Below are 60,948 nucleotides of genomic sequence, written 5' to 3'. Positions count from 1 at the left end.
GTTGAACAAGAGTGGTGAAAGTGGGCATCCTTGTCTTGTTCCTGATCTCAAAGGGAAGGCTGCAAGCTTTCTGCATCAATTGAGAGGACCATGTGGTTCTTCTCTCTTCTCATACCACAAAAACCTTACACTTCCTTTTTTCAGTTTCAGTACTTATATTTGGGGCAAAAAAGGGAGCAGGGCTAATTAGCATAACATTTTATTTGATTGAGTTGAGGACCACAAATTCTATGGAGCCATGGAGCCAGGGGACTGATGAATGCAGAGTGCCAGTGTAGCTCTTTGAAACCCCATTTCAGTACTAGACCAGAGGCTACATACTCAGTATTGGCAGATATGGGGCTGGAAATTAGGTGTTCTTAGCTGCAGTTGGCCTTCTTCTTCCTGTACTTTTGTTATCAGCAAACTTGGACAGCAAGCCAATTTACTGGTGATTGCTCCTTGTGAGAGTGTCCTGAAACCTTTCTCTGATCCACTGGTGATTTGTGAGCATGTCAGAACACTCCAGAGAATTTCACTTACCTCTATTTATGGAATCCGAGGAGTCCAATTTGATTAGGATCTGAGTGTTGCTGTTCTTCATATCACCAGGACTGGCACACTATGATTTTTCAATTGATATTTATTGAATTGTGTTTTTAACTATGCACAAGGTATGGTGCTGGTGAGTTCTTATGAGCTTTGCCACATAAGGTGAAATAGTGTATTAATAGCCTAAGAGAACTATTTTGACCTGAATTCACATTAAAGAGATTGGAGAATTAAAAAAAAAAAAAAGAAAGAAAAGAAAGCCAATATTGCTAAACCAGAAAATTTACTAGGAGATATTTCCTGCTCCAGGTCCTGGATCACCTACATAAGCCAAACTAGATTCAAATATTACTTTTTTCTGGGGCACCTGGGTGGCTCAACTAGTTAAGTGGCCAACTCTTGATCTCAGCTCAGGTCTTGATCTCAGAGTTGTGAGTTTGAGCCTTGTGTTGGGCTCCATGCTGGGCGTGATGCCTACTAAAAAAAATTATATACACACACACACACATATATTTACACACATGTATTACTTTTTTCCTCTTGTCTAAATGATTTTATTTTACGTATTTTTTAAGAAAAAAATTTTATTTATTTATTTATTTATTTATTTTACAGAGAGAGAGATAGAGATAGATCACAAGTAGGCAGAGAGGGAGGCAGAGAGAGAGGGGGAAGCAGGCTCCCTGTGAGCAAAGAGCCCAATGCGGGGCTCAGTCCCAGGACCCTGAGATCATGAGTGGTAGGCAGGGGCTTAACCCACTGAGCCATCCAGGTGCCCTTATCTAAATGATTTTAAATTAAGTGTTAAGTGATTAATTGAGGAAAATCTGGAAAATACAGCAAAGAATGAGGAAGAAATAAGTCATCCATAGATCCATCACTTAAAGACAATGTGTGTATTTTGAACACTCCAAATCCAAACCTTGCAAGATACCAAACTAACACAGAAGATAGGGTTAGCTTTATTGCTTTACTGAGAGAGGGTCAGGAACTTCAGTGATGTCACCCAGTTTGCTCAAGCTCATCCTCATCAAGTGGGAACCAGGAAAAATTCTAGATGATTCCAAACTCTGTTGTTGACTAAGTCATGCTACTTTGCAAAAGATTAGATTGGAAGGCATCACAGTATTCCCCATCTTGAATTTCTCCTCAGAGAGCAGCTGGGTTAAGACAGGAGCTCTTGCCATCAGAGTTTGGAGTTTTAAAGACCATTAACTGTAGGCCTTCCCAAAGGGGTGTGTGTGTGTGTGTGCATGCGCACACACACGCACGTGTGTTTAAAGAGCGAGAGAAAGTTTATAGGTAGATGTTAAAAATGAGAAAGCAGTCCCCAAATGGAGTCACTTGTGCTAAATTCTACACTAGCAAAAAAAGATTTAATACCTAATCTAATTGTAGTTTCAACCTCCCAGGAATAATATGGAATTGTCTGGTAAGCATAAATGAGATAATCCTCTTGATAGACCCATTTTGATCTCTTTGAGGAAGGTAACCTTGCTTGAAACAATGCATTCTTTGCTGACAATTTTCTTTTCCTATCCTTCTTCCACCTTTAAAAACCTTTCCTTTTCTATAGCTCATTGGAGCTCCTTTCTGTTTGCTAGATATGATGCTGCCCGATTCATGAATCGTTAAATAAAATCAATTTGATCTTTAAATTTACTCAATTGAATGTTTGCTATTTATCACAGAAAAACAAATCTTAAGTGTATAGCTCAATAAATGTTTACAAAATTCACCTTTGAGGAGGAGGGTGGTGGGAAATTCCCTCAGGCTACTTCCCAGGAAGGGTCCCTACCTTGAGCCCAGAGGCACCACAGGGGCTTAAAGCCATCTTAAAAGTTTAGCAGTAAAGATCACTAACATTTCTCTATTTCCCACCATTATCTTCTTTATTTTAAAAATAAACTTTTTATTTTATTTTGGAATAATTTTATTTTATTTTTTAAAAGATACGTATTTATTTATTTACTCGAGACAGGGAGCAGGAGAGAAAGAAGCAGGCTTCTCGATGAGTAGGGAACCCAGTGCAGGGCTCCATCCCAGGACCCTGGATCAGGACTTGAGTGGAAGGCAGACGTTTAACTGACTGAGCCACCTAGATGCTCCTGGAATAATTTTAAATTTGCAGAAAAGTTAGTATACTCTTCACTCAGTTTCAGATAAAGTTCACATCTTACATAATCATGGTGCAATTATCAAAACTAAAAATTACAAGTAATTGTTATTATTCAAAATCAAGCATTTGGAATTTACCAGTTTTTTCCAGGATTCCACCCTGGATCCCCCATTGCATCTGACAGTTTCTCAGTCTTTCCTTGTATTTCATGACCTTTAAAGTTTTTGAGGAGTACTGGTGAGGTAGTTTGTTGAACATGCATGAATTAGGAGTTGTCTGATGTTTTTGTCATGGTTAGATTGGGACTGTAGTTTTTTTGGGAGGAAGGCCAAAGGAAAAGTGACCTTTTCATCACACCATGTCAAAGGTAAATACTATCAACATGACTTACCATGGCTGATGTCAATCTTTATCACATGGTTGAGTAGTGTTTCTCAGGTTTCTCCACTGTAAAGTTATTTTCTTCCCTCTCTTTGAGAGGAAGCAATTATGCAGATTCAGAGATGTGTGGGTGGAGGTTTATACTCCCTCTGGATTAGGTATGATTTATTAGAATTCTTCTATTAAAAATAAACTTCTCTCTTCATTAATTTAACCATTTACTTTCAAAAGAATGGACTCTGTTATATTTGTTTTATACTGTTATAACCCAATACTACATAATTTATTTTGGTTCTCAAGTTGTTCCAGATTTGACCATGGGGAGCTTTTTCAGGTTTATTCCTGTGTCCTTTGACATGCTCCATGATTTTATTTTTTGAGCATTTCTTACTTCTGGCGATACATCAAGCTCCCGGGTCAGGTAGAGCTTTCGCTGCCATAGTTCTAGAGCCACTCATTTCCCTAAGCAGCCCTGGCTCCTTTTATTGGAGGATGGCAATTGGACAAAGACCAGGGCGCAAACAACTTTTTCAGTTGAAAATTAAACCTCCACTTAAGCAAAGTTGAGGATGCCTCAGGATCCTCCCCTCCCTCCTATGACGACCCAGGCTCGGTCACTGCCTCCGCGACTATTCCGGGCACGCCCCGCGCGGCCGGACGCATGCGCGCGGGGAGGTGTGACGTTGGACAGCGGCCCGGATGTAGGCGTGAGGCAGTCGGACCCCAGGAACCCCAGTGGCGTCCTTGCGGTCACGCGCCCTGCTTCGGTGCTCCGCGGCGGCTGGAGAGTTCGCAGGTAAATGTGTTCATCCGGTCCAGGCGACTCCAGGGCCCCTTCTTTTCCCTACCGCCCAGAGTTGGTTCCTCTGGAGCCTTTCCCTAGAGTCGCCCAACCTGTCACCACTCGGAGACGATCCCTTCTCGACTCGCGGTCCCGCACGTCTTCGGCGTCGGTCCCTTAGAGCCTTGGTGAGAAAGTCGTCCCTCTCCGCGCGTCCTCCCCACCCCGGGTGTAGGTCCCTGCAGAACTTCTCGTACAGCCGCCCAGCCCCGCACCCCTCGGAGAGGACCCCACCTTACACCCAGCGGCCCGCCCCTCCCCGGCGTAGATCCCAGCCTCCTCTAGCGGCGTTCCCTCGGCGCGCGTCTGAGGCGACCCCCCAGTTCCCCCGGACCCACCTCCTTTCTTCCCTTCCTGGTGTTGGCCCCACCAGAGTCTCCTCTGGAGCGGTGCCGCTCCGCGTGCCCTCTTCTTCCCCCGTGTCGACTCCTCCAGAACCTTCCTTAGAGCCGCCCATCACGTCCCCCTCGGAGCGGACCCCCTCGGCTTCGGCCAGGCTAGAGCTACGCAGCTCCAAGCCGCTCGGGAGGCACTGTCCTCGGCCCTTGGTGCCGTCGTGCCCTCCCCTGTAGAGCCGCCCAGCCCCGCACCGCTCCAAGAGCACCCCCTCCTCCCGGTAAGCGTCCCTCCTTTTCCGGGCCCCTGTGGCGCCTCCTCCAGCGCCACCCACTCGGCGCCCCTCTGAGGAGATCCCCGACCCACGCCCCTTCTCCCCTCTCTGGTGTCGGCCTCTCCAGAGCTTCCCCTTGCGCTGCCCAGTCCTGCCCGAGCTCTCCTGCTGCTGTCCCCGTTCCCTCAGGTGCTCCCCGCGGGCCCGCCACCTTTCCGCCGGCCCGGGTCTCTCAGAGCGTAGTTTCAGCCTTGCCCGCACCGAGATAGCACTCTTCTTAGGAACAGAGCAGCATTGAAGCCGAGGACTCGCGGGTGCGACTGGCCCCCACTTCCTTTCACTTATTCCTGGCTTTGTAGTGGTTGGTGGTTAGTCTTAGGACTTTTGGTTGCACATTACCTTTTTTCACGTTTGATCTTTTCACTCAGCCAGATCGGGAACTCCGGAGCGCAGGGTTTTTATTTTGTGTGGGCAGAGAGTTTTTTGTTTTTATCTCAAATGTAAAGTATTTACGTAGAAGAGGCTTCGTGAAAATGAAGGAATAGTAAGTTCCTGTTTTTCAGGGCGTGTGGAGGGTATGCGGTGTAATGGTCATACTGTCAAGAAATCTAGAGGAACGTGGTTAATTCCCAACGCCATTGACTCCTGGCCCCCGAGAATCTTTTTTTTTTAAACCTCTTCTGACTATGACAGGGTGGAGTCACTGACAGAGGCTGGAGTATTTATAAGGAAAGGGGGGAAAGTTCCTGGGTCTCTTGGTCTTTGAGGAAGCTATAGCCAGTGCAGGAAATGAGTTGTCTGAAGTCACAAGGGGAATTAGGACCCTAGCGAGGACTGTCAGCTGCTTATTGTGGCCGTCATTATTTGTCGAACAGATCAATGAGCAAAATATATGTGATTGTGCAGCCGGGCTGTCTTAAGGGCCAGCCTATACGTGGCAATGAGAATGCCTGGGGTTTATTTTTCGCATTAGTGATTTCAAAACTTGACTCCCCTGCCCCTCCCCAACATACTGATCTCTGAGGGCAGGAATGATTCATATGATTCATGATTCATAATGCTTCAGGATGGTCCTGGCGGACAACTTAGTGTTCAGTAAATGCTTACTAAAGGAAGCTGCAGAAAAGAACTCAGAACCTGACAGAGGTTCTTCACTAGCATGTTTTTAATTGTGTTGGCATATTCTGTAGGTAAAATTCCTAATAATCTCAAGGACTGAATTTATGAAACTTGTACATCATTCTATAGGATGAAGAACAGATAACACTCTGTGTGATAGTCATATTACTTCTCTGCAAGATAGAGTGTTCTTTTCTGATTGCCTCTAGAAACTTTTCTGTGCTTCCCAGCTTGCCACTCTACATAAATATTTGGGTTCTTTCTCCTTAACTCTGCCTTTTTTTTCTTTCCAGATGTCTAAAGAAATTAAAAATTATTAGTGTCTGTAACTATGAAAAACTTCAGAGAATAAAATAAACATGTTACAAAATGAGGGTTAGTTGTGTTTCATTGGTTGTATGTTTGCTTCTGAATTTGATGGTGAGGATAGAAAGTTGAGCTTTCTTGCCTGTCCAGCATGTCTCTCCTTTGATGAGTGCTATATTAGGCTTGTTATTGAGAAGTGGTTGCTACGTGGTAATGGTCAGTGCTATATATGAACTAAATGATGATGGATCATCCAGTTTTTGTTCCCTGTATTTAGAGGCACTTGGGAATTCTTGTTGCCTTTACAATATCGTTCTTTTTTTTTTTAAGATTTTATTTAAACATTTATACATTGCGAGAGTGCATGTGTGTGTGTGTGCGTGTGTGTGTGCGTGTGTGCGTGTGTGCACGCACACACGCACACACACAGTGAGGAAGGCAGAAGAAGATTATCTTCATGAAGACTTTGTGCTAAGTGCAGAGCCAGGGCAGGGCTCAGTCTCACACCCCATGAGATCATGACCTTAGCCAAAACCAAGTTATCCAGGCACCCCTAAAGATTTTATTTTTAAATAATCTCTACACTCAATGTGGGGCACAAACTCACAACCCTGAGATCAAGAGTGGCATGTTCTACTGATGAAGCCAGCCAGGTGCCCCTGCATTATCATTTTTGAAGAACAGAGTTTTCCTTCCTTTGATAAGGTAGTCACTTTTACAGTTAAAGTACAGAGAGGGCTAGCTAGAGGAACAAGTGTATTGTGAGTGAGTCAGTTGTAGACAGCCTTGAATTGCACTTCTTAGAACAAGATAGTAATGTAATTATAGCTGTTCTCTCTTTTGGAGTGCCTCATATGGGGCTCTTTGGGCATATTATCTCAGTTAATTGTCACATTAACCTCATGAGATAACTAGTAATGTCCTGTCATATAGGTAAGAAAGTGAGGTTTGGGAGGTTTGCTTTTGTCCTCATAGTCATAGCAGTTCGTAAGAGGTAGAGCTCAGAACTGCCAGATTCCAAAGGGAATATTCTTTCTACCTGTTAAAATTGATGTCTTTTGGATTCAGTGTTTTGTTTTGTTTTTAAAGGTTTTATTTTAGAGAGTGCGTGTGCACTCACGAAGTGGGGATAGGGGGATAGGGAGAGGGATAGGGAGAAGGAATCTGAAGCAGACTGTATGCTGAGTGCACATCTGCACATGGGGCTTGATCTCATGATCCTGAGATCAGGACTTCAGCTGGAACCAAGAGTTGGGACGCTTAACCAACTGAGCCACCCAGGCACCCTTGGATTCAGTGTTTTTAAAATGATTTGAGTTCACATTTAAACTAATTTGAATTGCTGAATATGATTTATATTTAAAAACTTCCTATAGGTTTACTGGCATGTGAGTAATGTGGGTATTTTGCAGGTAGTTAGTTTGCTGGTGTTTTATTGTCTAGAGACCAACCGCAGGACTTTCATCTGATGAGTTTTAGTTATGCAATAGATCTTGCTCCAGGATAGAAATAGTGGAATGTTGAAATAAGTTGTGAAGTAATGTGGAATTCAGCAAGGTAAGGCAAAGAAATATTCCTGTTCCTTAAGGGATGGATTTGGTTATGTGTTCTGCAAGGTTTTTTGTTTTTTGCTTTTATTTCTAGTGTACAGGTATTCAGATTTTAACCTTCAAGGGTTAAAATTTTATTTTTATTAAGTCTTCTAAGCCATTTGAGAAGCAGTGTAATGTGCTACTATCTTCTGGAATGTTCTGGACAAATTTTAGTCAGGTGGCTAGTGAGGAAGTAAAGTGATAATAATGATAATTGCTGTGTGAGCAGCTCCCATTTCTTGAGTTTTAGTAATGTCAGGCACTATTGCCAAACACATGTTCTTTCACCCAGTTTTCCAAATGTCAAGTAGTTGTTGGTATTCTCATTGTATAGATCAAGAAACTAAGGCTTGGGACGCCTGGGTGGCTCAGTCGGTTGGACGACTGCCTTCGGCTCAGGGCGTGATCCTGGAGTCCCGGGATCGAGTCCCACATCGGGCTCCCAGCTCCATGGGGAGTCTGCTTCGCTCTCTGACCTTCTCCTCGCTCATGCTCTCTCTCACTGTCTCTCTCTCTCAAATAAATAAATAAAATCTTTAAAAAAAAAAAAAAAGAAAAAAAAAAGAAACTAAGGCTTGAAAAAGTTAGGTAACTTGCCCAAGGTTATTTATTTACTTATTTCCCAACCCCCAAGTTTATTTATAAATGAGTGAGTCAGGATTTGAACACGGGTCATCAGCTTTTGTCTCTGCTGTTGGTGTTTTTGTCTTTGTGATTTAGGCCTTGTTTTCCCCTTAACTCACTTTAGTTGCATTTCAGGAGGGAGATTTAGTTGTTTGTGCTCCTTGTAATCCATCATTAATGTTGAAAATAGCAAAGCAGTCACCTGCATGGGTGATCTTGACATTATTGGTATTTCTTTTGTCTTGGATCCTCATTTTAATATTACTGTTGTGCCTTCTGTGAAAATAATTCTCCTGTGAATTCCAGTGTTTAGTAACAAGAAATACCGACTTTACATATCTATGTAATATTTCTGTTTAACGCAGAGGGAAAATGAGACTATAGATGTTTAAAGTCTGCCCCCCAACCCTCTCCCGCCAGCACTGTTTCCGGGTAATCTCAAGGCAGGACAGGCTAGCAGGATCTGGGGTCAGGAACTGGGCTAGGCTGATGAGTAAGGTACTTCTTTTGGGCATATGAGTGCTCTGTAGGGCTGAGGGCAAGTAGGCTGAGTGATAGATAATGTCCCTTCTCCCTCCGCTCTGTGGTCAGGATTCAGGAGCCTGGCAGGGTGCAGACTCTAGATATAAAGATGCAGTTGTGGTCCAGCTTAGGTGACATGGGCCATTTAAGGTGTAGTTGATGGCAGCTGCTTATTTAAGTACTTGTAGCCTTTGGTGTATCTTATTTATAAGCCCTTGGTGTATCTTATATGGAGGATCTGTATTGTGTTACATGTTGCTTATGGGTTGGGAGCCAGAGGCAAGGGTTCTCTTGTTTTAGAGGCTGAGACTAAGGCTGATGAGGCAATATGCTTCATGTGGTGGTCATGATGCCAAAGTGATGCCTGACAGAAGAGGCTAGTAGGCACAGTCAAAGGACACACATCTCTTTAATGGGGATAAAGAACTTGTTCTCCTGCATTCAGATGAGTGCCCACCTTCCAGTCTCTGCTAGATGGCAAAATGCCCTGGCTTCAGTCCCCCAAGAAGATGTGCTGTGGTAGATGGTATTGCCTAATTAGAGTGAAGATCTCACAAGGGGTTTTAGGAGGCTTTTATTATCATGGGGCTTTAATCTTTTCTTGGTGTCTTTTGACTTTTCTGGAGACTGACTTGTAAGTGCCTGCTCAGCAAGTGCAAGTAACCAAACTCAAGTGTATTCCTGAGGGTGTGAGTCCAAGGTTCGTTTCCTGAACATCCTTTTTCCCAGTAGCCTGTTTTAGGTTGTTTCAAAGCCTGTTCCTCTGATCTTCCCTACTGCATAAATTTTGTACAGTTGAGTCCTTAACTCAGAAGTCCAGACTTCCTGTTAAAAAAGAAATTGTAGTGTTCTAGTAAACATGACAAAGATCTCTATTACCGTAATAACCATTTGAATTATCTAGTGAGGAGAAGGTATACAAATCAAAGTATTTCAACAAATTTTAAATCCCCCCCCACCCCTTGTTGAAGGAAATCTGAACTCACATTGGAAATTGTGTTTTCTCTGACACATTTCATAGCAGTGTATTTGATTTTTACTTATCTATACTAAGGATGCCTTTCATTCTCAGTTGGTTCTAATGAGTTATAATTATTGTTCTCAATTTGGCATTATCAGAAGCCCTTCCTTCAGCTGGTTTGCTTCTTTATCCTTTCTAAAAGCATTCCTGAAAGTATCTTTGTTTTTTGGTAGTAGGCACATCTTGAGGTTTCCTGTCCCTAAGTTGTAACCAGCTCATTTTCAGGGAGCATTGATTCCTTTTAGAGACCAGTATCAGAGATAAAAATCTGGATGTGAGATTGTCCCACAGAATGACTAAAGATAGGATGATACCAGAGAAAAAGCTACTTGAGTCCACGAAGTCATGAGTTTCTGGCACCTGGGTGGATTAATAGGTTAAGTAAGTGTCCAACTTTTGATCTCAGGTCAAGTCCCAATATCCAGGTCATGCATTCAAGCCCTGTGTTGTGCTCCAAGACACCGCATGGAATTTACTTAAAAAGAACAAAAATCCAAAAAACCCACATGATTTTCTTTTTTTTCTTTTTTATTTTTTAAAAGATTTTATTTATTTATTTGACAGAGAGAGATCACAAGTAGACAGAGAGGCAGGCAGAAAGAGAGGAGGAAGCAGGCTCCCCGCTGAGCAGAGAGCCCGATGTGGGGCTCGATCCCAGGACCCTGAGATCATGGCCTGAGCTGAAGGCAGTGGCTTAACCCACTGAGCCACCCAGGTGCCCCCCCGCCCCACGATTTTCTATTGCTAATTCCAGTTTGTTTCTTTCAGCCTTGTAATACTCTAATTTTCTCTTACTCTAATGGTTTTGAATTATTTTATATAGGCACATTAAAGATGATGATGTCCTCTTGATGTAGAAGCTTTTTTTTTTTTTTTAAGATTTTATCTATTTATTTGACAGACAGAGATCACAAGTAGGCAGAGAGGCAGGCAGGGAGAGAGAGAGGAGGAAGCAGGTTCCCCGCTGAGTAGAGAGCCCGATGTGGGGATCAATCCCAGGACCCTGGGATCATGACCCGAGCCAAAGGCAGAGGCTTTAACCCACTGAGACACCCAGGTGCCCTTTTTTTTTTTTTTTTTAACTTTTAAAATGTAAATTCAATCCAGTTAGCATATAGCATATTATTGGTTTCAGGGGTAGAATTTAGTGATTCATCAGTTGCATATAAGAGCCAGTGCTCTTCACATCAAGTGCCCTCCTTAATGCCCATCACGCAGTTACCTCCTCCCACCTACCTCCCTTCCAGCAACCCTCAGTTTGTTTCCCGGAGTTCTGTGTCTCTTGTGCTTTGGCTCCCTCTCTATTTTTCTTTTCTTGTACCTTCCCTTGTCCTATATTCATCTGTTTTGTTTCTTAAATTTCACATATGAATGAAACTAAATGGTATTTGTGTTTCTCTGACTTATTTTGCTTAGCATAATACCCAATGACGTTCCAAGCATGTTGTTGCAAATGGCAAGATTTCGTTCTTTTTGATGGTTGAGTAATATTCCATTATAGATAGCTACACACATACCTAGACACACACATACACACACACCCCAGGTCTTCTTTATCCATTTATCTGTCATTGGACATGTCAACTCTTTCTACAGTTTGGCTGATGTGGACATTACTCCTATAAACATTGGGGTGCAGATGCCCTTCTGGATCATTACATTTGCATCTTTGGGGTTAATACCTAGTAGTCCAGTTGCTGTTTTTTTTTTTTTTTTTAAGATTTTATTTATTTGACAGAGAGAGATCACAAGTAGGCAGAGAGGCAAGCAGAGGGGGCGGGGAGGAGGAAGCAGGCTCCCTGCCTAGCAGAGAGCCGGATCCCAGGACCCTGAGATCATGGCCTGTGCTGAAGGCAGAGGCTTAACCCACTGAGCTACCCAGGCAGCCCCAGTTGCTGGGTTTTAAGGTAACTCTATTTTTAACTTCTTGAGGAACCTCCATACTGTTTTCCAGAGTGGCTGCACCAACTTGAATTTCCATCAACAGTGTAAGAGGGTTCCCCTTTCTCCACATCCTCACCAACATCTGTTGTTTCCTGACTTGTTCATTTTAGCCATTCTGACTTGTGTGAGGTGGTATCTCATAAAGGTTTTGATTTATATTTTCCCTGATGCCAAGTGATGAGCATTTTTTCATGTGTGTGTTGGCCATTTGTGTATGTCTTCTTTGGAGAAGTGTCTGTTTATGTCTTCTGCCCATTTCTTTACTGGATTTGTTGTTTTTTGGGTGTTGAGTTTGTTAAGTTCATAGATTTTTGGGTACTAGCCCTTTATCTGATGTCATTTGCAAATATCTTTTCCTAGTCAATGGGTTGCCTTTTAGTTCTGTTGGTGTTTCCTTTTCTGCACAAAAGCTTTTTATCCTGATGAAGTTGCAATATTCCTTTTTTTTTTTTTTTTAAAGATTTTATTTCTTTAGAGAGAGTGTATGTGCGCTTGCTCTCATACTCAAGTGTGAGCAGGGAGGGGCAGAGGAGGAGGAAGAGGGAGAAAGAATCTGAAGCCTACTCTGCACTCAGTGTGGAACCGGATGTTGGGCTTGATCCCTGGATCATGACTTAAGCTGAAACCAAGGGTCAGATGCTTAACCGACCGAGCCACCCAGGCAGCCCCTGATAGTTCATTTTTGCTTTTGTTTCCCCTCCGTTTGTAGACGTGCCTAGCAAGAGGTCAAAGAGGTGTTCTCTTTAGGATTTTGATGGATTCCTGTCCCACATCTTCCATCCATTTTGAGTTTATCTTTGTGTGTGGTGAAAGAAAGTGGTTCATTCTTCTGTGTGTGGCTGTCCAATTTTCCGGAAACCATTTTTTGAAGAGACTCTCTTTTTTCCATTGGCTATTTCCTGCTTTGTCAAAGATTAATTGACCATAGAGTTAAGGGTACATTTCTGGGTTTTCTGTTCTTTTCCATAGATCTGTGTGCCTGATTTTGTGCCAGTACTGTACTGTTTGATAATTACAGCTTTGTAATACAGCTTGAAGTCCAGAATTGTGATGCTTCCAGCTTTGGTTTTCTTTTTCATGATTGCTTTAGGTATTTGGGGTCTTTTGTTCTTCCATACAAATTTTAGGATTGTTTATTCCAGCTCTGTAAAAAATGCTGATGCTTTTTGATAGGGATTACATTGAAAGTGTAGATTGCTTTGGACAGTATAGACGTTTTAATGATATTTGTTCTTCTACTCCATGAGTGTGGAGTGTTTTTCCATTTCTTTCTGTCTTCCTCAATTTCTTTTTTTCTTTTTTCTTTTCTTTTTTTTTTTTTTTAAAGATTTTATTTATTTATTTGACAGAGAGAGAGATCACAAGTAGACAGAGAGGCAGGCAGAGAGAGAGAGAGAGGGAGGCAGGCTCCCTGCCGAGCAGAGAGCTCGATGCGGGACTCAATCCCAGGACCCCGAGATCATGACCTGAGCCGAAGGCAGTGGCTTAACCCACTGAGCCACCCAGGCGCCCTTCCTCAATTTCTTTCATAAGTGTTCTATAGTTTTTATAGTGGTTAGTTTTATTCCTATATATCTTAGGGATTTTGGTACATTTGTAAATTGGTACAATTGTACAGTTGTAAATGGGATTGATTCCTTAATTTTTCTCTTCTGCTTCATTGGTGTATAGAAGTGCAACTGACTTCTGTGTATTGATTTTATATCCTGAGACTTTGCTGAGTTTCTGTATCAGTTCTAGCAATTTTGGGGTAGAGTCTTTTGGGTTTTCTAGAGTTGTGAAGAGTGAAAGTTTGACTGCTTCTTTGCTGATTTGTATGCCTCTTATTTCTTTTTGTTTGATTGCTGAGGCTAGGACTTCCAGTATTATGTCGAACGACAATGGTGAGAGTGGACATCCCTGTTGTGTTCTTGACCTTAGGGGAAAAACTTTTAGCTCTTCCCCAATGAGGATGAAACTCACAGTGGGTTTTTCATATATGGCTTTTATGATGTTAGGTGTGTTCCCTCTATCCTTACGTGATGCAGGGTTTTTATTAAGAAGGGATACTATAGTTTGTCAGATGCTTTTTATGCATCAATTGAGAGGATCATATGGTTCTTGTCCTTTCTTTTATTGATGCGGTGATTATTTATTGGTGTTGAACCACCCCTGCAGCCCAGGAATAAATCCATCCTACTTGGTCATGGTGAATAATCCTCTTAATATTCTGTTGGATCTTATTGGATGGTATCTTAGTGAGAATTTTGGCATCCATGCTCGTCAGGGATATTGATCTGTATTTCTCCTTTTTGGTGGGGTCTTTGTCTGGTTTTGGGATCAAGGTAATGGCCTCATAGAATGAGTTTGGAAGTTCCTTCTATTTCTGTTTTTTGGAATAGTTTCAGGAGAATAGGTATTAATTTGTCTTTAAATGTTTGGTTGATTTCCCCTGGGAAACCTGGACTCTTTTTTGTTCGGAGATTGTTTACTGATTCAATGTCTTTGCTGGTTATGGGTCTATGCAGTTTTTCTATTTCTTCCTGCTTCAGTTTTGGTAATTTATACGTCTCTAGGAATGCATCATTTTCTTCCAGATTGCCCAATTTGTTGACATTTAATTGCTCATAATAATCTCTTAATTGTTTGTATTTCTGTGGTGTTGGTTGAGATTTCTCCTCTTTCATTCACGATTTTATTAATTTGGGTTCTTTCTCTTTTCTTGTTGGTAAGTCTGGCTAGGGGTTTATCAATCTTACTAATTCTCTCAAAGAGCCAACTCCTAGTTTCATTGTTCTGTTCTTTTTTTTTTTAATTAATTTCTATATCATTGATTTTTGCTCTAATCTTTATTTTCTCCTGCTGAATTTAGGCTTTATTTGCTATTATTATCCACTTCCCTTAGGTGTAAGGTTAGGTTGTATATTTGAGACTTTTCTTGCTTCTTGAGGAAGGCCTGTATTGCTATGTGCTTTTCTCTTAAGACTGCCTTTGCTGCATCCCAAAGGTTTTGGACTGTTGTGTTTTCATTTTCATTTGCTTCCATATATTTTTTAAATTCTTCTTTAATTTCCCATTTGCCTCATTCATTCTTTAGTAGGATGTTCTTTAAACTCCATATATATTTTTTTCTTTTTAAATTTTTTCTCAAATGGCCTGATATTGATTTCTATTTCTTCATGTTTACATACCCAGGTACCTGAAAGTAAAACCCAACCTCCCAGGAAGTAATACTAAGAGAATAGAGGTATAATATCTGGCAACTCAGATGCTGACCTATACAATTTGTAGATAATAGGAAATCTCTAGGTTTTAGCATGAACTCTCTTTTAAACTCCTATCTTCATGGGCGGTAGTGTTACTAAATTTGCAGGTATGTAAAGTTGTTGGTCTCAGGTTCTTAAAAGACCTTTGGGTAAATGTAACTGTTCTTATCCCAGGACTGACATTTTGACTATTTTTACATAACCACCAACAGATCAAGTACCAGTGAAGTTGTATGATAGCATTTCAGCCAGATTTTATTGTATTGTATTGTGACTTGGTAGCTACCAATACCTCATAATAATTTCTTGGTCTATACCCAGGTATCTTCCTTTTCACATGAAATATAGATTAAGAATTCATGTTATGATGATGGTAGGACACTTTAGTATAATTATTCAGGATTTGGCGTGAATGAATACTGATTTATGCTCTGGGGTAATAACACCACTACAGAAATGTTGTCTACAACATTGCATCACCCATCTTTAAGTTTAATCTGTTGCTTTTATTGCAGGGTAAGCTACATGAAAACAGGGACTTTAGCTTGGTCACTGCTGTGTCCTTAGTGCCTATTACAAGGTTGGGCACATATTAGCATTCAGTATTTGTTGGATGAAAATATGATGGTGTCTGTTTTGAAATAAATGATTATTTTAGGCTGCAAGGTTTTTTTTCCCTTCTTTTCTTGCTGTAGGTTTAGAAAACCATTCAACCTGGTTTAAATAATAAACTGTCATTTTGCTCAACAGCCTTGGATTAGGGAGGGTTTCCTGGTCAGTGATAGGTTCTGTTAGCCCTCTAGTCAGCGGCACTTGGCTTAGTCCCTTTTAGTCAGCAGTGAGCAGCATGTATGTGCACTCAGAAAAAGGGGAGAGACTGCCTTTCTATTTCTAGTTTACCTGAGTGTGTGGGAGAAAAATGGGAAAGATGAAAAACTTACTTCCTTTCATGGAGAGGACAGACAGCATGAGTTGGCAGAAATCACAAGGATATTAAGAACATTTAATATATGAGATTTGGGAGATGCTGGAGTATAGGATGAACCAAGCTTGTGTAGCTTATTTTGTAAAGGTTTGGAGAATGGTGAGAATTTAGTCAGACATGGGAAAAATTAAAGGTGGGGGGACTGATTTGTTCTTATCAGGTGCCCACTTAGGCTTTTCTTCCGTTTTGCTAACCTTCCAGCCCTTAAAGAGAATACCTAAAAATGCTAAAGTAGAAAACAAAAATGGTCCAAATAAATTCTCCAAGTAAGATCTATTTTTTTTTTTTTTTTTAAAGATTTTGTTTGTCTATTTGAGAGAGACACAGCACAAGCAGATTTCCCACTGAGTGGAGAGCCTGACTTGGGACTTGATTCGAGGACCCCAAAATCATGACCTGAGCTGAAATCAGGTGCTTAACTGACTGAGCCACCCAGGCACCCCTATTTTTTTTTAATTCCAAAAAAAAATTTTTAAGTTATCTCTATGCCCAAAATGGAACTCAAACTCACAACCCTGAGATCAAGTATCGCATGTTTTACCAACTGAGCCCACTAGGAGCCCCAAAAATCTGTTGATGAAAGAAAAAGGATATAATACATGGAAATTGTTAAAAAAGTATTAATAGAAAGGTGTAATAGGACTGAATAGTCACTTTTTCTTCTTTTTTTTGAAAAATTTATTTATTTTAGAGAGCACTTGTGTGTGCAAAGGGAAGGTGGGTAGTGAAGGTTAAAAGCAGACTCCTCACTGCATATGGAGCCTGATGTGGGGCTCCATGTCACAACCGTGAACTCACTCATTGAGCCGAAACCGAGTCGGATGCTCAACCAACTGTGCGACCCAGGTGCCCCTAGTCACCTTCCTTTCTGATACATACACAGCATTGCCTCATTTTTTTTCCGCAGAGATACACGTGGTTAAGAGTTTCTGTGATTCCTTCCCCAAAACAATTGTGCAGATATCAGCACACATTGTTCTACCTCCTTTTTCATATCTGCATAATGATCTGTCATTTGTAGAGGTACCCTTTGAGCCATTTTCTGAAGTGGATTGCTTTGGATGGGGCTAGTGTTTTGCATTATACACAACATTGACATATATACATTGCCAATATACAGATTTGTTGGTAGACCTCTGCACATCTGTCAGTGAAGCATAATCCTAGTAATCGTGAAATTTCTGGGTCACAGTTTATGAACGTTTAAAATTTTGATGGATGTCAAATCTTCCTCCCAGAGGTTTGCACCAGTTTTCACTCCTGCCATTTTGCTTACTCCTTTCTGGGTATCATAGTTTTCTTCATTTGTGTCTATCTGATAGGTAATATTGTGACTTGTGTTTTGAATTTTGTCTCTAGAATTAAGAGAGAAATTGAATATCTTACAAATGTTTTGCTCATTAAGGTTCCTTTTCTTGTAAACTGCCGGGTGATGGTCATTTCTGTTATGTGTGAGCTATGGATGTGAAGGAAATTAGCTCTTTGCTGCCATATAGTTGTAAATGTTTTTTCTTAATCTTTTTGACTTGTTTTTCCACTCAGATTTTTATTTTTATGGAGTTAAATTTATCACACTCTTTCTTGACTTCTTGAATTCTGTTCTGACCAGCCACTTGGCTTGTTGACACTAGTGCACATCTGACTGGGCTGTGTGAATTCAACTGGTCACACCAGGAATAAAGCTGAAGCAGTGGACCCCAGAGCCCCAGGACACTGGGCATGTTTGGAGAAGCCACAAATCCTTGACAGAGCTAAATCTTAGTGTTCCTGGGGTGCTTTATGTCTGTTGAGTGGTGTTAGATTTAGTAAGGTGGGCAGAGTATTGAGCCCAAAGCCTAGAGTGGGAGGTGTGGGGAGGGGTTTTATTGTCCCTATTGAGGAGGTATTAGGTAAATGCCAGATGGCCAGTGAAATAAAATGGCTTTGGTGCCTTCCTCAACTGACACAGAAGGAGGTCAGGATGGACAGTTAGACCAGATGGCTGTGATTTTTGTGATAAAACAAGAAATATGTGAACTTTTAAAACCTTTGGAATTTCCTGAGATAGAGGTGCTGAGTATCTTGTTATTCATAATAAGCCCTTTTCAACCATATCTAAGCTTATGCTAATGAAGCAACTCTGGCTGGGCCCCTAGATAACTTTAGGATGGGGCCAAATGCCAGGGAACTCAACCTTGTGATTAGAAGGTTAGAACTTTCAGCCCCATCCTGGACCTGCAGGGATGGGGAGAAGCTGGGGATTAAGTACAGTCACCAGTGGTCAGTAATGTAATCAATCAGCCTACTTAATGCAACCTCCTTAAAACTCCTAAAGCCAGGGTTCTAAGAGCTTCTGGGTTAATGATCACATGGAGGTGCTGGGAGAGGGCAGTGTGCCTAGAGAAGGCATGGAAGGCTTACCCATATGATGCTCTTTGCATCTCTTCTAGTCTGGCTTTTCCTGTGTTGTATCCTTTATAAGAAACAGGAAATGGTAAATAAAACACGTTCTTGAGTTCTGTGAATCATTCTGGCAAAATTACCAAATTTGAGGAGAGGTTGTGGGAACCCCCAATTTGTAGGTCAGAAATATTGGAGACTTAGAATTTGTTTCTAAAGTGGGAGCACTCTTGGGGAACTGAACCCTTAACTGATGCTAATTCCAGGTCAGAACTGAGTTGAATCAGTAGACGTCTAGTTGTTGTCCTGAGATTCAGAGAATTGGTTTTTAATGTAGAAAGACCTCACATGTTTGGTGTCAGAAGTATTGTGAGTGAAAAACAGCTTATATGGGCCATTCTCTTTTCTAGGTATAACTTTGAACTTGGCTATTTCTTTTATAGGTGGAAAAATGGCATTTGTGAAAAGTGGATGGTTGCTGCGACAGAGTAAGTACAGAAGATGAGCCTGTTGGACTGGGTTTAGTGTTGCCTTAGGGTACATGTTTATTTCTTTTGCTAAAACAGATCACATTTAAAAACAAACATCAAAGTCTTATTAATTTTTAGAGCTCTGTGAACTGTGTTTTTGCTCACACAGAGTTCTTTCTTTGTTATAACCTTGATAGGAACCAGGGAATCGTGGTTTCTCTGCTGGTTTAACCTGCAGAGAAACCTGCTGGTTTCTCTTTTTCTCACTAGGGTGCTTTATTACTTACGGCTGACCTGAGGCCCTCCTGGAATCTAACCAAGCTGAACCCTGTCTCTGTGGGAAATACCTGTCTTATTTGGGGATTGAACAGTGACTAAGATTCTGAAATACTAGAGACTTTATTATAGAGATGAAGATTTGATTTGAGAGATAAATAAAATTTTTATTTCTTTTAGATAAACTAAAACTAGTTTATCCAGAACTAGTCTTTTGGATCTCCAAAAGAACTCTGCAGAAGAGAATCAGTTTTTTGTTTATTTTCTTTTAAAGACTTTAATTATTTGTTTGAGAAGGAGAGAGAGAGTGTATGAGCATGAGAGAGAGAGAATGAATGAGCAAGGGGATGTGGGGGGGTGGAGGAGTGGGGAAGGGCAGAGGGAGAGGAAGAAATACTCCCTGCTGAGCAGGGAGCCCAATGCAGGACTGGGATCATGACCTGGGCCAAAGGCAGACACTTAACCGACTAAGCCACCCAGGTACCCAGGTTCATGGAATGTTCTAAAGTAAGAAGAACCAACTCTGTTCTTCGGAGAAAAAGGAAACAGATTATTCTGCTGTCCTTCTAAAAAGAGTATAGTTAAGGGAAAAGTGACTACTATATCACTTATGACTTTACCAAAAAACTGAGCTATAGTTTATACTGTTTATTGTTCAGATATAAACAGTATTATTTATATTGTTCTGTTATACCTTCAGAACTTAGCTAAAATTGAGACTAGCACTGAAGAATGGACTGCATACCTTAGATGGTTTATAAAAACTATTATTTATGAGGGTTGTTTGTGATCCTGTTACATAGATTTTACATATGTTATGTACTTATCACAGCAGCTCTGTGAGGTGGGTGGCATTATCCTGATTTCTAGTTGAAGAAATTGAGTTTTAGTGATGTTAGGTAACTTAACACTGTGGGTGGCAAACCTGTATTGAGATTCAGGACTGTGTCATTTCAACATTGATACACTTTCTACCAGGAGACAAGCCTTCAGCTTATTTGTCCTGTCACTAGTTCTACATTCCCAGACCTGGAGCTGAACCAGGTGTCCTTTCAAGGTCTGTGACAGTTCTATATTCTAAGAATAGATAGAGCAGTGTTGGCTTGAAAAAGAAAGTCCTGGCATATTGGAGTCTAGCCCCAGTCTTTATATAAGTTTCTTTGTTTTGGGTTCTGTGATTCCATTCTTCCCTAAATTGTTAGAGGATGTGGAGAGCCTTGCTTGTGGAGACCTTGAGGATGTACCTTCCTTTCCTGGCCCTTTGGATATCCTCTGCTTTTCTTTTTAGGCTTTGCTGTGTCCTTGTTTGAGGACAAGCTTTCCTTTCTCCACCATGACTCAATGTAAATGTTCTGGCAACATAAATGAACAGTGACCATTTTGACTATTTTTTGTCCCTTCTCTCATCACTGCCTATGTGTGACATACACAAAATAGATATATTTTAAAAAATTCGGCTCGGGTCATGATCTCGGAGTCCTGGGATCGAGTCCCGCGTCGGGCTCTCTGCTCAGCAGGGAGCCTGCTTCCCTCTCTCTCTCTCTGCCTGCCTCTCTGCCTACTTGTGATTTCTCTCTGTCAAATAAATAAATAAAATCTTTAAAAAAAAATTGTACAGACTTTTCTAGTTTCTTGGTCCATTGGCAGTCTTGAATGTACATTCAGAAAACTTATTCCATTTCCCCATCTTCGAATTTGTGGGTTTTCCCTTTGCAAAAACCAGAACTGTTGATCATAATAAAATAAGATGAGGTGAGATTTATTATACTCACTGGGTATAAACACAGATGGTTACAGGTATGCATAGTGGTCTAGAGGATTCCTTTTATTGCCATTGCCACACAGACCTTTAGGACTCTGGAGGACAGCCTAAATTGGAAGTCTGCAGTCAGGGCTTAGGTAGCAGGTGAGATACTTGCGTAGAACTCCCTAAACTGGTGATCCCGTCTATATGTTTGGGCAGCTCTGTTTGATAGTTTCTGTATAGCTCAAGGGGCTGCCAATCAAATGGATGCTTATGTCACTTATTTATCAGTTTGGGACAGTGCTGTGGATGCCCCTTTTTGCAAGGAGGCTGCCTGATAGATAAAAGAAATTTGGAAGGGTGATATGGTACATATTTTGTTATCACCAGTAATGGCTAGGAGAGCAAAAGGAGAGGTACATGGAATGGTGTTTGTACACAATGGCCAAGAAGGGTGGGATCTAACAGGAATGAAGGATGTAATAGGAGTGTCTGGGTGTGAGGAAGGAGTAGGGGTGACTTGGCCCTTTCTGTTTTCCTTTTTGTCTGACAGGGAAATTTCATTTTCATAAAGTCAAGTGCCTAGTCCAAGAATACAAATAATTGGATGAATTCCTTAAACTGATAGGATGTGTGAGGTAGCAGGACAGATGCATTCAGGTTGGGAGTCAGTGTCCTGGCTGTGGGTACACCCAGTGTCTGAACCTGCTTCTGTGTCTGTCTGAGGCAGGGAGACCCTCCCACGCCATGGGCTTTAAGGGAAGATGAACGGTAAAGAAGAATATATGTGAAAGCTCTTTGAGAAAAAAACAAACATATTTTTTCAAAAGAGGAGGGCTTTACTCTTCTCTATATACTTTATATACTTTGTACATAGAGACTTCACAGTCCAGTGTTCTCTGATCATTAGCAAAGTTATATACTACTGGGAAAGTTTTGATACGCTACATGGAAAATTAAATATTAGATGTTTCATTAGCTTAAAATGAAGGACTTTTTGTTTTTAAAAAATTTTTTGAGTATAATTGACATAGTCTTACATTAGTTTCAGGTGTACAACTCTGTTATGCTGTGCTCACCACAAACATAGTTACCATCTATTTCCATATATCACTATTACAATATCATTGATTGTATTCTTTGTGCAGTGCCTTTTATTCCCATGACTTACTCATTTCATAACTGGAAGCCTCTATCTCTCACTATCCTTCCTCTGTTTTGCCCATCCCTCAACCCCCTCCCATCTGGCAAACATCAGTTTGTTCTCTGTATTTATGTGTCTTTTTCTTTTTTTTATTGTTTGTTTATTCATTTTATTTTTTTAGATTCCACATTGAGTGGAATCATGTGGTTTTGTCTTTCTCAGTGTGATTTATTTCACTTCTCAGTGTGATTTATTTCACTTAACGCCTACCTTCTAAGTCCATCCATGTCATCACAAATGGCAGTCTCATCCTTTTTTTATGACTGTGTAATATTTCATTGTCTGTAAATGTCACATCTTTCTTATCCATTTGTCTGTCAATGGACACTTAGCAACTTAGGTTTCTTCCTTATCCTGGCTGTTGTAAATAATGCTGCAATAAACATGGTGACTATATGTTTTCGAATTAGTGTTTTTGTTTTCTTTGGGTAAATAGTAGTGGAATTATTAGACCATATGGTATTTCCTTTTTTTTTTTAACATCTTAATTTAATTTAATTTTTTTCAGTGTTCAAGAGTCATTGTTTATGTACCATACCCAGTGCTCCATGCAATACGTGCCCTTCTTAATACTCACTACCAGGCTCATCACCCCAGTCCCCTTCTCTCCAAAACCCTCAGTTTGTTTTTCAGAGTCCTCAGTCTCTCATAGTCCATATGGTATTTCTACTTTTAATATTTTGGGGTACATCCATACTGTTTTCCATAGTAGCTCTGCCAGTTTACATTTCCACCGACATATGAGGGTTCTTTTTTCTCTATATCCTCACCAACACTTATTATCAAAATCAAGGTTTTATCAAACTTTTAAAAAAAATGGGGACTATTAAGTTGGCAGCATTCTTAGTATCTTTAGTGTAAGCTGCATGTAGCCTGGCATAGCATAGGTGTTTATGCCATTGGAGTCTGCTTTCATCTCCATTTTGATGGAGCGACTCTGGGCAGCTGTATGCATGCATACTTGGGGGGCCAGAGGAACGTTTCCTTTGTTTCCTTTGTTTTAGTTTTCTGTGAACTAGAGAATGAAGTCCTTGCTTTTTTGGCTCAAAACCAATGGGTTTCCATTTTTTCCAGGTACTATTTTGAAGCGTTGGAAGAAGAATTGGTTTGACCTGTGGTCAGATGGTCACCTGATCTATTATGATGATCAGACTCGGCATAGTGTTGAGGATAAGATCCATATGCCAGTAGACTGCATCAATATCCGCATCGGGCATGAGTGTTGGGGTAAGTGAGTCTGTTGTGGCCCACTTCTGTCCTCTACCCTTGACCATTTATGGTGGGAGTTGAATCCTCTTCCTTTCTCATTTTGCTTTCATTGGCAGACCAAAGAAGGGTTTCATCTTTCATCAAAGAAGGGAGGTAACCACAGTGGGCACCCATATACTTGGATCATGAATCATATGGTTGGGGCAGATTAATTTTCTCAACTGAATCAGACCCAGCAGTCCACATTCCTTGCTCTGTTATGGAGAAAGTGATGGAGAACAACCAGACTGCTGGGATCCCCAAGAAAGATGGAACTACCCTAAGTAGTACAGGTTTTGTTACTCAGAAACTGGCATCTTATTGATGCCAGTCAGTTACTTAATCCATGATGCCTTGGCTTCCTGGAATTACTCTTTATATTCATTTTAAAGTAATACATTTTTAATAAGTATAGACTTTTCTATTTCTAATTAAGGGCATATATAGACTTCCCTGTTTATTAGCTCTGTTTCTGTTTAGGAATAGTGTCTGTTTTAGTAAACATTGATGTTCGAAACATCCTGATCTATATAATAGTTTTTGAAATAAAGAGTTAAAAAATGGCCTATCTGCTAATAATAACCATTGTTGTAACATCTTGCCCCTGCATGTTAGTTCTTGAAACACAAGTATCTATGGGCCAGCTGTTGAAATATCTACCCTATGCTAGGCTCAAATATCATAGACCTTATTTCTTGGTACACAGAGCTACTTGCAAAGTATGATTTTCACTTTTAAAGCAGTGATCCAGTTTAGTATTTCCTGTGAATAGAAGCAAAAAGTATTTTGTTATCTGATGCTCAGTAATGCATTTCATTGGGGCTTATTCTTCTAATGTCTGGGCCATTCTGTACATTTCAGTATATGGATTGCCCTCTAGAAGAGGCCTGCTTGTTCTTCCTTCAGGAAGTTTATTTATTTATTTTTATTTACTTATTTGTTTAAAGATTTTATGTATTTGAGAGAGAGAGGAAAGGAGAGAGCACATGGGTGAGGGGAGAGGGAAAGGGAGGGAGAAGCAGACTCCCTGCTGAGCAGGGAGGCTGATGTGGGGCTCCATCCCAGGACCCTATGAACATGACCCAGGCTGAAGGCAGATGCTTAACCAACTGAGCTACGCAGGCGCCCCTCCTGTAGAAAGTTTAATTGGAACAGAGTTGTGATTCATGTGCTTGGTTCTGTAGAGCAGGGCAAAGATGTTTTATTATTGGAATGTTCTGAAATACTGGTCTTTTGCTTATCTGAGTTGTTAGGTAGAATAAATCCTTTAAAACAAAATATATAAATACTGCCTTATTCTACTTATTTTTCAGATATTCAGCCTCCAGATGGGAAGCCAAAAGACTGTATGCTGCAGATTGTTTGCCGAGATGGGAAAACTATCAGTCTTTGTGCAGAAAGCACAGATGATTGTTTGTAAGTTTTGAGTTTTTATGTGTTTAATTTAAAAACTGTTGTGTTTTAATTTCCAGTCAAGGAAATTTCCAGAAGGGAGAAGTATGAGAATGTTTTCGTTCAGGCAGCAGAATAAGTGACTCAAAGGATATGTGAAACAAATGTAACAGGGCATTATTCCATACCTAACAACCCTTGTCCTAGTTTCTGCTTCTCTAGAGCTGTGCAGGCGAGATCTCATTATACTGGGAATGACAGAGTATTAGTATATAGCCACTTTGCATTCTTTTTCATTACTAGACGTACATTGGGTAATGGATGTAGTTGAATGGGTTCTTAAATCTTGTTCTTTTTATGTAAGTATCTTTTAAAAAAGCACTGACATCTCTGTTACTCAGTCTTTTCCTTCCTTTGGTGGTTCTTGCTCCATCTGCCATCTCTGAAGAAGGGATATCAAGCCATAAGGAAGAAAACCCAGCTTTATCAGTTCTCAGCCTGTTAACATTGGCAGTGAAGTTGAATCAGAATCTTGAAAACACCGGCTAAATATAACTTGGAGGTGAGGAAGTGCCTAGGTGGCTCTTTCGGTTAAACATCCAACTCTTGATTTTGGCTCAGGTCATGATCTCAGGGTCATGAGATTGAGCCCTGTGTTGGGCTCCATGTTGGGTGTGAAGCCTGCTTAAGATTCTCACTCTCCCCCTCTCTGACCAAGCACAAGTGCATGCAAGCTAACTCTTTCTTAAAAAAACAAAAAACAAAAAAAAACTGGGGGAAATTTTTTTTTTGGCTACTCTGTACCACCCTTATGAGTTAACTCTGGACGTTGTAAGAATTCACTAACCGAATATTGTAATGTTCATTTATATTAAAATCTTTATATTTAGGTGACTATTTACATACAATCCAGGCCAGTTTGTCAGAGTGCCTGCTCCACATTTCACATATATGTTCATTTTCAATATAAACATTTATTCCATGCTAAACTCACAGAGTTTATTTTGAATACCATATATATCTGCTTTTTTACACTCTTCTGATTTATATCAAGCAATAAATCTTAAACAATACTTTCTGGAAGAGATACAGCTTTCCTTTAGACTGATGGAGAAATGACCACACATAAATCCAGTTTGCTACTTTTTAAGAAACTGGACTTATATTATTACTACTTAACAATTTAAACATGTATATTGCACACTTACCGGCAGTAGGCACTGTGCTAATTACTTTATATATGTTATTTAATCCTCACTATATCTTATAAGGTAGGTGCTATTCTTGTTATAAGAAACTTAGGCTTAGTGAGGTTAAGTAACTTCCTGTATCACTGTTTTTTTTTTTTTTCTTTTTTTTAAAAGATTTTATTTATTTGTCAGAGAGAGAAGGAGAGAGAAAGAGCACAAGTAGGAGAAGTGGCAGAGGGTGAGGGAGAGGCAGTCTTTCTGCTGAGCAGGGAGCCTGACACAGGGCTTGATCCCCTGACCCTGAGATTATGACCTGAGCCAAAGGCAGATGCTTAACCAACTGAGCCACCCAGGCACCCCCCATATCACTTTTTTAATGCTCCTGTAGTAAATTACCCTGACAGTGGCTCAAACAATACAAATTTATGATTGCATTTCGGAAGGTCTTGAGTCCAACACTGGGTCTTAAGTGTCGGCAGGCTCTAGGAGAGAATCTGTTTGCTTGTCTTTTAAGCTTCTGGAGACTTCCTCGTTTCTTGACTTCTGGGCCATGCCTTCTCTTGTGGTCATCTTTTTGGTTCTCTGCAGGCGGGGAAGGGTTTATGCTTTTAAGAACTTAATGAATAGTTTGTGCCAACCTGGATAATCCAGGATAATCTCCCCATTTCAAGGTCCTTAACCTTAATTACAGCTGTAGCGTCCCTTTTGCCCTGTGAGGTAACATTCGCAGCTTTTCAGGATTAGGATGTATACATCATTCTGCTTACCATACTTGCCAAGGTTTTAGAGGCTAGTAGACTAGACTCAGGATTTGAAACTTTGTCTCCAGAGACCTGTGTTCTTAACTGCTCTGTTCTGCTGTACATTGAGGTGTCACATGGGACTTTTTTTTTTTTTAATGTAGTGGCAAAAATATCTGGAATTATCAGTAATTGGACCAATGATGATTATGATCTCAGTAAATGTGAACTGGTTAAATTCCCCTTAAAAAGAATAAGATTCGTGATTGGGTAAAAAATATAAAGTCTAACTATATAGTCTGTTAACAAGAATTTAAAATAAAATGAGTCAGGAAGGTAAAAAAGTAAATAGAAGATTGTTTCAGGAGAGTGGCTGCCACAAACTGGGTGCCTTAAAACTGCAAAGGTATTCTCTCACAGTTCTGGAAGCTAGGAGTCTGAGCTTGGTGTGTTAGCAGAGCCATGCTCCCTCTGAGACTCCTGAGTAGAATTCTTCCTTACCTCTTCCTAGTTTAGGTTGTGGCTGGTGATCCTTGGCATTCTTTGGATTGCCATTGGATCAGTCCAATCTCTGCCTCTGTTGTAACAAGGCATTCTCCCTGTGTGTCTGTGTCCAGATGTTCTCTTATAAGGGCATTAACTGTAGTAGAGTAAGTATCCATCTACATTAATTCAGTATGACCTCATCTTGAGTCCATCTGTAAAGACTGACCTTCCTTCCTTCCTTTTTCTTTTTTTCCAGATTCATTTATTTATGATTTATTTATTTGACAGAGAAAGAGTGCATGTGCACATGTGCCTGGGAAGAGGAGAGGGAGAGGTTTTTTTTTTTTTTTTTAGGGACAAATGAGCATTTATTTGGTATTAAAGAATTGCAGTTGAGGGAGCACAGATCCAGGTAAATCCCCAAGCAGTGTTCCACTTAGAGAGTGTTCATAGAGTTAAAACAAAAGTTTTTTTATTTTTTATTTCAATTTAGTTAACATATATTGTATTCTTAGTTTCAGGAAGAGAATTTAGTGATTGATCACTTACATATAACATCCAGTGCTCATTACATCAAGTGCCCTGCTTAATGCCCATCATGCAACCCCCACCCCCTCTAACAACCTTCCAGTAACCCTCAGTTTGTTTCCTCGAGTTAAGAGTCTCTTATGATTCCTTCCTTCTCTGTGTTCATCTTTATTTGTCCTTCCCTTCCCCTGCATTCCTCTCAAACTCCACACATGTGTGAGGTCATATGGTATTTACCTTTCTCTGACTGACCTATTTTGCCTTGCATAATACACTCTAGCTGGGGGAGAGAGTGTCTTAAGCAGACTCTGTGCTGAGCATGGAGTCCTATGTGGAATTTGATCTCATGATCCTGAGACTAACAGCTGAATACTCAACTAACTACACAATCCAGGCACCCCAAGACCTTATTCCTAAACAAGTCAAAGGTACTAGAGATTAGGACTTCAGCTTATTTTTTGGCAGGGGACAGAATTCAACCTGTAACTGAGACCTTTGAGTAAAAATGGTAAAATGAAGGGGAAACTTTTTAGCGGTAACAGACAAAGAAGTTCAGCTTCGGGACACCTGGGTGGCGCAGTTGGTTAAGCAGCTGCCTTCGGCTCAGGTCATGATCCCAGCGTCCTGGGATCGAGTCCCACATCAGGTTCCTTGCTCAGCGGGGAGCCTGCTTCTCCCTCTGCTGCCACTCTGCCTGCCTGTGCTCGCTCTCTCTCTCTCTCTCTGGCATATAAATAAATAAAATCTTTAAAAAAAAAAAAAAAAAAAAAGAAGTTCAGCTTCAAGCACCAACTATAAAGAGTGATGGCCAAAGAAAGAAATTTTTGTTGAAAGGAAGATTTTGTTGAGATGTTTCATTGTTTTTACCTCCAGCTACCAGAAGTAGTAGCAGGAGGAGTTAATTTAAGTCTTGCAAAGTTTCTGTAATACTCTGCAGTCTGGAAGGATGTTGATTAAAAGAGTAAGCTTTTGGGAAAGCTAAGGAAAAACCCTTGAGAATATGATATCCCTGGTACCCCAGTGGAGAGTGGAGAAATAAGTTGAAGGCTTGTCTCCTGGTAGAAAGTGTATCAATGTTGAAATGACACAGTCCTGAATCTCAATACAGGTTTGCCACCCACAGTGTTAAGTTACCTAACATCACTAAAACTCAATTTCTTCAACTAGAAATCAGGATAATGCCACCCACCTCACAGAGCTGCTGTGATAAGTACATAACATATGTAAAATCTATGTAACAGGATCACAAACAACCCTCATAAATAATAGTTTTTATAAACCATCTAAGGTATGCAGTCCATTCTTCAGTGCTAGTCTCAATTTTAGCTAAGTTCTGAAGGCATAACAGAACAATATAAATAATACTGTTTATATCTGAACAATAGACATCAGATTAAGTAGGAAGGGTGTCAAGAAGAAATAACACATACTATATGAGAGCAAATAGAAGTTTTAGGTATCAGTTCCCATGTTAAACATGAGTAAGTGCAAAGAAATGGTGTGGCAAATATACTGTAAAGGAAAAATAAAAAGGAAAATGTAAGCCTCAGAAAAAGCTCCTCATCTATAGGAAAATAAAACCCACAAAACAATTGAATTTTCCAAGAATACTTTCCTGGCTACCATATTTAAAATTATAAACCCCCCCTTACATCATACACATATACACATATACTTACAACCTAACTAGCTATTTGTTTATCCTGTTAGTCTCTTTTTGTTAGAATATAAACTGCCTGAGAGAGGGAATTTATGTTTCTTCTGTGCCTTTTTGCGTCTGAGTAGCCAAGAAGGTCTGTCATGGGGCATATCTCCCATTCATTTTATAATCTTAAGGGGTGCAAATCTCCCTTCTCTGGGGTACAAGCCCAACTAAAAAATGAATTATTGGCATGAAGGAAAGACCTGGGAATACTCTCAGGGAAAGTCGGGTGAAAAGATTAAACAATTTAGAGAAAAGAGCAGAATTATGTTAGAAGGACTTAAAGAGTTTATCAGGAAGGTTATTGATGTCTGGAAAGTACAGAACCCAAGAAGGTAGTTAGAAATTCAGTGCAAGAAAAACTTGCTGAAATAGTAGAACTGAATTAGACCATAAGAGACTCTCCTACCTGACAGTATTAAATCCATATACAGTATATAAACAATCCAATAGGATACCCTTTAGCAAAATGAATGGCAATAGTAAGCCGCTTATAAATCTCTTGAGGGAATTTTGCAACTTAACTGCATTTATTAGAAAACCAGAATGTTTGAAAATAGCTTAGTTTGAAAATAACTTCGCAAAGCTTTTAACTCAAAGAGGTAGTAAAATGACTATCCTTCTAGATAGATAGATTCTAGATAGATAGATTCTAGATACAGAATCATTAAGAAAGGTGAGGGGCTGAGGGAGGGAGAACAGAAAATTTGCGAGATTTAAGATTTAGGTATCTATTTTTTGTGACCATAAATGGGCAGTTAGTAGGAATAGAATGTGTTACAGCTTTTTCCCAGGGTCGTTTGGCAGTGCCCACTGAAATATGTTTATAGTTCTTGACCTAGAAGTTTCACTCTTCTGGAATTTGTCCTATAGAAATGTTTACATAAGGGTGCAAAGGTAATAAGGATGTTAACAGTAGCATAGTTTTCATGTGGGATGAGTCCACAACTAACATATTCAGCAGTGACAGGCTGGAAGCTTTCCCACCAAGATCAGGAATAAGACAAGGATTACTCCACTCTTACTATTTCTGTTCTACTACACTTTGGTTTTAACCAAATTAGTTAGGCAAGGAAGGAAAATAAAAGGCATCTAAATTAGAAAGGAAGAACTAAAATTATCTCTGTTATGGATGATTTGATCTTCTATATAGAAAACCCTAAAGAGGGATGCCTGTGTGACTCAGTCAGTTAAGCATCTGCTTTCGGCTCCAGTCATGATCCCAGGGTCCTGAGATTGAGTCCCACATCAGGCTCCTTGCTCAGTGGGCAGCCTGCTTCTCCCTCTGCCTGCTGTTCCCTCTGCTTGTGCTCATGCTTTCTCTCTCTCTGACAAATAAATAAAATCTTAAAGACTCCACCAAAAAATTGTTAGACTTAATAATTGAGTTCAGTGAAATTCTAGGATATAAACCCATCATACAAACATCAGTTGCACTTCTTTATACTATCTGAAACTATCTGAAAAAGAAAATCTTATTTGTAATAGCACTAAAAATAATAAAATGCTTAAGAATGAACTAAATGAAGGAGATGAAAGATCTGTATGCTGAAAATTACAAGACATTGATGAAAGAAATTGAAGATGACACAGACAAATGGAAAGATATCCTGTGTTCATGGATTGGAAGAATTAATATCATTAGAATGTTCTTATTACCCAAAACCATCTGTAAATTCATTGTAGTTACTATCAGTTTCATTGACATTTTTCAAGTACAAATAACAATCCTAAAATTTAAGGGGAACCACAAAAGACTTTGAATAGCCAAAGAAAGAACAAACCTGGACACATCATAATTCCTGATTTCAGACTATTACAGAACTATAGTAATCAAAACAATGTGGTATTGGCATAAACATAGACACATAGACCAATGGAATAGAGCCCAGAAATAAACGCATATATATATAGTCAATAACATATGTTTTTTAAAGTTTATTTATTATTTATTTAAGTAATTTCTACACTTAGTGAGTGTGTGGCTCAAACTCAGGACCCTGAGATCAAGAGTCCTGTGTTCTTCTGACTGAGCCACTCAGCTGTATGGTCAATAATTTTTGATGGAGGAACAAAGAATGCTCAATGGGGAAAGGACAGTTTTTCTTCAGTAAATGGTGCTGGGAGGACCGGATAATCCTATGTAAAAGAATGAAATGGGAATGCTATCATAGACCACTCACACAGGTTAATTCAAAATGGATTAAAAACTTAAATATAAGACCTTAAACTGTTAAATTACTAGAAGAAAAAAGGGAAAAAGCTCCTTGTCTTTTTTTTTTTTTTAAATTAACGTATCAGTTTTTGTAAGTTAACGTATCAGTAAGTTAACGTATCAGTTTGTAAGTTAACATATCAGTTTCAGGCTTACAATACAGTGATCCAGCAATTCTGTCCATTACAGGGTGTTCATTGTGATAAGTTGTACTCTTAGTCCTCTTCACCAATATAACCTGTCCCTGCCACTCACCTCCTCTCTAGCAGCCATCCATTTATTCTCCATAGTTGAGACTCTGCTTTTTGGTTTGTGTTTGTCTTTCTGTCTCTCTTTTTTCCTTTATTCATTTCTTTTGTTTCTCAAATTCCACAAATGAGTGAAATCATATGATATTTGTCTTTCTCTGACTGGCTTATTTCGATTAGCATAATACTCTCTAGCTCCATTCATATTGTTGTAAATGGCAAGATCCCATTCTTCTTTGTGGCTAAATATTATTCCATTGTGTGTGTACATGTGTATATATGTGTGTGTATATACATATGAGTCTGTATACACACATACATGTATATATGCATACACATACACACATGTGTACATATATGCATACATACACACACACACCACTTCTTTATCCATTAATCTATTGATGGACACTTGTGCTGCTGTTTGACCACTGTAAATAATGCTGCAGTAAACACAGGGGTGCATGTATCTCTTCAAATTAGTGTTTTCATATTCTTTGGGTAAGTATTCAGTAGTACAATTGCTGGATCATAGGGTAGTTCCATTTTTAGTTTTTTGAGGAACTTCCATACTGTTTACCATAGTGGCTGCACCATTTGCATTCCCACCTACAGTGCAAGGAAGGTTCCTTTTCCTCCACATCTTTGTTAACACTTGTTTGATGTGTTGTTGATTTTAGTTATTCTGACAGGTGTGAGGTGATACCTCATTGTAGTTTTGATTTGCATTTCCGTGATGAAGAATGATGTTGAACATCTTTTCATGTGTCTGTTGGCCATCTGGATTTCTCCTTGGAGAAATGTTTGTTCATGTCTTCTTCCCTATTTTAATTGGATTATTTGCTTTTTGGGTGTTGAGTTTTATTAAGTTCTTTATATATTTTGGATACTAACCTTTATCAGATATGCCATTTGCAAATATCTTCTCCCATTCAGTAGGTTACCTTTTAGTTTTGTTGGTTGTTTCCTTTGTTGTGGGGAAGCTTTTTACTTTGATGTAGTCCCAACTGTTTATTTTTACTTTTGTTTCCCCTGCCTCAGGAGATATATCAAGAAAGAAGTTGCTGTGGCTGATGTCAGAGAAATTACTGCTTGTGTTCTAGGATTTTTTGGTTTTAGGTCACATGTTTAGGTCCTTAATCCATTTTGAGTTTATTTTTATTTATGGTGTAAGAAAATGGTAGTTTTGGGGAAAAAGTTCTTTAACATTGGTCTTGGCAGTGATTTTTTGTTTGTTTGTTTTTAGATGGAACACCAAAAGCACAAACAGCAAAGGCCAAAGTAAACACATGGGACCTCATCAAATTCTAAAGCTTCTGCACAGCAAAGAAACAATCAGAAAAATGAAAAGGCATCCTATGGAATGGGAGGAAAAAATATATTTTTAGTATTTTATATATCAGTGACAGAGCATAGGTGGTAGGGAGGGGCAGAGGGAGAGGGAGAACCAGACTCCCCGCTGAGAAGGGAGCCTGACAGGGCTCAACTCTAGGACCCTTCAATCATTACGTGAACTAACTGAGCCACCCAGTCAGTGGCTGGGTGACTGAGCCACCAGTCAGGAGAAAATATTTGTAAACCTTCTACATGATAAGGGCTTAGTATCCAAAATATATAAGGAGATTGTATAGCTTCATAGCAGAAAAACCCTACAGTTTTATTTTAAAATGGGCAAAGGACTTGAATACATATTTTTCCAAATATATACAAATGGCCAAAAGGAAAAGATGCTCAGCATCACTAATCACCAGGGATGCAGATCAAAATCATAATGAGATTACCTCACACCTCCTAGAATGGCTGTTAACAAAAGGACAAAAGATAAGCATTGGTGAGGATGTAGAGATAAGGGAATCTGGTGTATTGTTGGCAGGAATGTAAATTGGTACAAGCTACTATGGATATGTTATGGTGATTCCTCAAAAAACTAAATGTAGAACCACCATTTAATCTAGCAGTCCCTCTTTGGATATGTCTTGAAGGAAACGAAATCATTATCTTGAAGAGATATTTGCACCTACGTGTTCAATGCAGCATTATTCACAGTATCCAAAACATGAAACAACCTAAGCAGTTGTTGATGGGTGAAAGGACAAAGAAAATGTGACACACACACACACAGACACAGAATTCAGTCATGAAAAAAAGAAGGACATCCTCCCCCCTTTTTTTGTTTTAGAGATTTTATTTATTTATTTGACAGAGAGATGCTAAGTAGGCAGAGAGGCAGGTAGAGAGAGGAAGGGAAGCAGGCTCCCTGCTGAGCAGAGAGCCTGATGCGGGCCTCGATTCCAGGACCCTGAGATCATGACCTGAGCTGAAGGCAGAGGCTTTAACCCACTGAGCCACCCAGGCACCTCAAAATCCTCCCTTTTGCAACATCTTGGGTGGACCTTGAGGGCATTTTGCTAAGTGAAGTAAGTCAAACAGAGAAATATTTTATGTTCTCATTTACTGGTAGAATCTTAAAAAGTCAGATTCCTAGAAATAGTGGAATGAATGGTCAGGGGATATTAGATGTTGGTTGAAGGGTACAAACTTTCAACTATGTGATGAAAAAGTTTTGGGCATCTAATTATATAGTATGGTGATTATAAAAAATACTTTATTATATACTTGAACAAGTTACAAAGTAGATTTAAAATGTTATCACCAGAAAAAATAGAAAAGCAGCTATGTGAGGGAGTGACGGTGTTAATCTTAACTGTGGTAATCATTTATATATATATATATATATATATATATATATATATATATAATTTTGTGGTAATCATTTTGATATATATATATATACACACACAAATATATATATATTCAGATCACCACATTATTTATATACCTTAAACTTACATGACATGTGCCAGTTTCTCAAGCAGGCATTATTTTCAATCACAGAAAACCTGACAATCTAAATCTCACATCATGGAACATTATGTAGCCATTAAAAAACAGATGCACATCTGTGTGTGACATGAATTGATAAAGCAAATTGCAGTATAGTAAGCATGGTGCATTTTTATATTTACTAAAGAGTAAAGCAAAAACTGTGTAGTAATAGGGCATGCTTTAAATATATAGTATATGTACCATAGATAAATATTTTTTGCATATTATGTATTTCTTGTGCATGTTTGAAATGCTTTGATTGAGTGGGGTCTTGGGGTAAGGACTGAAGACCTATTCTTGAAACAAGCTTTTCCAGAAATTTTTATGCCAACACAGGTTTGAGAATCCTTGAAATAGATATTGGATTGCCTTGAATAAAACATCCCTTTTTCTTTTCTTCAGGGCCTGGAAATTTACACTCCAGGATTCCAGAACAAATACAGTAAGTTGCTAATGGCAGTCACCAGTAACATTTTTACCTAGTTTGCTGTAACAAATGGGGGGGTAGGGGGTTAGGAAAGGGGAATGGAGATGGGTGTCTTGGCCATCCAGCGATGGCTGAGTAGACATAGCTGGGTGGGGCACCTTTCACTGGTAATGAGAGCAAGCTAGATTTTGTCAAACCTTTTAAGCAGGAAGGGCCCCTCTTAATATAGGCAGCACTGGTTCCAGTGTTACCTTCCAGAAATGTCTGTATCTCAGAAAATTTTGCAGCACTTTGAGTTCTGTGATTTACAGGGATGGCTCAAAAGGCATAACATCTCAGCCTTGTGAAACAAGCATTTTTGGGACTTGGACTTAATTCCAGTTCTGCTTCTGAGGTTGCTGAAACAGTTAAACCCCATTTATAGGTGTTCATAATGCCATGCTTGTTTCTGTCAGAGAATCAAGGCAACAACTTTGCACTCAACATCTGCCCTCAGCACTTTTATTCTTTAGACAGGGTTTTATTTTTTCTTTTATCTCTTTAGGAGGAAAAGAAGAAGGTAGATGAAACTTTTAAAAGATAATTTGTACAGGTGGGAAAAGAAAGTAAAAAAGACTGAATATCCAAATGACTTTGTTTCCTATTCCTGTTAGTCTAAGACATTTCTTCCTCTTAAGGCTACTGTGCAACTTCAGTTACCTTTTCTTTCATAAAAATCTTCTTTTTGGCTGAAATTAGTATTAATGATCCATATAGTTGGGAGTAAGATCCTAGATGATTCTTTGTATGGAGTTTTTTTTTAATGAGAGCATTGATTTTTCTCTTCCCTTGGGAAGTAATTTAACGGAGGATTTTTTTTTAATGCAAAAACCAGGCTGTGTGTAGAACAACATCTGACTGCTACATTTCAGACTGTAGGATTTTTATTTAACAAAAGGGTTGTTGAGAGTGGTACAACATTTTTGAAAAGGCCTGGGTGATGTGAGTCTCTCTGGTCTCTTTGGGGTGAGGGCTCTGTTCTTGTCACCTGCAGATTGGTGAAGAGGACCTCCTCCTCCCAAATTCGAAGGACACTTAGAGGGCAGGCTTGAAAGGGAATGGTAGGGAGATACTCCTGTTTACTACTTCTCACAGAACTGTTTTATTTGCTGTTCTGATTTTTAAGAATTTGCTAGGTAAAAAGGATATATATACATAGAATCCCAAGAGCCTGCAGTTGCTTTGTGACAGCTCTCTTTCATTCTCTCTCTCTCCTCTCATAGGCTTATGTTGGTTCAGATGTCCTGTATGATGAAACAGCTGTGGCTTCTTCCCCACCTCCTTACACAGCCTATGCCGCACCAACCCTGGAGGTAGGGAGTGAATCGTGGCATTTCAGAATCCAAGTGAAGGGAAGTTGGGGGTCTCTGTGCTACTCTCCTTTTTAAGAAATAAAAAAGAAACTTGAGCCACTATTAGAGAAATTAGAAATGTACTCAGCCCTTTTCTTCTTTAAACTTAAAAAAAAAAAAACAAACAGATTATTGTGACGCCTGGGTGGCTCAGTGGGTTAAGCCACTGCCTTCGGCTCAGGTTATGATCCCAGGGTCCTGGGATTGAGTCCCGCATCGGGCTCCTTGCTCAGCAGGGAACCTGTTTCTCTCGCTGCCTCTGCCTGCGTCTCTGCCTGCTTGTGTGTACTCTCTTGCTCTCTCTCTCTGGCAAATAAATAAAATCTTTAAAAAAAAAAACAACGAAAAAAGCCAGATTATTGTTTTCTTTCATAAAATTTACAATCTTTATATTCACATTTTGTTTTAAAGATAGACCTGAAAATGATTCATGTTAATGACCGTTTGGTAATATGATATTGATGATTTATGATTTATACTTAATGAATTAATAAATGAGAATTCAAATACTTGAATTCTTTTTATAATCAGGAAAAAAAGCTTCTTTTATTTTGAAAAAACAAAACCTTTAAAAAAAAAAATCACATAATAAATACCTTGGGAGTATCTCCTAGGTAGAAGTGCCAAGTGTTCATTGCTACATATAGAAGTCTCTGTTTGTGGGAGGTACTTCTGTTTTGTTTCAACTTTTAATTTTGTATAATTATAGATTTATAGGAAGTTGCAAAAATAATATGTAGAGATCTCATGTATTCTTCACCCAGGTCCCCTCTAGTTGTTACATGTAGATAAAGTCAAAACCAGGAATTTAAAATTGGCACAGTGTTTATTATGCCTGGTTTTGTGTCATTTTATTGTATATGTAGATTTGTATAATCAGATCCTCAATCATGATACGATGCTGTTCACAAAATCTTCCTTCTACACTCTTACATAGTCACATTTTCCTTCTTCTTTCCTAACTCCTGTCAGCCACTGATTTGTTCTGTTTATATAATTTTGTCTTTTCTGCAGTGTTACATAAATTGAGTCATTCAGCATGTTATCTTTTTTTTTTTTTTGTATTTTTCACTTAGTACAGTGCCCTTGAGAGCCATCCAGATTGTTGCACGTGTACCCTATTAAGTATTGAGGGGCATTGTGCTCTCTTTGGCAGCACATATACTAAAAATGTATTGAGGGGCATTTATCTGTTGGGGTTGTTTCAGAGTTCTGTTACCAGTAAACCCCCCGTGAAGACTCATCATTTACAGGTTTTTGTACAAACATAAGGTTTTATTTCTCTGGAAAAAAGTGCTCCAAAGGGGATTTGCTTGATCTGTTGTATGGTGAATATATGGTTAGTTTTTTAGAAAGCTAGCAAACTACTTTCCAGAATGACTCTACCATTTAACTGAGGAGTAATCCAGTTTCTCTGCATCCTTCCCAGTGTTAAGTGTTGTCATTGTTTTTTTTTTTAATTTTAGCCATTCTAATAGGTGTATAATGATATTTCATTCTGATCTTAATTTGTGTTTCCCTAATAGTTGGTAATGTTGCCATTTTTTATGTTCTTATTTGCCATCATATATCCTGTTCAGTAAAATGTCACCTCATGTCTTTTACTTGCTCAATAGCATGTAGACATCTTAACAGTGCCTTTCACAATTTTAATTTTCATGCAGTCCCAATTTCTCAATTTTTATGGTTCATGGTTTTGATGTCATGTTTGACATTTTACCAGACCAGGTTTCCTAAGGTTTTCTCATATGCTATTTTCTGAAAGTTTTATAGTCCCAGGATTTGCACTTAAGTGTTTTCCATTGTGAGTTGATTTTTTAGGTTAAGTTAAGGTTAGGTTAAGTTAAGGTTCATTTTTTTAATATGGATGTCTGATTATTGCACTATAATTTGTTGAAAAGACTTGTAGTCCTTCCTGGAATTGCTTTTGTATCTCTGTTAAAAATCAGAGATTTGTGTTTGTCTGTTTCTCAGTTCTTTGCTCAGTCCCATTGATCTAAGTGTTTTTCTTCCTCTAACACAACACAGACTTGATTACTGTAGCTGTATAAAAAGAGTCTTGAGATTGGATAGACTGATCCTCCACTTTATTCTTCCTTTTCAGAATTCCCTTAACTGTTCTGGTTACATTCCTTTTCATATGAAGTGTGTAAATCTATAGCAAAGTCTTGATAGGTTTTGGTAGAAATTGTTTTGAACTTAGGTATCCAGTTTATTGGGGGAGAATTGACATCTTTATTATGTTGAGTTTGCCAATCAATGAATGCATAAAATCTCCAGTGAAACAGTCTGAGCCAGAAGATTTCTTTTTGGGATATTTTTTAATTACAAATTCTAATTTCTTAATAGTTGTGGGAATAAATACTTAATAGTGTTCTCTATTTCATATTGAGTGGGTTGTTGTAATTTGTACTTTTTGAGGAATTGGTCCTGTTCCTTAAATTGTCTAACTTAGGTGTGCAACTCTGTTGTTTATATTTTCTTGGTGGATTAAGTCTATTATAATGTAATGTCTCTTTTTGTTTCTGGTAATATTGTCTGATGTCTGTTCTATTTGATATTGATATAGCCACATCTGTTACTTTTTACTGTTTGTATGGTATCTCTTCCCATCTTTTTTCTTTCAAGTTACAGATATCATTATATTTGAAGTGAGTTTCTCATAGGCAGCATATAATTAGGTCATTTCTACCTGTATATCTGACAAACCTCTACCTTGTAATTAGTATATTTAGACCATTTACATTTAATGTAATTTTTGATATGTTAGGGTTAAATATGTCCTTTTATTTTCTGTTTTCCTTTGGTTATTTTTTTTAAATTTCTCTATGTTCTTTTTCTTAAGCTTTTTGTGAGTTATTTGAACATGTTTTAAAATTGCATTTTTTAAAAAGATTTATTTATTTTAGAGAGGGGAAGAGAGTGTGTGAGTGGGGGAGGGGCAGAGGGAGAGAAGGAATCCAAAGCAGATGCTACAGAGAGCAAAGCTGAGCAAAGCTGGGGCTTGATTGCATGACCCTGACATCATGACCTGTGCCCAAACCAAGAGTTGGATGCTTACTTAACCAACTGAGCCACCCATATGCCTCAAAAATTGCATTTTGATTTATCTGTAATGTTTCTTGATTGTCTCTCTTTGTATTTTTTTTTAGTGGTTGCTCTAGTTATTGTGTTATTCATAAATATATATTTTTCAAAGTTAAGTGTTCACATTCCTTTATATATGAGGACCACATTAGATGGTATTAGAAATTTTGCTTCAGCTGTCAGACTTGTTAGAAATGTCAAGATGTGAAGATATACTTCTGTTCTGACTATATTTTATCTCTTGATATTTCAAGATTCCTATTTTTAATTGTTTACTTTTTGTTTAGTGAACTTCCTTTTGCCATTCCTTAGGACAGATTAGCTGGCAACAAATTCTTAGTTTTCCTTCATCTGAGAATGTCTTGATTTCTTCTCATTTCTGAAGGATATTTTCACTAGTATAGAATTCTGAGTTGTTAGGTCTTTGAACATTTGACAAGTGTGTGGTGTTTCTTTTGGCCTTCATGGTTTCTGAGGACACATCTGCTGTCATTTAAATTTTTTGTTTCCCCCATGTACGTAGTGCTTTGTTTATTTCTAGCTTCTTTCTTTGTCCTTAGATTTTTTTTTTTTAATTTTATTTATTTGATAAAGCGTGAGAGAGAGAGCATGAGAGAGGGGTGAGGATCAGAGGGAGAAACAGACTCCCTACTGAGCAGGTACCTGGATGTGGGACTTGATCCAGGGACTCCGGGATAATGACCTGGACCGAAGGCAGTTGCTTAACCTACTGAGCCACCCAGGCACCTATCTTTGTCCTTAGTTTTGAGAAGTTTGATTATAATGTGTTTTGGTATGGATTTTGAGGTGGGGGGGTTATTTTGTTTGGTTCAGTTTATTGAATATGTAGGTTTATGGTTCTTGCTAAATTTGGGAAAATTTAGGCCATCATTTCTGGAACGTTTTTTTAGTCCCATCCCCTCTCTCTTTTGAAACTGATGACATGGATGTTAGATCCCATATGTCTCAGATTCTTTCATTTTCTTTTCATCAATCTATTTTCTCTCCAATTTATAGTCCTGCTTACTGATTCTTTTTCTCTGTCATCTCTATTGTGTTGTTAAGCTCATTCATTGTATTTTTTAATATAATTTTTTCTAAAATTTTTATTTTTTAAATCTTGAAAATACATGAATATGTGTATAAATCTTTATGTTGTTTTTCCTGAGATTTTCTGTTTCTGTGGAGACTTTTTTTTTTACAGATTTTACTTATTTATTTGACAGAGACACAGTGAGAGAGGGAACACAGGCAGGGGGGAAGGGCAGAGGGAGAAGCAGGCTATCGGATGTTCAGGGAGCCTGATGTGGGGCTTGATCACAGGACCCTGGGATCATGACCTGAGCCAAAGGCAACCAACTGCTTAACAGCTGAGCCACGCAGGCGCCCCTGTGGAGACTTTTAAAAAATGTATTTCAGACATTTTCATAATTGCTTCTTTTTTTTTTTTTTTTTAAAGATTTTATTTATTTATTTGACAGACAGAGATCACAAGCAGGCAGACAGGCAGGCAGAGAGAGGGAGAGGAGGAAGCAGGCTCCCTGCAGAGCAGAGAGCCCGATGCGGGACTCGATCCCAGGACCCTGAGATCATGACCTGAGCCGAAGGCAGCGGCTTAACCCACTGAGCCACCCAGGTGCCCCCCATAATTGCTTCTTGAGATATTTTTATGATAGCTGCTTTAAAAACCTTTCTGGAGGGGCACCTGGGTAGCTCGGTCACCACCTTGTCAGGAGGGTTGGGAATTTAGGCCCTCCTCCAGGTCTCTGCTGACACCAGCCTATGTGGGAATTGGAAGGATCCTCTCTACTGCTTCGCACTAGCTTCCACTGTGATGAGTACTTGCTTGGTCTCATCCCGTGGGTCTGGGAGGGGCATCTGGTTTGTGCTGGACAGAGGTGGGAGTTCTGGCTCTCCATCTGGCAGGGATGAAGTTCTTAGCTCTCTACTTGGTCTTCTCTCACACAACTTGGGATGGGGCATGCGGGAGGTGGTACCTAATTACAGCCTGCCAAACATGGAGGTTTACTCTCTATACTTGGCCTTGCTGGTGGGAGTTGGGGTGGAGCCATAGTTATTTCTGTAGTGTTGGACTGGAGTAGAGCAGTTACTGACTAAAAATGGTCTCTCTTGCCAGATTGCCCCTTTCCTCCCAAGGTTTTTTTGGGTAGAGAGAGCAAGCTTTTTGGGGGGGCCTTTTTGTTTGTATTCATTGGTTCCTTTCTTTCCTTTAGCTACTTGAGGATATAGGAGGCGAACAGGAAACCCAGGGAGCTCACCATCTGGCCTTCTTATGGTTCTGAGGTCCCTAGCCAGTCTGCCATCTTTCAGAGTCCCCTTATGTTTGTTTTAGATATTATGTTCAGGGTTTTCAGTTCTACTTAGGAAGAATAGGGAAAATCTATATCTTTGCTGTCTTCCAGAAGCTTAACTCCCATGTCCTGCTTTTATAAGATGACAGGTTTAAACTATGCAGCTGTTTGTTTGACAGCAGCATCCTGTTCTCCCTTGTGCCATATAATACTTATCACATGACAACAGTAATGGTAGTTATCTGTAAGCATATCTGTCTTCTCCTGCTGCCCTGCTGACCCCCCAACCTGTGAGCTCGTAAAGAAGGCTGGGCTTTTTGTCTCCATATTTCCCAGAATATACTAGTCATTCACTTAATCAGTGAAGGTGGGTCCGTTGCCTATTTCTCACAATGCTCATTCATAGATCTGTGCTGCTGGAAGACTGCCAGTCACCTGCTGAGGTTTCAGACGTTATGGTTTTCCCACCCACAAAATTCCTGGTCCTTTATTTTCTTCCTGGAATTGCTGTGGGGGCTTCTGCTGCTAGGATGGCTTCCTTACCTCTCTTAGCCTTCACAGAATTGAAGTGAGTTAGGGCCTTACTTGGGATTAGGCTTTGGCTTAAGGGAATGTTGGACTGGTTTGATTTTTCTATCTAGACTACTCAGATTTTCTCTGCATTAGCTATATGGCTTTTTTTTTTTTTTTTTTTAGGAGGCTATTAACTATTAACTTTTTATTTAATTTATTTTTTTCCTTTTTTTTAAATTTTAAATTTTAAATTTTTATTTTATTTTTTATAAACATACAATGTATTTTTATCCCCAGGGGTACAGGTCTGTGAATCACCAGGTTTACACACTTCACAGCACTCACCATAGCACATACGCCCTCCCCAATGTCCATAACCCCACCCCTCTTCTCCCCACCCCCGTTCCCCCAGCAACCCTCAGTTTGTTTTATGAGATTAAGAGTCACTTATGGTTTGTCTCCCTCCCAATCCCATCTTGTTTCATTTATTCTTCTCCTACCCCCTTAACCCCTATGTTGCATCATCACTTCCTCATATCAGGGAGATCATATGATAGTTGTCTTTCTCTGCTTGACTTATTTTGCTAAGCATGATACCCTCTAGTTCCATCCACGTTGTCGCAAATGGCAAGATTTCGTTTCTTTTGATGGCTGCATAGTATTCCATTGTGTATATATACCACATCTTCTTTATCCATTCATCTGTTGATGGACATCTAGGTTCTTTCCATAGTTTGGCTATGGTAGACATTGCTGCTATAAACATTTGGGTGCACGTGCCCCTTTGGATCACTACATTTGTATCTTTAGGGTAAATACCCAGTAGTGCAATTGCTGGGTCGTAGGGTAGTTCTATTTTCAACATTTTGAGGAACCTCCATGCTATTTTCCAGAGTGGTTGCACCAGCTTGCATTCCCACCAACAGTGTAGGAGGGTTCCCCTTTCTCCACATCCTCGCCAGCATCTCTCATTTCCTGACTTGTTGATATTAGCCATTCTGACTGGTGTGAGGTGATATCTCACTGTGGTTTTGGTTTGTATTTCCCTGATGCTGAGTGATGTGGAGCACTTTTTCATGTGTCTGTTGGCCATCTGGATGTCTTCTTTGCAGAAATGTCTGTTCATGTTTTCTGCCCATTTCTTGATTGGATTATTTGTTCTTTGGGTGTTGAGTTTGCTAAGTTCTTTATAGATTTTGGACACTAGCCCTTTATCTGATAAGAGAGCCAGAAATAGACCCTCAACTCTATGGTCAACTAATCTTCGACAAAGCAGGAAAGAATGTCCAATGGAAAAAAGACAGCCTCTTCAATAAATGGTGTTGGGAAAATTGGATGGCCACATGTTGAAAAATGAAATTGGACCATTTCCTTATACCACAATGAAAATAGACTCAAAATGGATAAATGACCTCAATGTGAGAAAGGAATCCATCAAAATCCTTGAGGAGAACAGAGGCAGCAACCTTTTTGACCTCAGCCGCAGCACCATCTTCCTAGGAACATCACCAAAGGCAAGGGAAGCAAGGGCAAAAATGAACTATTGGGATTTCATCAAGATCAAAAGCTTTTGCACAGCAAAGGAAACAGTCAACAAAACCAAAAGACAACTGACAGAATGGGAGAAGATATTTGCAAATGACATATGGCTGTTTTGCTTTATCATTTGTATGTTCACTGGAGTAGCACTTTTAAAGATTGCGGGGCTGGGGACAGAGGCAGAGGGAGAGAGAATCTCAAGCAAACTCTGCACCAAGCATGGAGCCCAATGTAAGGCTCTATCTCATGACCCTGAGGTCATGTCCTGATGTCAGAGTTGGGTGCCTAACCAACTGAGCCATCCAGGCACCCCCCAAGTAGCACTTTTAATTTCCTTCAAGAACTTTTCTTCTTCATTCACAACTTGACTAACTGCATGGTACAAGAGGCTCAGTTTTTGGCCTGTCTTGGTTTTCTACATGCCTTCCTCGCTAAGCTTAATCATTCCTAGGTTCTGATTTAGAGAGAGAGACATACGACTCTTCTTTCACTTGACCACTTACAAACCATTGTAGGTTTTTTAACTTATTTTTTAATTTTTTTAAGATTTTACTATTTATTTATTTGACAGAGAGAACAAATAAGCAGGGGAGCAGCAGAGGAAGAGGGAGAAATAGGCTTCCTGCTTAGCAGGGAGCCTGATGGAGGGTTTTGGTCCCAGGACCCTGGGATCATGAACTGCATCAAAGACGGTTGCTTCACTGAGCCAACCCAGTGTAGGGTTATTAATTGGCCTTATTTCAATATTGTTGTGTCTGAGGAAATAGGAGGGCCTGAGAGGGAAAGAGAACTAGTAGTTGGTGGAGCAGTCAGAACGTATAAGACTTATTAAGTTTGCCCATTTTATGGGTGTGGCTTGTGGCACCCCAAAATAATAGTAACATCAAAGATCACTGATGACAGATTACTGTAACAAATATAATAATAATGAAAAAGTTTGGAATTTTGTGAGAATTTACAAAATGTGACACAGAGACATGAAGTGAGCAAATGCTGTTGGAAAAATGGTGCTGGTAGACTTTCTCAATGTAGGGTTGCCACAAATCTTTCAATGTGTAAAAACACAGTATCTGCAAAGTGCAGTAAAGCAAAGCACAATAAAATGAGGTATGACTGTATATCTTTTTGAGTCAGGGTTTTCATTTTCTTCTGATAAATACCCCAAAGTGGAATTGTTGGGTCGTATGATAGTTCTGTTTTTAATTTTTTGAGGAACCTCCATACTGTTGGCGATAGTGGCTGCACTAATTTACATTTCTGCCAGCAGTGCACAGGGTTTCCTTTTTTCCATATTCTCACCACCACTTGTTATTTGTTTTTTGTTTGTTTTGTTTTTTGATACTAGCTCTTCTAACAAATGTAAGGTGATTCCTCATTGTGGTTTTGATTTGCATTTCCCTTATGATGAGTGATGTTAGCCATTCTTACATATGTCTATTGGCCATCTGTCTGTGGAAAATGTCCATTGAGATTCTCTGCCCATTTTTTAATTAGTTTTACTTTTGTTATTGAATTGTATAAATTTCTTTTTTGTATGTTTTTTGTATTAATCCCTTATCAGATACGTGGTTTGCAAATATTTTCTTCCATTTAGTAGGTTGCCTTTTCATTTTCTTGACCATTTCCTTTGCTGTGAAGAAAGTTTTTATTTTTTATTAATTATGTATTTATTTATTTGGGGGGACACGGAGAGGGAGAGAGAGAATCTTAAGCAGGCTCCACACCCTGTGCAGAGCCTGACAAAGGGCTTGATCTCATGACCCTGAGAATTATGACCTGAGCCAAAATACAGAGTCAAGGGCCCCAGAAACTTTTTAGTTTATTACAGTCCCAGTTGTTTATTTTTGTTTTGGTGTCAAATCCAAAATATTGCTGAGACCTATGCCAGGTGGCTTACTATGTTTTTCTACTAGAGTTTTTTGGTTTCAGGTCTTATGTTCAAGTCTTTTAATCTGCTTGAGTTGATTTTGTGTATGATATAAGATAGTGGTTTAGTTTCAGTCTGTACATGTGGCTGTCCAGTTTTTCAAACACCATTTATTGAAGAGACTGTCCTTTCCCCATAGCATATTCATGTTTCATTTGTCATAAATTAATTGACCATATATGTGTGGGTTTGTTTCTGGCCTCTCTTTTCTGTTCCATTGATCTCTGTGTTTTTATGCCAATATCACACTGTTTTGGTTACTGTAGCTTTGTCCTATAGTTTGAAATTGGGGCATGTGATGCCTCCTGCTTTGTTGTTTTTTCTCTTAGGATTGCTTTGGCTGTTGGGGTCTTTTGTGGTTCCTTACAAACTGTAGAATTTTCATTCTGTTTCTGGGGGTAAAATCCCATTGGAATTCTGATAGGGATTGCATTGAACCTGTAGATTGTTCTGGATAGTATGGCTATTTTAACTATTCTTACAGTCCATGAGCACAGAATATTTTTCATTTATTTGTGTTTCCTTCAGGGTTTTTTTTTTTTTTTTTTTTTCCCTTCCCTTCAGTGTCTTAGGACTCAGTGTATAGATCTTTCTCTTGGGTTAAATTTATTCCTAGGTTTTTTGTTTCTGATGTATTTGTAAATGGGATAGTTTTCTTTTTTTTTTTTTTTAAAGATTTTATTTATTTATTTGAGAGAGAGAGACAGTGAGAGAGAGCATGAGCGAGGAGAAGGTCAGAGAGCGAAGCAGACTCCCCATGGAGCTGGGAGCCTGATGTGGGACTCGATCCCGGGACTCCAGGATCACGCCCTGAGCCGGAGGCAGTCGTCCAACCAACTGCGCCACCCAGGCGTCCCAATGGGATAGTTTTCTTAATTTGTCATTCTGATAGTTATTAGTGTGTGGGAACACAAAAGATTAGTATATGTTGATTTTGTATCCTATAACTTTACTGAATTCCTTTTTTTAGTTCTAACAGTTTTTTTGGTAATTTTCTTTAGAGTTTTCTAGGTATAATATCATATTATCTGCAAATAGTGACAGTTTTACTATTCCTTCTTAATTACTATTACTATTACTTCTCAATTTATTTGCCTTTCATTTCTTTTTCTGGCCAGGACTTTGATTATCATGTTGAGTAAAAGTAGTAAGAGTGGTTAACTTATTGTCTTGTTCCTTATCTTAGAGGAAAGCTTTTAACTTTTCACTGTTGAATATGATGTCAGCTGTGGGCTTGTCATATATGGCCTTTATTAAGTTGAGGTACATTCCCTCTCCACCCACTTTGCTGAGAATTTTTATTATAAATTGATGCTGAATTTCAAAAGTATGATGAGCCTGTTTCTTTTCAACAGACATATGGCTATGGTCCATACAGTGGTGCATACCCTCCAGGAACTCAAGTTGTCTATGCTGCAAACGGGCAGGCTTATGCTGTACCCTACCAGTACCCATATGCAGGTAACTCATGCCTACCTTTTACTTCTTATATCTCTGTTTAGTGGGTAGATGAGTCCTGAAGGATTTCTGTTTCTCAGTTTAAGGATAAGTGAGCTATGCTTCTGGTATAGATCTGCTATGTGTTTTAAAAAAATTATGTATTTTTATACTACCTCAGAAAGTTAGAATATGCTTTTTAAAAACTTCACTATTGGATCTAGTTTTGTTCCCAAGGAGAGAATTTGTAGTTACTGGTATTCACTTGTATTAAAGAGCAACCAAACTAAGAGGCCAGTTTTAAGTGATAACTTCTCTTATTTTTCTCTTCTGGTTACATCCTTCAAAAATTAACACTAGTAGGTGATACTCCCTTTTGCAGGTGAAGTAAAGGCCTGGAAGGTACTTCTATTTATTCTGGGCTTTTGATGCACGTTTTCCATTTTTCACCTTTCACTGAGAAAGATTGTAGATATGAGTAACTAACCTGTGTAGGTAGTATCAAGTCCTGTGTGCAGTTTTGACAGTGGGAGGTCTAAGGTAGAGGTGTTGGAGAATACTGGCCGTGAGGCTGGAGTCTGCAGTCAGGACGAGGAGGCAGAGAGCCATGTGACTGATGTAATGAAGAGCAAGTGTCACCCAGATGCTGGGAGAGCAAGAGAAGTCTGGAAAGGATAGGTTGCAGTAGACATGGCATGTCAGATCAACATATAAGACAATGAGCTGGTAAATAGCCTAGAACAAGAGCCCAGAGCTCAGAGAGATACAGGAAATCTGAGGGTGTTGTGAGCAAACCTAGTTCTATGTCTTAACACAGAAGCAGTGGAAGGAGACTCTGTTATCAGAAAGGTAAGTAAGTGGTTACTGATGCTAATGCCACAGAGTTGCCCAGAAGTCACCAGCCCCATTTCAAAGTGTCCTTTTACTTGTTGGTGGTTACTTTGGTTTCTCATATTTTAGCGCCTAATATGAGAGTTTCTCTAGTCATCTCTTTCTAAAGTCTGATGCAGTTCACTCAGCTAGCATCGAGTATGAGGGATTCTTCTTGCTTGACTTTTTCATGTAAAATTGAAAATGAATAAAATGCTGATGCTAAAAAATGAAGTATTTTTGGTCCTGTGATCTTAGCACAACTGTTTTTTGAATTACCTTCCCCATATAAAATGAATTTTTCATCTTTGCAGTCTTATATTACTTTTTGCATTTTTTTTCTCATTTTAAAATTCTATATATTTTGTCTAGAGTGCTGCATAATCTCCATAAGTATTTTAATGACAGCATATTATCATATTGGGTGATTCATTATTTGAATCTTCTAGTATTGGTTGTTTACTTTCTTTTTTTTCCTGTTTGCAATTATAGATAACTACTTTCAACATCTGGTGATTTTCTTTTTCATTCCTGTTAAATCTGTTTTAGAATATATTTATATTTATATTTAGAATGTATTTATATTTAGAATATATTAAGTTCAAATGTCAGAGGGCATAGGCATTTATATTTCTTTTGATACCATATCTATAAAAGTTCTCAAACATGCAAAAGTAGGGATAGTACTTTAATGAACTGTCATTTGTCCATTCCCAGCTTCAGTTACCACATCGTACCTAACTTTGTTTCACCTCCATCTCCTTTCCTCATCTCTGGATTGTTTTGAGGGAAATTTGGACTTTACATCATTTCTTCTGACAGTATGACAATAAATCTTTTTTTTTTTTTTAAAGATTTTATTTATTTATTTGACAGAGAGAGACCACAAGTAGGCAGAGAGGCAGGCAGAGAGAGAGAGGAGGAAGCAGGCTCCCTGCTGAGCAGAGAGCGTGATGCGGGACTTGATCCCAGGACCCTGAGATCATGACCTGAGCCAAAGGCAGCGGCTTAACCCACTGAGCAACCCAGGCGCCCGACAGTAAATCTTGATACCAGTTACCCAGTTGATTCTCAGAACAGTTTGCAAGTTTCCAGTACCACTAGGAGTTTATGAAACACTGGTTTCTCAGTTGTACTGAAAGAGTTCCTATAGTTGTTAGCTCTGAAAGTTTTGATAGCCTTCTTAGGTCTAAAGTGAACTGTCAAGTTGGAAGATAAACATGGTATAATTGTTTATAAATTTAATTTCTTTGCCCATTTACCTTGGAGTTGGTGGTGGGTTTTTAAGCCCTAGCCTAACCAAGTCATGAAAGCCAGCCTCTTTCTTACTCAGTTGCAGACTTCCAGACTGGGGTAATCTCAGCTGTTTCTTACTGTTCAGAAGAGCTAAAGTTTTGTGGAAGTACTTGAGAAGGGAATTTATATAAATCAGTTCTATCTTTGCTATTCACTTGCTTCATAGGAAAACAAAGAGCACTCTCATGTGGGCATCCTTAAGATACTTGCTGCAAAGGGCAGAGTTAAGTAGGTCGTCATTCAGCATTAGCACTGTGACCAGCTAGCAGGTGTGCTTGCTCTGGAGGGGCCGAGTTGGTTTTCTGGTCATCCCATAGTAGCACTGTGCTGATAAGAAGACAAGAGCTCCTCAGCTCTTCTAGATACCTCAGTCCTTTGCCATCTTCATGACATACTGCCTTCCATTGTTCATAGGCATCATCCTCATCATGCATAGAGCAGGTTAAAGGCCTTCTCTGCCCCCTCCCCCAACCCCAGCCCCGTTTTTTTTTTTTTTTAAGATTTTACTTTTAATCTCCACACCCAACATGGGACTCGAAGTTAAGACCCCAAGACCAAGAGTCACATGCTCTCCTGACTGAGCCATTCAGGTACCCCAGGATCTTCTCTGTAATATGATTGGAGCTAGTGGTCAGTCAGCCAATTTAAAAAGTGCAAAGGGTGCTGTGTACATACTGTAAGTGTTCTCTTGTAATTTACCCACATTAGTGGACAGTTGTTCAGCTGTCTTTTGATATAGGCTCTAGGTCTTTGCTTTGAGTTGGCTCCTTTGACTGGGGTTTTCTGTCTTACAAAGATTGTACTCATGACACGTTATTGCACTGTAGTTTCCCTTGGCAAGTACAAACGACAAATTCAGATTTTGTGATTCTTCTATAATTTACTCAGTTCCTTGCTTTGATAGTAATTTGTAAATGTTACCTGCCTTTATTTAGTCTTCCCTAAAGTATCTACTTTAGTTATGTGGGGAAACAATATCTGCTTGTTTCACATTCACATTTTGACCAGTTATGTAAATCTTAGTTAAGTTAGGTAATTACAATAACTACAACTTAGAAATGTCCCCACTGACTTGGATTAGGAGTTCCCTCCTTGGAGCAGAGGTGAGCAGAAGCTGCAGGAGAGGGCTCTCCTGGTCATGTGATATAGGTGTCTCTTGGTATGAACTACTGAGGGGAATGCAGATTTAGATGGTCGAAGGGATCTTTTAATTTAAGTCGGCTTCCTAGTTTCTACTATCCTACATTTCATAGTTACAGTTCCCTAATTGAAAACTTTTAACTACAAGGCTGTGAAAGGAAATATTATGGTTCACCAGTTTTGAGATTTAAACATTATGTAAAAGACTTCCAGTGCTGTTACCTATACTTGATCAGCCCTAGGTTTATAATGGTCTCATTGTACTACCCTGTGGCTTTGCGTTTTTTCTCTCCTATCTTTCTCCATCTCTCTGAGGCATTAGTGGTTATGAGTGCACACTTGTAGCTCAAGTGCCTGGGTTTGTGAGCCTTTACTGCCTTTAAGCCCTGTGTGCCTCACTTTTGCCCATCGGTAAAATGAGGATAATAATAAACTCAATTCACAAGGTTGTTGTGAGGATTAAGTGAGTCAGTACATGTAAATGCTTGTAGGACTGTAAATGCTTAGAGTGATAAGCCTTTATTCTGCTGTTGGTTTTCATCTCCATGTATACATTACTGTTGGATTAGTGTCTAGCTCCCCTAGGGCTGAATTGTTAAGGAAACAGTGGGTCAGGGAAGAAAATGAATGTTATTTATATTTGAGTAATTTTAAAGCTAATTAGCTGTTGTGAAGTACAGAAGATGTACCCTTTGTTCAGTGATACATTTCCAGTTGTAAATTTTAATCACGCAAATTAAATACTAAATGTGTTTAAAGTTTGCTTTTTAAAAGTTTTCCCTCTAATGTAAGTATTTTCCCCCGTAAGGACATGATTAAAAATGAAGAATGAATTATATTAGCAGATTTAAGGTTTAATTTAAAAATGGTTTGCATGAATATCAAGAAACTGATTAGCTTTCAAATGGGTTTTACATTTTTAACTTTAGGTGCAGAGTCTTGGCTCTCCCCTTGTCTGTAGGCTCTGTGTATCTTCCATGCTGTTCCCCCATCTACCTGTCATACTAATGAGCATGATGTGGAAGGCAGAAGTGGACATTGGAACCTAGAACTTACAGCTTCATTAAGGTCCTGCTATTTGAAGTGGTTGGGGCTTTGGATCTTGGAAAGTTGAGCATCTTAATTTCCTTTTAGTGTAGTCTTAGAAACTTGTCATCTGAGCGTTTGGTGAAGGAGAGCTGGCTAGTACCCACTCAGCCACCCTACATACCTCTAGAGGAAGACAGCACCATAAGGGAGGGATGCATATGCACGGAGATGTGGCCTTTACCATTTTCAGGACACGCTTTTTGAAGGAATGTTGGACTTAAACTGCTCCTGACAATGTCTACTTTTTTACTTCCTTTTTAGGACTTTATGGACAACAGCCTACCAACCAAGTCATCATTCGGGAGCGGTATCGAGATAGCGACAGTGATCTGGCACTGGGCATGCTGGCTGGAGCTGCCACGGGCATGGCCTTAGGGTCTCTGTTCTGGGTCTTCTAGAATCCTTCAGATCTGGATGTGCCTAGCTTCTGATGCCCTATGTTCAATACTATAATTTGCAGGGTGTTCTGTTGGTGATAAATGTTTTTAATAATAGTTAGAATAGTTCTTTTGAAACTGGTGACATCATAGTCATAACTAATCCATCTACTGTAGAGAAGACTTCTGACTTCTGTTTAGCTAAAACATGGACTCTGGGTTACTGGCTCATTCCAGAAATTTCTTTGTAGAACTCTCAGAATACTTTATTTGACCATACTTGTTTTGAAAGGCATTTTCTTTTCAGTTAGGTGTAATGCTTAAGGGACAATTTACTTTAGTATTATGTTAATAGTCTGATGGTGTATGAGTGAGTTATGTGGCAAGGAGAACTGCAGCTTCTTTCTGTTTAACATCAAACTTTCAAGCCTCAGATCAGAACTGGCTGCATGTAACTTCAGGAATTGTGGACTGGTAAGTTCTCAGGAACTTCGCTGAGGCAGTGGGGTTGGTATTCCCATGATGTGGGTCCAGTTACTGCTCAGGATGATGGGGAAAGGGCAGCCCTCCCTCTCCCCTTCCCCCCTTTAAAATGATTCTTCATTTTATTCTTTGTTTTCTTGGTAGTAATACTTGGAAAATATCCCACATTAGGAATTGACTTGAGCCTTAAAGTTTTAGGGCTTTATCCTTGAAAACTTGAAGAAGGCAAAATAGTTACAAGTATGTGGAGGTAGGTTTGTTATTCAGAGACATTATGTTTTTAGTGTCTGTTTTGAGTATTTTTATTGCCACCTCAGCCTACTTATAGCTTATTTTTCTACCTGTTAAGAAAGTGCTATTAAAAGAATGATGAGGAAAATGGAATGAGAGCCATAGTTACAGTGTTACTGTGTCAGGCCTCCAGAGATTGCACTGTGTAGGGGATGCTCTTTTCTGTCCTTCTAAAGGCTGTTAAAGAGCAGGTGTCCTGTTTTGTGCAGGACTGGGGCATTGTGGCTGTCCCCCAAGCACTGGGGTGCATGGAGCCCTTGTGGTGGCATAGTGAGGGCTCTTGGGACCTTGGCTGTGGGGAAGACTCAGGTTATAGATGGCAAATGAGGCCTAAGGACTTGAATGGCTTGGTGTCAAGATATTCTTCAACCTGACCAGGTTGCCAGCTTTGTTTTTATTCCTGACTCAGAGAAGCTTAAACATTTAATTTTGAGTCCCAGCTATGTGTAAAGCTCACAAAACCCCAAATCCTGCATTTCTGTTATTTATGTAAATTTTTAAAGTGCCTAATTAGTGCAGTTTTCTGTCCTGCATGCTTTAAAAAATGTACTTCTACCAAGGCAGTTTAGCACAGTAATAGTCCCTGTCCTTGCACTCCATGTAGCCATGCTTCCACAGAATATGCTCCTAGTAACACAAAATATTTTTATTTTCTATGGCCAGTTACATACATAGCTCATTTGTTTTATTGGTCAACTGATTCTCTGAGCAGACTTAAATAGATTTCCATTTGAAACCATCTGCCAAGCGACCTTTCCTGGACAGTTGTGGTGAACCTACTGCCACTGTAGAGTCTGTATCTAGCTGAAAGGCGGTACGCTTGACTGTCACCGCTTTGGATATTTGGGATGGTGGAAAATTGCCAGATGTGTGACAACGCTGGTTTTGATGGTTAAAAATGTTGCTTCTATGATTTTACATCCTATATAGTAAGAATGGCTTTGTTGAGATTGTAGTCATTACTAGAGCTGGATGCTTTACTAATAAAATATTAAACAGTTTTTAATGTTGCATTGGGGTATTAATTTTGAACATGGATTTAGTCTGTGTTACATGGAAACACAGACTACTGAGTTATATCACTGAAATGCCCAGGAAGCAGAGTCCCCCCACTGACAGAAAGGGAGGTGTGAATTGAAGCTTGGGCACATGTTGTGCACCCTGTTGGCCGACCCGATTGGGTAGACATAGTTGAGCCTGGAAATTCACTGTTGCTGGTGACTTGATGCTGACATGAAATGCATAGTAGTTATAAAGATAGGCTGAGATACTTCATTTCCCTGGTCCAGCTTCTGAAGAGGTTTATTTTATGATCACTTCAATTTAGGTAATCCTAAATCAATGAGTTAGATGAGGTAGAAGGAACTTGTTCAGGTGTTAGTAAGCATTTCACTTTCATTATGTACTTCTATATAATGGACCCGAAAGAAGTTGGCCACTGACATTGCACATTTGCCAGTCTGATTTTTCTTTTAATTCCTGGAGTGTACTTCAGGTCTTGGTAAAGAGAAGGGAGAGACCAGTGGCTGTGTTTCAGATGATCATCCCGAAACAGGCCAGTCCAGGCCCCAAGACCTGGATCATAAGATGTTCTATGGTTGAGATGAATGGCCCAAGTTTATTTTCTACCTCAGTTATGATCCTGTTTCATTTTTCTCTCTCCTTCACAAGTTTATATAGACACAGGCATGGAATGCAGTTCCATTATTCCCCCCAGAACTGATCTATTTTCTGACTGCTTCCCTGTCTTTCGTAGTCTCTTGAGTCCACAGAACCTGCTTTTCCGTATATATGCAAATTGTATGTTTATAAGTGAAAATGTTAGTTCATTAAATGATTAACTATAAAGCATGTTTCATTGTGACTTTTTTTTTTTAATTATTTAAACTAAAAAATAAAACCCAGCTTACCCCATTTCTCCCACCACCCTCCCCTGACTTCTGGCAACCACCAGTCCTCTTTTTTTTTTAGGTTATTTTACAGTAACACATTGTTAGCTATTTCTACTGCATCATGGGCAATAAGAATGGCACTTACTGAGAATTCCCTAAGTGCTGGGGAATGTGTTACCACATCAGAAAACAATGAGTCATTAAATTCTTACAGTGACTCTGTAAGGCAGGTATCATCCAGGATAGACTGGATTCATCCTGGCTGATTTCATCTAGCATAGCCTGAATGAAACTGGGGCTCAGAAGTTAAATACTTTCCTCAGGAGCACACAGGTAGTAAGTGAAATGGGTTTGTATCTGATACTAAAGCACATTCTTTTTCTCTCTACCATGTGCATATATATAAGGTATAATTTCCACATGAACATATAGATGGCATGAAGAAGTAGAAAACTAATGGTATCATAATCGTCAACCAGATCTACTTGGCAGTGTGGGTTCAGTAAGTTCTCCAATATTTTGGGTGCATGATTTTGTGGTGTTTGTTGTTTTTAAAAAATTACATTTTCGGGGCACCTGGGTGCCTCAGTAGGTTAAAACCTCTGCCTTCGGCTTGGGTCATGATCTCAGGGTCCTGGGATCGAGGCCTGCATCGGGCTCTCTGCTCGGCGGGGAGCCTGCTTCCTCCTCTCTCTCTCTCTGCCTGCCTGCATACCTGTGATCTCTGTCAAATAAATAAAAATCTTTAAAAAAAATTTAAAAACATGAATTTTACATTTCTTTAGATCCTGAATTACCTTGGTTTCCTATGGGCTAGTTTTTCTGTTTACCTAGTGCAGAATTTGATTAAATGGTGATGTGTGATTGCATGTTACAGTTTAAGATGAGGAGTCTCATACCAGAAGCCCTGGATCTCTTGGTTTCATCTCTTTAGAAAAGAATCATCCAGAATTTTGCCTGGAGACAATTTCTAGATGTGGAGGAGAGTAGACACTCCATACACAGACTGTAGCCCTTTCCCCTTTTCAACCTGACTTTGTCCCCATCTACTGCCAGGCTGAACCCTGCTGCCTCCAGCTCTTTTAATAGGCTATACGTATGCATAGCTCCAGAAGTTTTTTAAAAATGAGATTCATGGGGTGTCTGGGTGACTCAGTGGGTTAAAGCCTCTGCCTTCAGTTCGGGTCATGATCCCAGGATCCTGGGATCGAGCCCCACATCGGGCTCTCTGCTCAGCAGGGAGCCTGCTTTCTCCTCTCTCTCTCTGCCTGCCTCTCTGCCTACTGGTGATCTCTGTCTGTCAAGTAAATAAATAAAGTCTTTAAAAAAAAAAACGAGATTCATTAAGGGGTTTTCCACCTGCCCAATTCCTCCCCCGTCTTTGCTTAACTACTACCACTACTGATTTATCCTTTATGAGATCCTACATGCATATATAAGCTAATACAAATATATTTTTCTCTCCTTTTTACACAAAGGGTGGTGTATACACCCGTGGTACTTAGACTTTTTAGACTCAGAATCCTTTTACGCTGTTAAATTTTTGGAGGCCTCCAAAGGGCTTTTTATTTTTTATTTTATTTATTTTTTAAAAAATTATTTATTTATTTGAAAGCATGAATGAGAAAGCAGGAGCGGAAGAGGCAGAAGCAGACTTCTCACTTGGCAGGGAGCCTGATGGGGGTGAAAGGGTCTGATCCCAGGACCCCAGGATCATGACCTGAGCCAAAGGCAGACACTTAACTGACTGAGCCACCCAGGTGCCCCCCAAAGAGCTTTTTTATTTTTTAAAAACATTTTGTTATTTGAAAGAGAGCAAGTGGTGGGAAGGGGCAAAGGGAAGGAGAGAGAGAAGCAGGCTCCCTGATGAGCAGGAAGGCTGAGGGAGGCTTGATTCCAGGACCTGGAGATTAGAACCTGAGATGAAGGCTGACAATGTTTAACCAACTGAGCAGCCCAGGCACCCCACCCCCTCAAAAGAGTTTTATAAATGTGATTTATATTTATTAAAATTTACCATATTATAAAATAAAATCCAGAAACTTAAAAAAGGTAAACCTATTGTGAGATATTAAACCTAGAATTTATAAAAAATATTTTCAAAACAAAAATCAGTGAGGCAAATCGTTTTTACATTTGGGAAAATTTCTTTAGCATGTCGTTTAATGAAAATACTGGATTCTCTTATCTGCTTGCATTCAGTCTATTGTAATTTTTATTTTTTCTTTTTAGTTGAGGAATAGAAGGAAATCTGGACATGGGCACGTGGTTGGAAAGGGAGGAAGGACCTAGCAGACACCCTGAAAGGATCTGGGACACTCTCAGGGGTCCTTGGATCATACCTTGAAAATTGCTGATGTATGCTGTTCTATACCTCATTTTTCTTTTTTTTCTTTTCACATAACAGGTCTGAGGTATTTCCATATAAGCAAATAAAGAACTTCCTTATTTATTTGATTTATCCTTTAATTTAGTCCAGTACCCATTTGCCTTTTGCTGTTGCTAACAATTATGCTATAATGAAGTTATTGTACTAAAGTTACTCATCCCAGTGTGGGGCTCTTGAAGGGGTTGTGTTCTTGCTAGCTATGTGGAACTAGTGGTTGTCAACTAGTGGATGTTATTCCCTGGAGCATAACTTTCCAAAGCTCTTCCCTTGGATCACACCAAGGCCTAGAAGTAAGAGTCAGCCTCACTGTATGCAGAGACTGCTATGATGAGCCACTTCAGATCTCAGGAGCTGAGTTCCAAAAACTTCACTAAGTCCCAGTCCTGTGGTTTGGATAGGAAGGGGAGAGTTGTGTTGCAGGCTGTCATTCAGGAACCACACTGGCTTCCATCTGGTTGTCTTAGAGTCCTTCCATGGATGCTTCTAACATCCTGCTGAAAGAGAAAGATGGCAAAGATATATCCATTCCTCAGACTGGCAGTGATGCTCAACATTTTCACATTCCAGTGGTGAGAGTTAATCACATGGCCCTGGCTGCAGGGTGTAATCCAAGGTCAGGAAGAAGCTGCCCTGACTAGTTGCTGATGAACATACAGTAAATGGCAGATAATAATGGCCAACTATCCTAGACACTCAATGGAAATCAATTTCTACTAACCCTTATTTGCAAGATATTTATTGATTAGTATAATAGGTGGTTGCAAATTACATGTAAATTATTGGTTCACACAGCACAAATTGTCATTTGGTCACAGATTTTTTTTGTTCTTGTTCAATTATTTCTTTTCCTACTTACCAGTTGATGGGCAGGTTTGGACCTAGAGAAAGACAACCACCCTTTCCAGTAACAAATGTCATCATTTCATCCATTTCTTAAACTCATTCATCCCATCAAGTATTTACTGGGCATTGTGGCAGATTTTTTTTTAAAAGACTTTATTTATTTATTTGACAGAGATCACAAGTAGGCAGAGAGGCAGACAGAGAGAGAAAGGAGGAAGCAGGCTCCCTGCTGAGTAGAGAGTCCGATGCGGGGCTTGATCCCAGGACCCTGGGATCATGACCTGAGCTGAAGGCAGAGGCTTTAATCCACTGAGCCATCCAGGTTCCCCCATTGTGGCAGATAATATCATTGCCCCTGCCCTCATTGTTCCTCCTCCTCCCTTCCCAGAGAGTTAACACATTCTTGCCTGCTTCTGCATGATGTACCGTGTCTCCGCAGCCACTGGGAGGAACAGACCTCCCTTCCTTTCCTGAGTTGTGGTATGTGGCATGCTTTGTCTCAGGAACAGTGAGGTTGCAGTGCCCAGGTGTTATAGACAAGTGGCATATATTCCTGGGGCTCAAGCCCAGAAAGGCTGGAAGGGTCCAGGGTGGACTGGAGTCTTGAGTTTTCACCAGTTTTCAGGGCATTCTTTCCATTCTTGATGCCCCTGGTCCCAGTTTCTCCAAGCACTACCTGCCAGGAACACTTCTGCTTTCCTCTCACCTCTGCCAGTAGTACCTCCCTTCCACCCTTTCTGTGCCTACTGACATTCTAGGGAGCCTTTCTTCCTCTTCCAGCTCAAAACAGCGAGGAAGGGAGTGGCACAGTGGGAAGCAGGCATTTGACCCTGGCTTTACACAGCTCTCCGGCCATTCTGCCTGGTCAGTGGTAAATCAGGTCAGAGGCACCTCCCCTGAGCCCTAGTCATTCAGATGACATTTATTGAGCAGGTCATCCCCCAATGGGCAGTGAACCTTGGGTGCTCCTGAGCAGTCTTAGGCAGGGCCCTGCCTAATTGTTGTGGTAACCTGTCAGAGGCCAACTGAGCATCTCATGGGCACAGGGAATGTGTGCCAGGTACAGTGAGAGGCTGAGGACTTGTCCTTGTGGAGAGCTGTTGTGGGTATGGTGCCTATGGAGGCTGTTCATCCCAGTCCTCAGGAGCTGCGTCTTATGCCCAGGTGGGGATGGCAGGTACAAGGGCAGGCTATACCTGCTCAGCTGATGAGCCGGAGGGACCACGGGAAGGACTCTGGGGCCAGCACTAAGGGAACATAGCATGGCCTCCTGAAGTGTAAGTATAATAAGGACAGAACCATGACATGGATGGAACTAGAGGGTATTATGCTAAGCGAAATAAGTCAATCAGGGAAAGACAATTATATGATCTCTGATATGAGGAATTTGAGAGGCAGGGCGGGAGGGGGATTATGGGGGGAAGGAAGGGAAAATGAAGGGAAAGGAAAAATGAAACAAGATGGGACCAGAGAGGGAGACAAACCATAAGAGACTCTCAATCTCAGGAAACAAACTGAGGGTTGCTGGAGGCAGTGGGTTGGGAGGGATGTGGGGTGAGGGGAGGGTGGAGGGTGGGATAGGGTAGCGGGGTTATGGACATTGGGGAGGATATGTGCTACGGTGGGTACTATGAATAGTGTAAGACTGATGATTCACAGACTTGTACCCCTGAAACAAATAATACATATATGTATATGTGTATATGTTCATTAAAACAAAACAAATAAAAAATAATGACAGAACCAGCCCACAGACACACAGCAGTGGTCTAAATGTTTCTTCTTTTCCACTCTGTGTTTTTCTTAGACCAATGGTTCTCTGAGTATGGTCCCAGACCACCAGCAGCCTCCAGGAGTCTTAGAAATACAGACTCTGGCTCAGCCCAGACCTGAATCAGCCAGGTTGATTCCAAGTTCAATTCTTGAGAATGGCCTAAAATAGACTTCTTACTCTCACCCTATCCTCACCCTCTGTCCGCCTCCCTCTCTCTGTCCCTCTAGCCTTAATCTCCCTCCCTCCCTCCCTACTCCTCTCTCTCTGTTCCCTGTTCCATTTCCCTGCTGGGGAGCAGCTGCACTTTCTCCTAGGAGCAGCTGGTTCTGAGAATCACCACTGGGTGTCAGAGCAGCCCCAGGAATGTCTGCTGTAAACCCCTCCCAGACCTGCCTGTGTCTCCCAGGGCTCCCACACTTACCCAGAAGAGGTGCTGGGATGAGGGTGTGGGCCTGATTGCAGAGTCACAGAGTCCCTGCAGCCATGCTCCGGCTCCCTAGTCACTGGCCTGGGCTGAGGCAAAGGTTCAATGGTGCCCTGTCTTCTGTTTCCAGCATTTTGGGGCTGAGAAGCAGCCCCTGATGAGGTCCTGAGAGGAGGAGGGGTTTGCTGAAGGTCACCCCGAGACTCTGTCAGGGCAGAGGGTGTTGCCCTGTCCTTCCTAACTGCCTAGTTAGGAGCACTTAGTGAGCACTGAGGTGGTGCATCTGCTAGAGTCTGTGGTGGGGACCAGGGTAGTACCCAGTATCATGGAGGCTGTCATGAGGTGTGTGAAGTTCACACCCAACTCTCTCTCCTGCCAAAGTGTATCTCTTGTTCTGGCCCTCCCTCCATATGGCTTCTCTAAACTCCTAGCTTTGAATTCTACTGGGAGCCCTCGCCTGGGCCTCCCGGCTACTGAGGACTCCCTATACATATCCAGTCCATATAGTTGGCCTCCCTGCCCTGCCCCTCCTGCCATACTGGTATTGTGGTAGACCCTAGGCAGCCTGTCTCAGGCCCTGTCCCGCCTTGTGGCTGCTTCTTCCACACGGAAGGGCAGTGTTCTTCTTCTGAACACCCATCCCAGGCTTTGCCCACAATCCCTGTTGGGCTAGACCCACTCGAGCCCTCTCCTCCATTTCAGGCCAGAGTAACGACCCACACACTCAACACACACTGAGCTCTGCTCAGTGCTGGGCACTGGGGCTGGATATACAGACTAGTTTTCTTCCTTGTGGAGCAACCACCCCAACTTAGTGGATGCTGCAGAGTGGTGGAAGGAGTTAAAATGGAGGATGGGGTGTTATGCTGGGTTTTCAGACTGGAGCAAAGCCACGAGTG

The 60,948-nt window shown here is 40.0% G+C and overlaps 1 protein-coding gene across 3 annotated transcripts; it reads left to right on the top strand.

Annotated features, from left to right (window-relative positions):
• The first annotated feature begins 3,706 nt into the window (after positions 1-3,706).
• Positions 3,707-54,575, top strand: PLEKHB2 (pleckstrin homology domain containing B2). Of its 3 annotated transcripts, XM_044242736.1 has the most exons (8): positions 3,748-3,827; positions 18,663-18,707; positions 22,988-23,140; positions 24,475-24,577; positions 34,951-34,990; positions 36,238-36,327; positions 47,100-47,205; positions 51,838-54,575. In XM_044242736.1, the coding sequence occupies exons 2-8, from the start codon at positions 18,671-18,673 to the stop codon at positions 51,972-51,974; spliced, it is 666 nt and encodes a 221-aa protein (XP_044098671.1). In that variant the 5' UTR covers positions 3,748-3,827; positions 18,663-18,670; the 3' UTR covers positions 51,975-54,575. The 3 variants fall into 3 exon arrangements, with proteins under 3 accessions (XP_044098670.1, XP_044098669.1, XP_044098671.1); XM_044242735.1 differs by lacking the exon at positions 18,663-18,707 and having other exon boundaries at positions 3,707-3,827; XM_044242734.1 differs by lacking the exon at positions 36,238-36,327 and having other exon boundaries at positions 3,707-3,827.
• The last annotated feature ends 6,373 nt before the right edge of the window (positions 54,576-60,948 follow it).

The sequence above is a fragment of the Neovison vison genome, chromosome 3 (genome assembly GCF_020171115.1).
Source record: "Neovison vison isolate M4711 chromosome 3, ASM_NN_V1, whole genome shotgun sequence".
Taxonomy (NCBI): Eukaryota; Metazoa; Chordata; class Mammalia; order Carnivora; family Mustelidae; genus Neogale; species Neogale vison.
This window is presented reverse-complemented; position numbering and strand designations above follow the sequence as displayed.

Excerpts from the sequence above, each read along its gene's own strand:
- PLEKHB2 (XM_044242736.1), top strand. The coding sequence starts at position 18,671 with ATGGCATTTGTGAAAAGTGGATGGTTGCTGCGACAGA. Across the intron at positions 18,708-22,987 it reads TGGATGGTTGCTGCGACAGA|GTACTATTTTGAAGCGTTGG; the intron begins GTAAGTACAGAA and ends CATTTTTTCCAG. Across the intron at positions 24,578-34,950 it reads GAAAGCACAGATGATTGTTT|GGCCTGGAAATTTACACTCC; the intron begins GTAAGTTTTGAG and ends TCTTTTCTTCAG.